Source organism: Panicum virgatum, chromosome 2N (genome assembly GCF_016808335.1).
Source record: "Panicum virgatum strain AP13 chromosome 2N, P.virgatum_v5, whole genome shotgun sequence".
NCBI classification, from domain to species: domain Eukaryota; kingdom Viridiplantae; phylum Streptophyta; class Magnoliopsida; order Poales; family Poaceae; genus Panicum; species Panicum virgatum.
Window position 1 is genome coordinate 51,894,451 of NC_053146.1, and position 51,114 is coordinate 51,945,564.

General features: G+C 49.5%; 1 protein-coding gene across 1 annotated transcript; it reads left to right on the forward strand.

Moving 5' to 3' along the window:
• Positions 1–4,440: 4,440 nt before the first annotated feature.
• LOC120662740 (serine/threonine-protein phosphatase 7 long form homolog) lies at positions 4,441–6,149 on the forward strand. Its single transcript, XM_039941824.1, has 5 exons — positions 4,441–4,518; positions 4,641–5,048; positions 5,135–5,436; positions 5,507–5,765; positions 5,856–6,149. Exons 1-5 carry the CDS (start codon positions 4,441–4,443, stop codon positions 6,147–6,149), a joined length of 1,341 nt encoding a protein of 446 aa, XP_039797758.1.
• The last annotated feature ends 44,965 nt before the right edge of the window (positions 6,150–51,114 follow it).

Sequence of the window (51,114 nt, forward strand, 5' to 3'; positions counted from 1 at the left end):
TCAACAGGTGAGCTGACTGAAGGTGGCGCTACCGGTACAGGGCTCATGATGCCTCACCCTTTTGACATGACTAACCTCGTGTTCATTTTAGACCGTACTTGCAATTCTTTGCTCCTCGATGTTGCGCCAAATTTCAATGCAAAGAGTACTAGGTTATAGCACTAATTTCCCCCCGGATATTCTAGTTACTGAAAAACAATTAAAAAGCGATGCTTACCACTTTCAATTCATTCAAAACAATGGACTGCAATGGTCGGAGCTCGGAGATGTCAGATGGGGATTTCCCTTCCTCGCAAAAAAAAGGATTTCCCTAGCGTCTTGGACGGATTGGACGGGATGGGCCCACTTGGTCATAAAGCTTGTTCGGTTGGACTGATTGGACCGGAGGAGAAAGTGAAAAATGAACCGGAACCGCTGCGTTTTTTTCTTTTTTTATATTTAAAAAATTAAAATTTCAAAAATATGTGTCCGTTTCAGGAAATTGCGAAAATGGGCCCTTGTCGCCGCGACAGACCCTTTTGGTAAAATTTTTTTTACAAACAAGTTCCTGGGCCGCGCAGCACGGGGACTCGGCGGCAGGGGGGCCGGTTGCCCTCCCCCAACGGGCGACAGGGGGGCCTGTCGCCCTCCCCTCGGGTGATAGGGTCCCCCCTCTCTATATAAGGCCTCCACCCCCATTTTCTACTCTTTTGAGCTCAAAAATTCCACCAAAAATCCAGAAAAAAAGAGAGAGGGGTGAGCAGAAGGGAAGCGGAGAAGCCCTGCCGGATTGCGCACTTGTGATCTGTAGTTAATTATATTTAACTTATATATTTTCCATTGCTATTGTAGAGTAATTAAATTTAATTAGTGCTATAGTAGAACCATTTAACTACGAGTTTAAGGATATCTTAGTTACGTAGTAGTAAATTAGTTTAGGAAATTAAGATTACGCGTTTATTATTTCAATTGCAGTACTATTAGAGACGTGTTTATAAATTAGTTATGATTTAGACTAGAATTTCGGATATGCAGTATAGAATTTGAGTGTTATCACGTAGTTATGAATACTCATATGTTGTAGTTAAAATTCGTACTTAGTTTGTACGGATGATTGAATAATATAGTGAAGTAAAGATTATGATTCGATAAGTATTTGGTGATGTACAGATATGTCGAGCAAGATGCAGTTTCAAGTATTTTTTGGTAACTGTAACATTTTGTATGGACCAAAAGGAGTAGACCTTTCTGCCTTTAAGTGCACATCTAGCGCCATAGATAAACCTCTAGAGAGGAGTTTTGGTTCTATATATAAGTGGCTGCAGCGTAGATTCCGTGTTGATCCGGAGGCACATGTGATGACCGTCCATGCTCTTGTGAATTGGGAGGTAGAAGGTGATTTATGGGAATTGATAATGATACATAGCATTGATGACTGGCAGAAGTACATGCAAGCAGCTCTAGAACGTGGGTGGCCTATGGCAATTCTTGTTCAAACTCGGGAGAAGATACGAAATGAAATCCAACATGGTGCAGATCAAGCAACTCCGAGTATTCAAAGAGGTGGTGCAGATCAAGCAACTCCGAGTATTCAAAGGGAGACAAACTATATTGAGCAAGATGAGTCATAAGAGATAGAGAACCCAAACATCGGACCATAGGGCCTTGCTGATGAGGGAGAGAGGATACATAGCATCGTGGACGAGATGGAGGCAGAAGACCATGCCGCAATGGAGATGGAAGAACATGAGGGCTCATCTGATGACGAGCAGTACTCATTGCCAAAAGAGTGGAAGGAGCATGGTTTTGGCAATCATGTCGTAGAAGACGTACGACATCAGGAGTGGGAGTACAGAGGGAATGAAGTGGTGCAAGGTGCAACATATCCAAACATTGAAGCCGTAAAAGATGCTGTGAGAATGTGGGCAATATCATTGAAGCAAGAATTTAGAGTCGTGAAGTCTGGCAGTAAAGTATATGAGGTGAAGTGTGTGAATGCTGGATGTCCATGACGAGTACATGCATTCAAGGGTAGATAGAAGTCGAACTGGAAATGTTCCATTGTGACAGAGCACACTTGTTTGCTGTCAGAAGTTCAGGTATCACATCGCAATATATCATGCGACTTTGTTGCAAAGCAAATATATGGGTTGATTATGGACAACCTAAATTATGAGCCAAAAATGATTGTTCGACATATTGAGCAAACTTATCAGTACAACATTAGTTATTTGAAGGCATGGCGGGCTAAACAAAAGGTGTTCGAGATGCGGTTCGGCACATACGAGGCATCATATGATAACCTACCTCAAATGTTATCCTATGTTGTTGCTAGAAACCCTGGAAGTTTCTATGACACTTACCTAGTGCCAACCGTGAGGAGGGGACAAAGCTTTGTGCTTTGAGCCTTCTTTTGCCTAGGTGCATGTGTGAGAGCTTTTCAGTATTGTCTTCCGGTTTTATGCATTAATGGGACATTTCTGACGGGAAGGTACAAAGGACAAATACTCACCGCAATCGGGGTAGACTGCAACCACCAAATAGTACCGGTCGCCTTTGCATTTGTTGAGAATGAGAACACAGAAAGTTGGTATTGGTTCCTAGAACGAGTGAAGATTCATGTTGTTGCCGCCCGTCCAGATGTGTGCCTTATAAGTGATAGGCACACAGATCTGCTACAAGCAATTATGAAATTACAAGTCGGAAATGGAACAACGCCTCCATTATGGCCAGATGTGCAAAACAGGTGGTGCATTAGGCATATAGGTGCAAACTTCTTTGACCACTTCAAGAACAAGGAACTAAATGACTTGTTCAAGAGGTTGTGCACTCAGAATCAGCAGAGAAAATTTAATGCTTTGTGGCAGATGCTTGATCAGCTAACTGCGGAGCAAGTGAAGGCAAGGGCAGCAGGAACCAGCAGTAGCCAGTCAGCAGATGCAAGGGCTTCTTTGGAGAAGCCATTTTCGCACTGGATTCGAGGTGCACCGAAGGAGAAATGGTCATTCGTTTATGATACAAACGGAGTGTGGTACGGTATCTAGACAACAAACCACGCAGAATGTTTCAATATGGTGATGCGATGTTGTCGTGGCTTTCCTCTCGTGGGAATTGTTGAGTTCATCATGTATAGATGCATGAAGTATTTCAGAGAGCGATACATGGCTGCAACCATAAACATGAGCAACCCCCAAATTCAGTTTTGCACAAGAGTGACACAATATATGCAAGACAAGATAGCAAAGGCCAGACAACACCGCGTCATATCGACGGGTACAAGGGAGCATAGATTTGAGGTGCTATACAAGGATAGAACTAGTCGTGGCATCCGTAGAGATAGGGTGGTGCAAGAGAGTTTAATTAGAGCAGATGGCACTGCCCGCTGCACCTGCATGAAGCCAAAGTTATTGCATTTGTCCTGTTCGCACGTCATTGCCGCTTGTGCAGAATCTGGGTTGCAGCCCGGAGTATTTGTGTCACCCTATTTCAGCAAGGAGGCAGCTACATCCACCTGGGGACATGAAGTATACGGGATTGGCATAGTTGGACCCTTTATTACGGACCGGGAGGTTAAGACTTATGTTCCTGATCCAGCCGCTAAGAAAGGCAAAGGCCGTCGTCAGACGCGTCGTATAAGAAATGGTATGGACGAGTCCGAGGCAAGCAAGGCACAAAAGCGTTGCAGCCAATGTGGAGCATTGGGTCACAACTACAAAAGGTGTCCTTAGAATGCAATTCATGGTGATGCAGACGCTGGTCCTTCTGGAAATCCAACAGATGGAGCACCTCCTACGTTCAGACCACCATTGCCGAGAATTGCTCGTGGAAGGCACTCAGTGTCGTGATTTAAGTCATTGTAAGTTCATTCTGTCGACTCGGTGCTCTTGCTTGGTGGCACAATCCAAAACATATAAGGTGTTATATTGTTGAATGTGTTTTTATACGTATGTTTACCTTTGTACTAATCGTGCAACCCTATTTGAATGTTTTAATGCAGGTATGGGCTCGTTGCTAGACCCTGTTTTCGACGCGAGCCACCGGTCTTTCACCGCATCAGTTCAGCGCCGAGCCCTTGGAGTGCTACGACCGCGTCCACCAGGAGAGGTCATCTCTATACACCAACATTGGGTCGAAAGGTATGTATTTAAATTTTATATGTTAGTTCCATTGTTTATTTTATAATATTTGTAATATTTGTACTCACTTTTCTTCGTTTGTTCCATTGTTTCAGGTTACGTGAGTGCAGTCTACTGACTCTAGGCCGTCTTGTGGAGGGTGGGATTGTGAAGCTCGACCGATCCCTCCTGACGGCGCTAGTGGATAGATGGAGGCCGGAGACTCACACGTTCCACCTCCCATGTGGGGAGTTGACTCCGACGCAGCAGGACGTGACCTACCTACTGGGTCTCCCTATCGTCGGTGATGCCGTAGGTCCGCGTGTGGTGCCGGCTTCATGGAAGGATGACCTGGAGGAGCGCTTTGCTCCGGTACAGCGCGTGGCAGCAGCAGGACCGATCAACTCGCACCCGCGAGCCGCAGGTCCTTCGAAGACCTGGATGCTACAGTTTACAGTAAGTATTTCGATTCATCTTTACACTATGTTTTTAAAATTCATATGTTTCATTGTGAGTTTAAATCGTACATCATATTTGTGTATGCAGCCTACCCAGTTGGATGCGGATGCGGACGAGTATAGTGTGACCAGATCGCTGGAGGCATACCTGCTATGGTTGTTTGGTTACATCATGTTCAACAACACCCATGGTAACTCCGTCGACAGGATCCTACTTCCGTACGCACGAGAGATTGCGGATGCAGAGGATGACTTACCGCCCTACAACTGGGGTTCGGCGGTATTGGCGGCCACCTACCGTGGACTCTGCGACGGGTGCAGCAAGACCGATGGTGAGGCTATTTTCTCGGGGTGCCCACTCCTGCTTCAGCTTTGGTCGTACGAGAGAATAGCGGTTGGTCGCCCTATCGTGAGCCAGGAGCCATACCACGACATCTTGTACGGCGACGACGAGGAGGGTTGGCCCACGATGGGTACCCTCTGGAACTGGCGTCAAGTACATTCGCGGAAACTCTACTTCTGTCTTGGTTAGTTACTCGATACATGAAGCTCATTATTAATTTCATATGTTTCGATGTGCAGAGATCTTGGGTGCATGCCCAGGTTAGGCGCGCATATCTTGAATTCGTGTCGGAGCTGGATATGCTGACGCCAGAGGACGTTATCTGGGAGCCATACACCCCAGAGGCGGTGGCGAGACGTGCACCTTTAGGCCTGTCTCCACACTGCTCTGCGAATGCGGGCGTGTGGCTTACTACAGCCGTCCTTGTTTATGACATCGCGGTTGAGGCACATTGCCCGCACAGGGTCATGAGACAGTTTGGACAGCGACAGGAGTTTCCGGTGGCCACGGCTTTGGACCGAGTCGAACGGCACAACCACAGGTAATTATGAATGCACTTGTATTATTCAATCGTATTGAATCTAACGATTTTTTGTCTACCATGTTTGTAGGTTGTCGAGGAGTGGCATGCCGTGCTCAGCCGTTTGGCTCACCACGATGCAGTCGTGGTTGGAGCAATGGGACGATGCAGATGAGAATGTGGTCGAGCCGACAGGACCACACACAGACAGCTCTTTCAGGGCTTACCTCACCTGGTACTTGCCTCGGACTCAGGCTCGTTTGGTCTTTCCTGACACGAACCCGCAGCCACACCAGGCGAGTCTTCGGGATGGCTACGCCAAGCACCACGTGGAAGCACTAGCTGGCGCGGTGAGTCTCTTCATAGTGTTTGCGAATGGATTCAAATTCATAATATTATTCAGTATGCAAGTAAATTTTCCATTACTAAAATGAATGCAGTTTCGACTTTGCAACATGATGGAGGCGGACTGCTCTGCTTACCTCACGAGGGTGGATCACGGTTCCCCTATGACCCAGGTTGAGCAGAGAGAGGCATGGACCAGGCACCGTGACCACTTGCGTATAGTACTGCACGATTTTGGTAGCCGTGTGGACTATGAAGAGAGCCAAGGATCGTCACAGGCCTCGACGTCGTTCCCGTGTCCGGCGACGACGCACGAGCCAACCTCTCAGCCAGATCAGGGACGTCAGTGGAACACTACTGTAGGTAACGTGGATATTGAATTTAAATAATATCAGTTTTTGCTATACTTTTACTAATCGACACAAACAGGATTCGGTCCCTCTTCTTCCTTCGGCCATACTGGCCATTGGGGCCAACAAGGATCCCACTTCGTCCCATAGTAGGGGATGGGAATGTTTGGAGGGACAGCGCCAGTTGGGGGACCGTACCCAGGGATGGGACCGCCGCCATCGACACCAGCCTACCCAGGTTAGCTTATGATTCATATGTCATTTTCTACATGTTACTATGAACTACAATAGTGTACGCTGACGTGCAAGTTTTTTATGCGTAGGATTCTATCCAGATGCGGGCGTCGGACCTTCTTCCTCAGCACAACCTGGTACATAACACTCTCAATTTTTTCACAAAGTTAAGACGCAACATATGTTGGTTTACATTTACATATTACACAGAGTTCGTCTCAGACACGTTCGTTCCAGATAGCGGTGGCTTCAACTTAGAAGATCTCGACAACTTCACTTCCCTCTCACCCGCGGAGCAAGGTGGCCCCGATGTCTTGGGCTCTTCACAGCTAGGAGGAGCACCACTTGGTTACTCTCAGCAGCAGACACCGCAGCCTTCTGTGCGTCCTCAGCGACAAATGAGGTCTCCGGATCGTCACACCTACTCGCAGGGCCATGTCCATGCCCAGTAGAGGGCGAAGAGGGTCCGACACCGTCGGGGTGGCTAGATATGACTTATGTTTGTATCTCGTATGTTTCTTTGTAATGACATAGTGGCCGAACGTTTATGTCTTATGGTACCAACGATGTTGTCTTCTCGTTGTTATTAACTACTTTTCATGCATACGCCTCTGTTCTCTCGCACATTTTCCATTACGTACGAATTATAGACATTGAAACCGTAAACTAACATTTATTTATACACAACAAATGCAAACTTCCATGTTTAGTACAACACATATCATAGATCATGTCATGAAATCATCTACATCGTCATCCGAGTTCTCATAGGGTGGTGCTGCACGAGAGTTTGAAGACTTGGATGAATCTCCGGTTCTCTGATCCTATCTTGGAGGCCAAGGTTTGGGGGCATAAAATCATCATCGTCGTCATCCCAGTTAACACAAGATGGTGCTGAAGGTGGTGCGTTACGACTGGACGAACCTCTGGTTCCCTGATCAGGTCTTGGAGGCCAAGGTTTGGGGGGCATGAAATCATCATCGTCGTCCTAGGTAACACAAGATGGTGCTGCAGGTGGTCGAGTACGACTGGACGAACCTCCGGTTCGCTGATCAGGTCTTGGAGGCCATGGTTTGGGTGGCATGAAGTCATCTTGGTCGTCGTCGAGGTTTACAGAAGTTCGTGATGCAGGTGGTGCAGTATGACTTGATGAACTTCCAGATCTCTGTTCATGCGGACGCAAAGTTGTATTACCCGACGATCTTCGGCACCTCCTTTGTCTAGTTTGAGACATAGGGCCACCGAAGATTAATACCAATTTACGGAAATTGGGTATTGATTTGTTAATCAACTCCGTGTCCTCAGGAAAATCCTTGCATATAAATACAGAATAGTATTATAGTTTCAAAAATATGAATTAAAAATACATTTAAATATTAGATCTGAATGAAAGTTACCTTAATGTGTATCTCATACACCTCTGGCCGCATCCATATCTTAGCAGTACTTTCTAAGAATCCAATAACACTAGGATGATTCGTAAGTTCACATATACACATGTATACCTTACGGCGTTATAGCAAGTGTCCCTTTAGATCTTGCGTTGTAATACAATGAAACAGTGTGCAAACTTGAAACCCTAATACTTTGGCCATAACCATCTCTATCGTACCATTCGCAAGTGGATCGAACTAGGCGCTAGCTAACCCCCGAGTACTCACCCTCTGGGATTAGGTGGGTGCATTCCACCACTCGGCTGTGGTTTGCCACCCCACGACATTTGGCGCGCCAGGTAGGGGGTGATAGCTGGTTTTTAGTTCATCTCTTGCTCATCTCCATGGTTCGGGTGGACGACGTGGAGATGACAGAGGGTGTGGCGTCCTCCATGCCACAAGCCTCTCGCGTCCCTGCTCCAGGGGCAACTGTGCCCATGGGGCAGCCACCGTCAGCGGTGACGCACGCTGCTTGCCGGCAAGAGTCAGGGCGCCCGTCAAGGGCCCCCTCGCAAGCTGCGAGCGGCGGAACGCTGGCGGCGGCTAGGGAGTTGCTTCGCAACCCCCCGGCTGCTGCAGCCTCGCCAGACGCCCTGAGGCAGTGGCGGGATGATGTCGACCGTCTCCTCTATCAGGCTCAGGCCTCCCCTAGTTCAGCAAAGACTGGGCAACGACCTCCGCCTGGCAATGCGGTGGTACCCTACCACCAGCGCCAGGGCGGCGCGTCGGCATCCGTGCGCTCCCCCACAGCGAGGGGTGCATGAACAGAAGACCTGCGGGCAGAGTTCAACCACAGGCGTGCGGGTGAGGATGCCCGCATCTCCGTGGAGAGGGCGCGAGAGCGCCATCTCAACATTGAGGGCCGCAACCTCAACGCCGACTTGGACGTGGTGGCACCCAAGCCTCCGGTGAACGCCCGGATACAGTCGGGCGCCCCGGTGGCCGGGGTGGGCTGTGCTGCGCTAGCGAAGCACCTTCGCGCGGTGGCATGGCCGTCCAAGTTCCGCCCGCACCTGCCGGAAAAGTACGACGGTACCACTAACCCGTCGGAATTCCTGCAGGTGTACGTTACCGCCATCACAGCAGCTGGTGGTAACGACGCCATCATGGCGAGCTACTTTCATGTAGCCTTGTTTGGGCCAACTCGGACTTGGCTCATGAACCTCACTCCTGGGACGATCCAGTCTTGGGAGGAGCTCTGTGCGAGGTTCACTGCGAACTTCGCCAGTGCGTACCAGCAGCATGGTGTGGAAGCCCACCTCCACGCTGTGAGGCAGAAACCCGGAGAGACGCTCCGGGCATTCATCTCGCGCTTCACCAAGGTACGGGGTACCATTCCTCGTATCTCCGATGCATCTATTATCACTGCTTTCCGTCAGGGGGTACGTGACGAGAAGATGCTCGAGAAGCTGGCGACGCACGAGGTGGAAAGCATTACCACGCTTTTCTCCCTGGCAGACAAATGTGCCAGGGCCGCTGAGGGCCGCGCATGGCACTCAGCCCCCCAAGACGGAGACGCCAAAGCTGGTGGCTCCGGTGCTACCGCTCAGGGCGGTGGCAAGAAGAAGAAGAACAAGAACCGGAGTCGCGGGGAGCCGCATCCTGGCGGTCCAGCCATAGCAGCAGCAGCACCAGCTGCTGCAGCAGCGGCTGGGGGCCAGAATGCTCATGGCAAACGCCCTCGCCCGCAAGGTGGCGGCAGAGGTTCATGCCTAGTGCATCCCACCGCTCGCCACAGCGCCGCTGACTGCCGCGAGTTCCAGAAGCTCGCGAAGTGGGTCAGTGAGCAGCGTGAGCAGTCCTCCAAGGATAGTTCACCCCCTCCTCGCCAGCGGCCTGGTAAGGAGAAGGCCTCTGATAGCGGGGCCGCGGCCGGGGAGAAGGAGCTGGGGTACCAATCCCCCGCTTGGGAACTGAAGGGCGTGTACCACGAGGACAACTCCGACTCCGACAACGACGACCGCCGCAAGAAGCTGTACGTAATGTACGGCGGAAGCTGGGAGCTTGTCTCCCAGCGGGACGTGAAGACCCTTCGCTGAAAGGTCCTTTCGGTGAAGCCGAGGGTCCCGAAGGCGGCGCCGCACCAAAGGTGGATGAACACTACCATCTCTTTCGGGCCATCTGACTGCCCGGAGAATATGGCTGGGGCCGGTGTACTATCTCTAGTCACCACCCCTGTCATATCCAACATGAGGCTCTATCACGTGCTGATCGACGGTGGGGCTGGCCTCAACGTCATCAGCTATGCAGCGTTCAAGCAGCTGTAGATCCCGGAGTCCAAGCTGACTCCCTCTCGCCCATTCTCTGGAGTAGGCCCACATCCGTTGTTCCCTCTGGGGAGCATCACACTGCCGGTTACGTTCGGGACTGAGGAGAACTTCCGCACAGAGAGCATTCAGTTCGATGTTGCGGAGGTGAATCTCCCATTCAACGCCATCATTGGCCGGCCGGCTCTCTACCGCTTCATGGCCATTGCCCATTACGGGTATTTGGTCTTGAAGATGCCTTCCCCTACTGGTGTCCTCACCATGCAGGGTGACCGCACCATTGCTGTCGCTGCAGATGAGAGACTTCATGCTCGGGCGGCAGAGGCTGCTCGATCCGAGGAGGACCCGTCCACCTCGCAACCCAGGGCGCCTGCAAAGGCACCCAAGGTTCAGCCGTCTGATCCGGACAATGTTCCCGTGAAGACAGTGCAGATCGGAGCGGACTCCTCCAGGACCACCCGCATCGCCGGGAACCTGGAGGAGAAATAGGAAGACACGCTCATCGCTTTCCTCCGGGCAAATGTGGACGTGTTCGCCTGGGAACCATCACAGATGCCCGGGATCCCCAGGGAAGTGATCGAGCACAATCTGAGGATCTACCCTGACGCCACGCCGGTGCGCCAGAAGCCTCGGAAGCAGTCTGTCGAGCGGCAGAACTTCATCTGCGAAGAAGTCCGCAAGCTCCTACACGCTGGCTTCATCGAGGGGGTCCACCACCCCGAGTGGTTGGCCAATCCGGTCGTCGTCCCAAAGGCCAACGGGAAGCTTCGAATGTGCATCGACTACACCAGCCTCAACAAGGCATGTCCTAGAGATCCCTATCCTCTTCCACGTATCTATCAGATCATGGACTCCACCTCCAGGTGCGACCTTTTGTCTTTCCTAGATGCATACTCTGGTTTCCACCAGATTCAGATGTCTAGAGAGGATAGGAAGCACACTGCTTTTGTAACAGTAGATGGGCTTTATTGCTATATTGTCATGCCATATGGTCTGAGGAATGCCTTACCCACGTTTGTACGAGCTATGAACAAAACCTTCTATAATCTAATTAGTGATATCGTTGAGGTGTATGTTGATGACATTGTGGTCAAGACTAAGGTAGGGTCAACGCTAGTTGAGGACCTGTCCCTCGTCTTCGACCGGCTGCGCGCCACGCGCACGAAGCTGAATCCCGAGAAGTGCATCTTCGGCGTCTCAGCAGGGAAGCTGCTGGGTTTCCTGGTCTCACATCGAGGCATTGAGGCAAACCCAGCCAAGATCAAGGCGATCGAGGTGATGAGGCCTCCTGGCCGCATCAAGGACGTCCAGAAGCTTACTGGATCTCTCGCCACTCTCAGCCGCTTCATATCGAGGCTGGCTGAGAGGGCCCTCCCCTTCTTCAAGCTATTGAGGAGGTCCGGTCTATTCTCTTGGACCGAAGAGGCTGAACAAGCCTTCTAGGAATTGAAGCAGCATCTCATCTCACTGCCAGTATTGGTGGCTCCAGAGCCAGATGAGACGTTGTTTCTGTTTCTTGCTGCGTCTGCGGAGGCGGTCAGCATGGTGCTGGTCGCCGAGAGGACGGAGCAAGCTCGCCAGTGGGACGCCAGGGTCTCCCCGCCAAGGATGGTGAGCCGGACCCGGGACACGGGGGCCCGTCAGCCTCACCTCTGCCTGAAGGTTCGGACCCCGGACAAGGGGGTCCGGAGGAGCCTCGTCCCAGTGGGAACCCAGAACCGCTGGGGGCCCAAGGACCTGACATGGTGGATAAGGGCGAGCCGGACCCGGTCACCAGGGCCCGGACCACCCAGAAGCCAGTCTACTACGTCAGCGAAGTCCTCCACAAAGCAAAGGCCAGATATCTTGAAATGCATAAGCTTATCTATGCAATATTTATTGCGTCCAGGAAACTGCGCCACTACTTTCAGGCTCACCGAGTTGTCGTAGTGACCTCTTACCCGCTAAGAGCGATCCTGCACAACTCCAACGCCACGGGCAATATCGCCAAGTGGGTAGCAGAATTGGCTGAGTTCCAACTGGACTTCCAGCCTCACCATGCAGTCAAGAGCCAGATCCTGGCTGATTTTATAGCGCAGTGGACTCCTTCCCCAAGCAATTCTGGGGGTCCGGACTTCAACGACGGACCCCCGGAGCCGGAAATCAGGACACCAGTCTTCACCGAGCCCTACTGGACACTCTTCTTCGACGGGTCCGTCCGCAAGAAGTGGGCTGAAGCTGGTGTGGTCCTCATCGACCCAAACGGAGTTTGGATGAAGTACATGGTGCACCTTGAGTTCAAGGCCACCAACAACATGGCGGAGTACGAAGCTCTGATCTTTGGCCTGACACAAACCCTGTCCCTGGGGGTCCGGCAGCTTCTGGTGAAGGGGGACTCTCAGCTAATCATTAAGCAGGTCCGAGGAGATTGTAGCTGCAACAATCCCCAGCTTGCGGCATACCTCATCCATGTGAGGAAGCTCGAGAAGGACTTCGACGCCTTGGAACTGCAACATGTTCCCCGCGAACTCAACTCAGCAGCAGATGATCTCTCCGCGAGAGCATCTACCTGGGCATCTGTGCCCGAGGGCATCTTCGAAAGACAGTTGCTGAGACCTACCGCCCAGCCTGCCGAACTAGGTGAAGGGGATCAAGCTAGCACCTCGAAGCTAGCGGTCCCGGCGGCATACCACCTGTGGTGCCCGCTCTAGGTTCTGAGCTCTGTCGAGGATCCTGGAGACCTCGTGGAGTCACTCCCACCTACTCAGGGAAGCCTCGATGCATGGATCTCCGAGATCCGGGGCTACCTGAAAGACCACATCCTCCCTGATGACGATGTGTCCGCTGAGCGCATAGTCCGATTGGCTAAACGCTACGCGGTGGTAGAAGGTATTGTCAGTCGAAACCCACCGGCGAGCAGCGACGGGCAACACGAAGAGCCAGGAGGTTGCTGGGGCGCTGGCAGGCACTGCTCCCTCGTCGACGGCCCGCAATTCCGTCACGCGCCCGGAAGTTTTGTGGAAAACCGGGCGTGCCACCTGACCTATACCCGATCAGGAGGGTGCAAACGTGCTCCGAACAGTTTCCTGCATACAAAGACACGTGTAAATGTAAGTCCGAGCCGTGGTCAGCTCCCCGGGACGACTCTTGCATCGGCTTTAAAGAACCGATCGAGTCCCGGTGTCAGATCGGATCTGTAATCATCCAGATTTCGATGAAATAAGCAAATAACTATAAAGCTGCTTCAATTAAATCTAACTAATCTAATCCACGATGGTAAAAGCTTCACTACTAGATCGGAACATCCTACACGTGACTAGGCCTAATGAACGTAACAGATAACTAAACCATAACCCAAAACAGAGGCCTAAGAACTAGCAATAGCCGATTCCCGGAACAATCCCTATCAAGGCTAAAATAAAGCATCTACTACGCCATCGGATCATCCAATCCGTTTGCAAGGCCTAACCTAGCAGAAATTACACAAACTCTTAAGATAAGAGCAAACCAGAACAGATCAGATCTACTAGACATAAAAGAAGCAGGGTGTTGCCTCTGTGCAACTAATTCTATGCGACAAGAACTAGCATAAGATTGAAACGTGACTGCACAGAGACAACGTGATATTCGCAGATGATAAGCAACGAAAGCATGATGAATCTACCAAAAGACATGCTACGAACATCAAGATAACTAGTACTACTCGCCATCAAAAACGCTTCAGTACAAGTAATACCAAGGTAAAAGTAAGAACAATACTGCCCTGATCGCAAGAAGCGATCAGGGCAGCATGGCGCTTACTTGGATGAAAACCCTAGGATTTAGGGGTGGCGATGCGCCGAGAGTTGTTGTTTGCGAGTCGTGATGACGCTCCCTTTACGAATAACAAAGGATACATATTTATAGTCCGGAGACTTGGGAAACAATCTAAACTAATCTTGTCCCGATCGGACTCTATCTCTAACCTTGAACTAAATCTAAAGATACATGGCCCATGTGGCCCAGATGCTCACGCAGGAGCCGATTTACAAGTCTTCTTGATCTTCTGCTTTAAGCCCATCTTGCTTTCGGCCCATAAATTAATCATGTTAATTTATGGCGATAACACATGCCCCCCTGGTTTTGGCAATGATAGTTCCAAAACCAATCCGTCGCTTCATCTTCCCGTTAATGCTCATTAAACACACTGTAACCACCAAGGAAGACGCAACGTCTCTGCAACTGGCTCCTCGTAGAATGTGAAACTGCCGATCCGTCTTCCATCTTTTCACTATTTAACTTCACCCCGAATCGGCTCTTCTCCACAGCAAAACTCCTTCTTCCTCCCACAACCAGTAGCACAGAAACCCCAACTCTCCACCAGCCATGGCGATCTCTTCTTCTTCCGACTCCAACTCCTTTGGAGACTCTTCTTCTTCTTCCTCTTCCCCTTCTTCTTCCCCTCTTCCTGCTTCTTCCGTCGACTCCATCACGGAGAGTCGGGAGCCGATGCCAGAGTGGGACCCAACCGCAGCGTACGAAACGCTGGCTCCTTTGCACTGGGATGTAGAGGAGTTCGACTTCGGGGTCGCCTCTGAGGAGGACGAGCCCGAAACTGAAGGAGAAGACCTCCGGCTCTTGTTCCAAGAGGAGTCGGAGAAGGACGAGAAAGAAGACCCCTCGTCGGACGGAGTCGACTCTTCCTCGGAAGAGGAGATCGACTCCCCCTCCGATGATGACGAGCCGATGGGCGGAAAGCCCTTCCGGTTCCTCGGGTCCTCCGAGGAGGACAGCGAGGAGGAGATCAGCGGCGACGACGACGGCTGGAGCGACTCCGGGTCTGAAGGCGGCAGCAGCGCCTTCAGCAGCGACGACGACGACGGCAGCGACGACGACGGCAGCGGGGATGTGCCGGCTCGAAGCCCCAAGCGTCGTAGGTACTAGGTACCTACGAACAGTAGTAGTATCGTAGGAGTATGATTACAAAGCCGAAGGATTACTTCCTTTGTAAAATCGGCTTTCCTTGTAATGAACTTTCCCTTTTAATGAAATCGAGTTTCCCCAATTTCGCATGTCTTCATTTATTTCTCAAAAGCCAATGGCAGCGCATCAGGCTTCCATAAATATCCAAGAGCCGACGAAATTCAAACTAGAAGCAACCCGCAAAAGAATAACACTTCCAGTCTGAACCGAACTCGACGAACCCTCAAATTCGAGTGTAATTCGAAAACCAAGCTCTACAAATCCGAGCAATAACTCCCCAAGCAGCCGGAATTCGAATCAGAATCTCCAGCAATCAAACCCTAAGTCAACAGATCTGACCATGGCAGATTCTACAGCTCAAACGACAAGCTCTGCAATCCACGATGCGGCAATCCACGGCCTGAAGGTAATATTCGGCCTAATCTTTTAGTTTTCTTCAGCTTGCCAAGCTTCTGAAACTAAAACTTTAAACTTGACACCATACGCATACTTCTGAACTTCTGAACTTCAGGTGTCAGACATCCTTCTGCCGCATCCCTTCAACCCAAAATCTTTCTGTCTTGGCCCACAAACTCTTGAAAATCCCACAGATTTGATCTCTTGTGAAGCAAATAAGATCCCTTTTGTGAGTCAAAACATCGACCTGAACCTCTGGGCCGACTGCTTAAGAGCCTGGCCTAATCCACCTGAGAGCTGGATTACATGGTACAACAGAGTAGCAAAAGCTCACATGCCCTTGTGGCAAGATTTGAACATAGCCGATGCACTTAGCCTATCACTGTCACTCCTTGACAAAGATGAAAATCTTCTGAAAACCACCGGCTATTTCTGGTCTGATACTCTGAATTGTTTCCTCTTTGGTCATGGACCCATGACTCCCACTCTGCTAGATGTTGTCATGATCACTGGACTAGACATTAGCTCTCCCAATCCTGCTGCTCACAAAATGGCAGAAGTCCCCTTTAAACTTTCTTCCAAAGTCAACTGCACAAACTGGGGTACTTACATGAGTCAGCACATGAAAACAAAAGGTCCAGTGACTGAGAAAGAACACACAGCCTTCTTAAATCTTTGGCTAGAGCACTTCATCTTCTGTGGCCCTTCCTTAGCTCCAACTAAGAACTATCTCCCCTTGGGCTATCACCTGGCCCATGGCAATCGCACCGGCCTAGGTAAACTCTTCCTTAGAGAAACCTATAGATATCTCCATTTGATGACATCTAACTTGCTCAATAAAAAGAAACTGAGAACTGGAGGCCCTTGGTGGTTCATTCAGTTGTGGACACAACTGTACTTTCAGCATCATATTCCCAACTTCCAAGGCCTGACCAAGAACTCTTTCCCCGATGAGAGTGGCAAACCAATCAGATGTACTAGTTACAGCCAAGCTTTGTTCAGTCTCCCTGGCAGTAAACTGAATTCAACAGATGCAGCAAACTGGTTTAGAGTCTTCTACAAAGGACTAGACAATCCTCTCTACTTCCCGTTTACTGAATCTGAATCCTTTGAGAACCCAACTGCCTTCAGATTAGATAACTTTGCCGATGATGACAGCACTCGGCATCTATATTCTTTGATGATTCGACCCGGTTTCCTTCCTGTTGGCATCAGCACTTCTAACAGAATTATCAAGCCAGGTTATGAATCTTACCAACCAGTTATAGCAGCTCAACAATTTGGCCTAGGACAGGTCCCTCCCCACTTCCATATTCACCACTTGGTGGAGAGCAGAGCCGATCTGCCTGATGGTCTTACCAGTTCAAGATGCTACAGCATGTTTGATGACCTCCACATCCCAATACCAGCCGATCTGTCCTTTACCTCTTCATCAATCGGCTTTGATACTTGGTGGAACATGTGGAAAACTCATGTCTTCAGAAAAGCTCTAGGTCCTCGACTGCAGCAAATTGATCCTGAATACGTAATCCCCGAGGAAGAGGTACTGATTCTATGCATTTTTTTTTGCGGCCAACTCAACGTGTTGGCCTATTACACTGCAGCCAGATGGATCTCATCGGCTTTCCGTCACTCGCCTTCCCACATGCTCGGGAAATACTTCTTCAGATGCTGTCCATTGACAGCAACAGGAAACTTAACGCCATCCAATTCCTCGAGCATGTACGCATTCCCAGGCAAAACCTGATCAACCTTGTACGGCCCATGCCACGTTGGAGACCATTTACCGAACTTTTTATCTTTAGTTCCCAATGGCAATACTGCCTCCCAAACCAAATCTCCCACCTGGAAATCCTTAGGCTTGACCTTTTTGTTGTACGCACGGGCAACTTTGGCTTTGTTCTCTTTGATTTTTTCCAGCGACCAAAGCCTTAGCTCTGTCAGGTCCTCCACATTATCATTCATTAAGGCTGCATACTGTTCAGCAGATAGATCATTCTGAAACTCAACGCGCCTTGATCCAGCCGTGATCTCCCATTGTAGCACATCGTCCTGGCCGTAGACTAAATGGTACGGCGATGTCTTGGTGGACCCATGACACGAAATACGATATGCCCATAAAGCTTCTGACAACACCTCATGCCAGCGCCTAGGATATTCATCGATCTTTCTTTTAATGAGCTTGATGAGGCTCTGGTTGGATGCCTCAGCCTGTCCATTAGCTTGGGCATAATATGGAGATGATCTGATCAGCTTAATCCCCATGTCATCGGCAAACTTTCTGAACTCCTCCGATATAAAGACCGATCCTCCATCGGTCGTAATGGTCTGAGGGATCCCAAATCTGTGAATGATGTGTTCTTTGACAAAGCCGATCACATCTCTTGACGCCACTGACCTCATGGGTACTGCCTCTACCCACTTTGTGAAATAATCTATGGCAGCTAAGACCCATTGGTGACCCTTGCTAGACGACGGGTTGATCTGTCCAATCATGTCCATGCCCCAACCTCTGAATGGCCAGGGTTTGATGATAGGATTCATCACTGATGCTGGCACTATCTGAATTTTACCAAACCTCTGACATGCTTGACATCCCTTGTAATATTTGAAACAATCTTCAAGCATAGTGGGCCAGTAATAACCCGATCGCCTAATCAGCCACTTCATCTTATGAGCCGATTGGTGAGTACCGCAGGCTCCTTCATGAACCTCATGCAAGAGCCGATTTGACTCTGAAGGACCCAGACATTTGAGCAGTAGTCCTTCCAAGGTCCTGTAGAACATGTCATCCCCCATCAGAACGTACTTCATGGCCTTGAGTCTTATCCTTCTGGGTGCCCCCCGAGCCGAATCCTTCAAGTAATTGAAGATATCGGCTCTCCAGTCTCCAGGTTCAAGAAACTGAACCTCCACGTCGACTCCATCAGCTGTCTCCTTGTAGCCAGAAGCCATCTGTGCCAAATCATTGACTTCATTGTTCAGAGTCCTGCGTATCCAGTGGAAATTGATGTACCTGAATCGTGACATCAACTCACGGCACTGCATCCATATCGGGAAAAGAGCCTCGCTCTCACACCTATATTCCTCCGTGAGCTGAGAAATCACCAGCTTCGAATCTCCAAAAATTTCCACCGCTTCTGCACCGGCTTCGAGAAGCAATTCCATCCCTTTGCGAACGGCTTCATATTCCACCAAATTATTGGTGCACGGGGCAGTCATTCTGATGGAGAAGGAGTAAGTTGCCCCACGAGGCGACACCAACAGACTTCCCACACCGCACCCGTCATCACAAGCCGATCCGTCAAAGAACATAGCCCAAGCACGAATAAATAATGCAGCAATATCAGTGCTGATCCTGTCCGCAACAAGATCCGCCAGTGCTTGTCCTTTGACTGCTTTTGCAGGCTGGTACCGGATATCGAATTCTGATAATGCAAACATCCATTTTCTGAGTCGGCCTTTAAGGACAGGGGCCGACAGCATATGTTTTATGACATCCGATTTGCATATGACAATTGTTTCTGCCGAGAGCAAAATATGGCGAAGCTTTGTACATGTAAAGTATAAGCAAAGACAAAGCTTCTCGATTTCAGGATACCTGGTCTCGGCATCTAACATGCGTCTGCTGAGGTAGAAAACCACCCTCTCCTGGCCATCATGCTTCTGGACTAGCACCGAAGCAATGGAAGTGTCACCCACGGATAGGTACACATAAAACGGCCTATCATGCTGAGGAGGAACCAACACTGGAGGCTTTGACAAATACTCTTTGATTTCATCGAAAGCTTGCTGCTGTTCTGCCCCCCAGCGAAACTCATCATCGGATTTGATCTTCACTAAACCCATAAATGGCTCAATGCGCCCAGACAGATTAGAAATGAATCGCCTGACAAAGTTAATTTTACCGATGAGTTTCTGCAACTCTTTCTTCGTAGTAGGTGGTTTCATCGTCTTCATAGCTTCTTGACTCTTTAGGCCGATCTCGATTCCCCGTTCATGCACCAGGAATCCCAGAAATTGACCGGCCGATACACCGAAGGCACACTTCTTTGGATTCATTTTGAGTCCAAACCTTCGAGTCCGTTCTAAAACTTGGCGCAGATCTTCTAGATGCCCCGCAACTGATTTGGACTTGACTACGATGTCATCAATATAAATCTCTACCAGCTTGCCGATAAGATCATGAAAAATGTAATTCATAGCACGTTGGTATGTTGCACCGACATTTTTCAGTCCAAAAGTCATAACCAAGTACTCGAACAGGCCAACTGCACCTGGTACTCTGAACGCAGTCTTGTTCACGTCCTCTGGGGCCATGAAGATCTGGTTATAACCAGCATTACCATCCATGAAACTCATCATTTTGTGACCAGCAGCGGCGTTGATCAATGTCTCTGCAACAGGCATTGGGTATTCATCCTTCGGAGTTGCTCTGTTGAGATCTCTAAAATCAACGCAGACACGCCATCGGCCATCTTTCTTTTGTACCGGCACCACACTGGAGATCCATTCTGCATACCGGCACGGCCTGATGAACCCAGCATCCAGCATCTTCTCCACCTCTTTCTTAACTTCTTCTAAGACTTCGGCCTTCATCTGACGTGCTCGTTGCTGAAACGGCCAAAACCCTTTCTTGAGCGGGAGCCGATGCTCGACTATGCTTCTATCCAGTCCGGGCATCTCGGTGTAGTCCCATGCAAAGCAATCTCGGTATTCTTTTAGCAGTGCGATCATCTCCTCTTGCAAAGCCGGATCCAACTTCTTGCTGATAAATGTCGGCCGTGGCTTATCCCCAGGACCGATGTCAATCTCTTCCAAATCATCAGCTGATGTGAACCCGTATCCGAGTTTGCCGTCGTCTGAAAAATCAACTGCGAACGCAGGCGAGTCTTCATCATCCGTAAGATCAGCGGCAAACACAGGGAGATGACAAGAAAAATTATTTGGCCAACCGCGTGGGCTGGCCGCCACTACACTTCCATTATCATTCGAAATCAAATAGTCGATGAGTGGCCAACTGCCAGAGCAGGCCATCGTGTGTACATGATGTAACAATTCCAACCAAAAACAGAATTTTTCTATTTTTCGGGGCCGGTCGCCGGGGCCGGCCTCTCTACTTTTATTACATCCCGCGGCACACCAGTATGTGTTTACTCTGTGAGGCCAGTGGATAAGACCAGCCTCAGTCCGTTTTTAGTCGCCTCGATCCGATCACAGTCTTCAAGGGCAATCCCTGAGATCGGCTCTTGTCCTTCTGCATCCCAAGCGTGCATATCCGCGACGGAGACCTCGCTGGAATCGTCTGCAAGGACCACTTCTACTTCATCGCCGTCCCATTGGACGAGGTACTGATGCATTGTGGAGGGGATATAATAGTTGGCATGAATCCAGTCCCTTCCAAGTAGCACTGTGTATGTACTCTTGCTATTAACGATGAAGAACGATGTTGGTACGTTCTTGCGGCCCACTGTGATTTCCACGTTAAGAACCCCCATCGCCTCCGATGGCTGTCCATTGAAGTCATTAAGCATCACATTGGTCTTGATCAGATCAGCAGAAGAACGACCCAATCGGCGCAGCATAGAGTATGGCATCAGGTTGACTGCGGCACCAGTGTCGACCAACATCCTGTTCACAGGCTTGCCATTGATGAAGCCCTTGAGATATAACCCCTTCAAGTGCTTGTAGCTCTTATCCTTGGGCTTCTCGAAAATGATCGGCTGTGGGCCGAGATCCAGCTGTGCGATGGCCGATTCTTCCAGTTGGGGTGCTCGAAACTCCGATGGGAGCACGAACACCATGTTCACATCAGCCGATGGCTTCTCATCGGCTTTTGTCTGCCTGGGGCGCCACTCTTTTCTTGGAGGGCGCCTCTCTTCCCTCTGCGGTCGCCTGACTTGCTCCACGAGATCCGGACGCGCTTTCCTCAGCATGTCAAGATACTTTGCTTCTACCTCTTCCAGATTGCGCAAGCGCTGTACTCTGCGCTTCTGTGACCGATTGAGCCCGTCAGGACACCACCGTGGGCGATGGTACCTGTCTTCTTCCTCTGGCTCGGAATTACCCCTGGATGGGCGCCTCATGTGGTCATCCTGACGCGTTCCGGGCCCCAAGCGCCGGAACACTGATGTCTTTTCCTGCTGGTGTCCTCGAGGCCTGCACTCCAAGCAATCGTCTATAGTAGGTAATTGGCTCATGCCGGAATTCTAACAGTACCTGAAGAACGGGCAATGCCAGTGGTCGCGTATAGCCTGGCGCCTCCCCAATGTCCTTCCTGAGCGGTGCTCGTACTCATCTTCTTCCGATTCATATCGGCGGCGTAGCTGGTATTGGTACTGGTATTTTTCCAGAAGCCGATTAGAAGCTGGAAGCTGATTGCGGATGTGGCGCACCTGCTCTTCAGTCACATGCCGCTGTTCCAGCTCATGTTCATCTTGCGGCCGTTTGCCAGAAGCGGCCTCTCTCCTCTGCTTGTCATGGCGGCGCATGGGTCCCACCATGTTGATCTGGAATGCCAAGTCCTGGCCCTCGGATCCGAAAGCTGACAGCTCCACCACGTTAGCTTGCGGGAAGGGCTTGGTGTCAACCTTCATTGTGTGTTGAGCCAGGATTAATCGGCCTTGCTTGATAGCCGATTGTATCTGACGACGTAGCTCCTTGCACTCACCCGTGGAATGAGTGAACGAGTGGTGCCATTTGCAGTACAGTCTTCCCTGCAGCTCTTGGGCCGTTGGCAACTTGTGATTCTCTGGAAGCTTCAGCTGTTTTTCTTTGAGGAGCAGATCAAATATCTGCTCCGCCTTGGTCACGTCGAAGTCGAAGCCCTTCACAAGTCCCTGCTGTTTGACCCACTTACACGGGACAGGGTTTGCCCCCCGGGTCCACTCTGCCACGGCTACTTCTTGCTCCTCGCCAGAGTCGTCAGATTCTTCAGCTTGTGCCATGTTTACATGGCGCTTGAACTTGTCCTGGTACAGCTCAGGATGGTAATGCTCGTATGCAAGCTTCTGCACTAGGTGCGCCAGAGACGTGAATTCCAACTGAAAAGCTGCATCCTTGATCGGCTTAGCGAGTCCCAGGACAGCCAGATCGACTGCCTCCATTTCTGTGATGCGCGACGAATAGCATCGGTTCTTGACCTCCCTGAAGCGCTGTATGTACTCTAACACAGTCTCTCCTCGCTTCTGCCTGACTTGGGCGAGGTCGGCAATTCCAGCTTCTGCAGCTTTCGAGTGGTACTGGGTATGGAATTGATCTTCAAGCTGCCTCCAAGTCCGAATCAAATCCGGAGCTAGTGACGCATACCATCCAAAAGCTAGGCATGTAAGGGATTGGCCGAAGAACCGGACCCTCAGTGGATCCGGCACTGATATCATCCCAAGCTGCGTTAAGTATCGGCTCACATGCTCGATGGAGCTAGCTCCTTCTGACCCGTTGAACTTGGTGAACTCAGGAAGCCGATACTTGGGTGGCAGTGGGATCAAGTCATAGTCGCTTGTGTACAGCTTGGAATAGCTGATCGCTTTCCTCTTGGGCAAGATGCCGAACTGGTCTCTGAGTATTGCGCTGACCTGCTCCACACTAAGAACTCCTGGGGCCGATGGCTCAGCACTCGGCCCAGTAGCGTACTTTGCCAGCCACGCTTGTTTCTCTGCGTCTACTCCAGAAGCTCCTGGGTTCACCATCTGCACCGAGCGTGCTGGACTGACGTTGTCTGGGATGTAGGCGCACGTGTAGCCGTGCAGAATCTCCTTAGGTGGCTCGGTGAGGAACTGGCCTTCTCCAGGATCACCGCCGATCTTGTGGACGATGTAGATCGGCGAGCTCTGTGGTCTGGGAGCTGCAAATGAGAATGGTAGTTGCGGCCTAGAATGCAGTGCAGCTTCCTCTGTGTGACTCCCCAGGGTTGGCCCCGATGGAGAGTACTGGTTCTTGATTACCTCCTGGATGACGCGGTGCGCCATGCGCTCAAGCTCGTTCATCAGGCTCTGAGAATGCCGATGAAGCGAATGGGCCACCATGTAGTTCATCTCCTGACGCAGGGCCCTGGTGCGCTCCTCTGATGATACAGACAGGTCCACATTGTCAAGAGCGCCTTCAGGCGAGAACCCCTTCCACCTGATGCCATGGTTGCGGGTCCTCTCAAAAGAGCCGATGAGATCGGCTTCCAGCAGAGCTTTGATCTCATCATACTTCTTCTTGTGTTCAGGAGAGAGCTCTTCATACGTGACGGGCGTGGGAGCAGGTTCTTGATCTTGAGCTCCAGTCATTGTTGCAGTGGATGTTGTTGCCGAGAAGTGTCCCACCGGGCGTGCCAGAATGTGTTGTCAGTCAAAACCCACCGGCGAGCAGCGACGGGCAACACGAAGAGCCGGGAGGTTGCTGGGGCGCTGGCAGGCACTGCTCCCTCGTCGACGGCCCGCAATTCCGTCATGCGCCTAGAGGTTTTGTGGAAAACCGGGCGTGCCACCTGACCTATACCCGATCAGGAGGGTGCAAACGTGCTCCGAACAGTTTCCTGCATACAAAGACACGTGTAAACGTAAGTCCGAGCCGTGGTCGGCTCCCCGAGACGACTCTTGCATCGGCTTTAAAGAACCGATCGAGTCCCGGTGTCAGATCGGATCTGTAATCATCCAGATTTCGATGAAATAAGCAAATAACTGTAAAGCTGCTTCAATTAAATCTAACTAATCTAATCCACGATGGTAAAAGCTTCACTACTAGATCGGAACATCCTACACATGACTAGGCCTAATGAACGTAACTGATAACTAAACCATAACCCAAAACAGAGGCCTAAGAACTAGCAAGAGCCGATTCCCGGAATAATCCCTATCAAGGCTAAAATAAAGCATCTACTACGCCATCGGATCATCCAATCCGTTTGCATGGCCTAACCTAGCAGATATTACGCAAACTCTTAAGATAAGAGCAAACCAGAACAGATCAGATCTACTAGACATAAAAGAAGCAGGGTGTTGCCTCTGTGCAACTAATTCTATGCGACAAGAACTAGCATAAGATTGAAACGTGACTACACAGAGACAACGTGATATTCGCAGATGATAAGCAACGAAAGCATGATGAATCTACCAAAAGACATGCTACGAACATCAAGATAACTAGTACTACTCGCCATAAAAAACGCTTCAGTACGAGTAATACCAAGGTAAAAGCAAGAACAATACTGCCCTGATCGCAAGAAGCGATCAGGGCAGCATGGCGCTTACTTGGATGAAAACCCTAGGATTTAGGGGTGGCGATACGCCGAGAGTTGTTGTTTGCGAGTCGTGATGACGCTCCCTTTACGAATAACAAAGGATACATATTTATAGTCCGGAGACTTGGGAAACAATCTAAACTAATCTTGTCCCGATCGGACTCTATCTCTAACCTTGAACTAAATCTAAAGATACATGGCCCATGTGGCCCAGATGCTCACGCAGGAGCCGATTTACAAGTCTTCTTGATCTTCTGCTTTAAGCCCATCTTGCTTTCGGCCCATAAATTAATCCTGTTAATTTATGGCGATAACAGAATGGGATCTCTACCGCCGTGGCGCCAATGGTATCCTCATGTTGTGCATTTCCCAGGGAGAGGGCCGCGAGTTGCTCGCGGAGATCCATGGAGGCGAGTGCGGAAGTCATTCCTCATCTCGCACGCTTGTTGGCAAGGCCTTTCGGCATGGCTTCTACTGGCCGACAGCACTCCAGGATGCGGCTGAGCTGGTAAAGTCCTGCAAAGCATGCCAGTTCCATGCAAAGCAAATACACACACCGGCTCAAGCTCTGCAAATGATCCCACCCTCATGGCCGTTTTCCGTATGGGGCGTGGATATCCTGGGGCCATTTCCACGGGCCGTCGGCGGGTACCGGTTCCTCTATGTCGCCATCGACAAGTTCACAAAGTGGCCGGAGGTTACCCCTGTGGTGAATATCACTAAAAAGTCAGCAGTCGCATTCCTCAAGTCCATTGTGTGTAGATTTGGCGTCCCAAACCGCATCATTGCGGACAACGGGACCCAATTCAAAAGCAGACTCTTCCAAGAGTACTGCGAGGACATCGGCATCTAGCTATGCTTTGCGTCCGTGGCACATCCCCGCAGCAATGGACAGGTTGAGAGAGCGAATGCAGAGATCCCCAGGGGACTCAAGACCCGCACCTACAACTGCTTGAAGAAGCATGGTGCCAAATGGGTTGATGAGCTTCCGTGCGTACTATGGGGCAACCGGACCACACCCAACCGAGCCACCGGGGAGACTCCATTCTTCCTGGTCTACGGGGCTGAAGCATGCCTTCCCCCAGAAATTCACCTGGGCTCACCACGGGTCCAAGCTTTTGATGAGTCCATGCAGGAACAGCTGCGGCGCGACGATGCGGACTTCGTTGATGAACGAAGGTGGCGAGCTGCAATCCAAAATGCACGCTACAACTAGGCGCTCAGGCGCTATCATCAACGGTTCGTGCACAGTAGGGAGCTCCGGGCAGGCGACCTCGTCCTAAGGCGGATTCTAAACCGAGCAGGGCTCCACAAACTCTCCCCCGGCTGGGAGGGGCCCTTCAAGGTTACAGAAGTATGCCGGCCCGGATGAGTTCGCCTTGCCACAGAAGATGGAGTGCCGCTGCCCAACCCATTGAACATAGAGCATCTGCGTAAGTTTTACACTTAGGCAGAGCGGGGAAATGAATTTTTCCTTTGTAATAAGATAGAATCAGTGTGCGGCCCAGAGCGGTTGGGGTCTGCCCTCGTAAACCCGGCCTCTGGCATCCATCGCACCATCGGCAAGCATTAACGCGCGCCCAGAGCGGTAGAGGTCCGCCCTCGTAAATCCGGCCTCTGGTATCCATCGCGCAAGCCATGTACATCAAGTTGCAAAGGAAAAATTTACCCCAGTTCTGTCTCTGTGTCAAAATTTAATTTCGCATTTCAATTCTCGAGATTTTACCTTCCTAACCCCCGTGCGGACTTCCACTCTGATCGCTACAAATAAGATCTGTATTGAGTTGCTGGACTCCCGTACAGGTCCGGACTCTCTTGCTGCTGGAAGAGGGGTCCGGACCCCTAGGGACCTGCTCTGGAGAGGGGGTACTTGTTCCTGGGGTGGTTCGGAGTCCTGTGTAGCCGCTTAGCCAGTTCTGTACCCAAAGCCTACACACTCCACCACCCTGTAACGAGTGCCCTAATACCTGGAGCTGGGTAATTAGGGGCCCGGACCTCGTTCTAAGCACAAGGGTTGGCTTCCTAAGTCCTACACAGCAGGTCCATCTCCATATCTCAAAAGATCGAGTGCGACAGAGTGACCTCACCCACTGCTAGGAAGGGTCTGGAGCGTTGGAGCCAGGTCCGAAAAAGTCATGTTGTTTCCTGGAGTGGTCCGGAGCCCTGTGTAGCGCCTTAGCTTAGTTCTGCACCCTAAGCCTACACACTCCACCACTCTGTAACAAGCACTGAATTGCCTGGACCTGTGCATCTGGAGCTCCGGACCTCGTACTAGCCTGGGGGTGGTCCAGATTAGGTCCCGCGGGCCTGCTACTAAGCTATAACTTTGAAGTGGTACACAGGTTAAGCCTTGACTGGTGGTAGGTAGCCTCAATTCTTTGAGCCTACCTACCAGGGGGTCTCGGCATCCGCTTTAAAGGCTTCATGCAGAAAGAGATCCAGTCTCTATGGTAGACAGACTCAAAGCAACTGATCCTGTCTTCCAGGGGGCCGGGGCGTTCGCTTTCAGACCGACATCATGGATCGATTCTGCATGCGTCAAGCAGCTAAGTTGCAGTATCGTTACTACCATACAAACGAGTTGATTCTCCTCGCTGTAGTTCTCTCTGCTACACAGGGAATAAGACGCTCATTCAAATTGCAATCTATGCTACACCTATGCCTAAGGACGCTTGTTCCACCGGATTCGGGGGTCCGGAGTGTCTTCTGCGGCTCGGATGGCAGATAGGTCCTAGCAACTGAACCTATCTGCCAGGGGGCCAGGGCGCCGGGGTGCTGCATACCGCAACCAGAGCAATTGACAAGAAGCTAAGTTGAAATTTTCCTCTATTTAAAATTTCAACCATTACGGTACTATGTTTTGTTACATAACTCAAAAAACAAAGCAAAGGTACAATGTGCAGCTTAGGAGTCTGTAGGCTCCCGCTTGAAGTAGGCGTCTATGAAGTCGAGGACCTCCCGCACGCTGTCCCGAGCGGCGGCCTCTGTCTCCACCACAGGACCATCGAGCACGGGGGCTAGCGAGATGGCAGGGTCGTGGCTTCGGAGCCACGTCAGAATGTGCTCCGCCACCATCTGGATCAGCTCGCGGCCCTCGACTTCAAGCTGGCCAGCAAGGACCGGCTCCAGACGACTGAGCCTATCCGAAGCGGAGTTCAGCACTGGAAGGGCATCAGCTATCGAAGCTGGCGCCTCTGCCACTTGGATTGGGCTCATTCCAAGTGGTACTAGTGCTAAGCTCGCTTTGTTCGCCTAGGCGGCGATCCGCTGGGCCCCCAGGCGCTGATCCTCCTGTAGCTTCCGGACCGCCTCCTGGACCGCCTCCTGCACCCGGGTGTCCAAAGCAGCCTTGGCCGCTTCCACCTCGCGGGACCTCTCCTCGAGCTCAGCCTTCCTCTTCTCCGCCGACTCCTTCAGCTTCTTGAGGGAGTCGCGCTGGCGCCCAAGCTGCTTCTCCATGTTGGCGGCGTGGGACTCCCGCTTATCGAGGTACTTCCGGTCCTCCTCCAGCTCCGCCTTAGCAACAGCCAGCTTGCTGGCCCTCTCCTACAGCTGCTCGCGCCATCCCTGCAGAGTTGCAGAGAGATTGTCGAGCTCCTACTTCCGGACCTTGAGACCCTGGCTGCGAGTCTCAAGCTCGGACTGTTGGGCCGCGAGGCCAGTCTCAAGTTCGGACCGCTGAGCTGTGAAGCTGACAACCTCCAGGGCAAAAGCCTCCTCCCACTGCGCAAGGGATTTTTCCCAGCTCGATACTGCGAACTCCCGGTCAAACACCTTCCGAAGGTTGACTCGGTAGGCCTCTTGGTCGGCCTTGAGTTTGGACCGAGCTTCCGTAACATGGGAGGCCTTAGCCTTCGTGTGCGCCTCCAGGCGGGTGTGCCAGTCGGAGAGGCGCTGGCGTTCGCTCTCTAGGGTAGCCCACTCCCGCCGGAAGGCCGCCTCGGCAGAAGAGGTTGCCTCCTCTATCGACCACCGGACCTGGACCAGCACTCGGGGGAGGGGAGTCGCTTCCTCCTCCAAGGGACCCTGCAGGAGCTGCCTGCCAAAGACCACCTCCAACTCCTACTCCATTACAGGATCGGAGCTGGAGGTGGGAGCTTCCGGCGCAAGCATCGGGGCCTCGGTAGCCGTTGTGTTCATCGCTGCAGCACTTGTCGCCGCCGCCGCTGCGTCGGGAGCGGCTGCGCCCAGCACTGGCGCCTCCGCCGCCGCTGCGTCGGGAGCGGCTGCGCCCGACACTGGCGCATCCGCCGCCGCTGCGTCGGGCGTTGCTGAGCCTAATGATGGCGTGCCCGCCACCGCTGCATCGGGCACCACCGGGAGAGCAGAGGTCGCTGCACCCGAGGTTCCCGCACCCACCGTCGCTCCCACTGTCGCCGCCGAGGCCCCGGTCGCCTGGGCACCAGCCGACGAGCCGGCGTTGGTGGAAGAACTGCTTGGGCGAGAAGCCCTGGCAATAAAGAGAAGAAGCCTTCAGCAAAAAAATAGAGCACCTAGAACAAAGGGAGTGAGCAGAATAACACTAACCCAGAAGCGCCGGGTATCCAGCGACCACGGAGGCCCGACGACTGCTTCTGCTGCTGCCGCAGCTCCCGTGGTGGCGACGGAGGCGCAACCCGGGACTGTTCCTGCTGCTGCTACTCCTGTTGTTGCTGCTGCTGTTGCTCCCGTGGCTGCCGCTGCTACTGCTGCTGCCGGAGGGAGCTATCTCTCGGCTGTGATGGTGGCGGCGCGGTCGCCCCGGAGGACCCGCGAGGGCCGGAGGGCCGGGAGCTACCCTGGCCAGTGCCCTCAGCGGTCCTCTGGTGCTTCGCGGCAGGCTCCGTGACTGGGGTCCCGTCGCCCCTGTGTAACCTGCGCCGGCCTGCATCTCCCGATGACGCGTCAGAGCTGCTCCAGACCTGGCTGGGACCGCTTGTGGCGGCGCTGCCGGCCACGGCCTGCTTGCCCTTCGAAGTGGGTGTAGGGTCGAGATGGCGGACTAGAGGGGGGTGAATAGTCCTTTCTAAAACTAATTGCGCCGGCTAACCGAAACTTATGCGGAATTGAAACTATTCGCTTAGCCAAGACTACACCCCTCTAACTATAACTCTAAGGCACCTCCAAAAAGGATCCTACACAAAGCAAATGGAGTGCCAAGCTAGTAAGAGCTCTCTTAATAAATCTAATGCCAAGACACACAAGCCTAAGCACTAGTACTTCACAAACCGCGGGAGCTCCTACACAATTCTAATGAGCAAAAGCACAAAGCCAACCTAAGCTCACTAGATGCTCAAGGACAAGGATACACAATCCAAATCCAAGAGCTCAACTTGCTTAGTTACACAATCTAAGCAAGAGCAACTAATTAAGCTACACAAGCTAACTAGATACACTAGGATCTCTACTTCTAGCTACACAAGCAAGAAGTTGATTAGCAAGCTACACAAGCTAACTAATCACTAGAGAGCAACTACACAAGCACAAGATATAGAACAATGTAAATACAATGCTTGTGATTTGGAGAAAGCAAACCACCGAGAAGAGTAGACAAAGTTGACACGGTGATTTTTATCCCGAGGTTCACTTGGTTGCCACCAAGCTAATCCCCGTTGAGACAAGCTCCAAGGTTGCCGCCGATCCTCTTGCTAGTGGTGACTCTCAAGTCACACTCTCCCACGTGGAGTGCTCACACCGAGCTCTAGCACATGATCCGGCCGGACCACTTGTTGCTTTTCACGTCTCGCTCAACTAGAGTTGCTCTTCGCGGCTCCCGCGGGGTGAGCACAATACCCCTCACAAACTCTTCTCCGGAGCACCGCACAAACTTCTTGCGGGCTTCAACGGAGTCTCTTGCCACCAAGCCGTCTAGGAGGTGGCAACCTCCAAGAGTAACAAGCACACCGGCTTGCAACACGATCACCTAGTGCCACTCGATGCAATCTCTCAAAGCAATCGCACTAGAATCGCTCTCTCACTCGATCGGATGAATACTATCAAGTTAGAGTGAGTAGAGGGCTCTCAAGCACTCTCACACATGGACACTAAGTCCCCAAAGTGCTCAGCACTCACAAATGGCCGGCCACACCCTCTATTTATAGAGGGAGGGCCCAAACTAGCCGTTACACTCAAATCCCGTGAAAACTGAGTTTTCGCGGACTGTCCGCCTCACAAAAACCGGACTGTCCGCCATTTAAAACCAACGGCTAGAACTGCAATGATTATGTGTCAGAGTCGACCGTTAGAGCCCCAGGCGGACTGTCCGCGCCCCTGGGGCGTACTGTCCGCGGTTCAAAACTTCGAACCAACCGATTTGCAAACGTCTCTGACTAAATCTGGAAGTTACCGGCGGACTGTCCGCTCCCCAGGGGCGGACTGTCCGCAGTTCAAAACGTGAGCACACACAGAAACCGCAGTGTTTCTGTCCCAGAAATTTCAGTAGGAGGCGGACCGTCCGCCCCCAAGGACCGGACGGTCCGCAGGTCATTTTGGGCACCCAAGACAGTACAACCAAGTTTCTGCGCCCGTTTCAGCTTTTAAAGGCGGACCGTCCGCCCCCATGGACCGGACGGTCCGCAGGTCATTTTAGACCACCCACAGAGCCAAAAACGGTTCTGTTTGAGCTCAACTGAGATAACGGCGGACCGTCCGCCCCTCAAGGGCGGACCGTCCGCAAGTCTAGGGCGGACCGTCCGCAGGTCTATTTCCAGCAGAAATGTACCTCGGTAAAACGGCCATAACTCTTAGCTCCGATGTCCAAATTAGGTGATCTTGGACTCTATGGAAAGCTAATTCAGAGGGCTACACAACCCAACTGAATTCTTGATCCAAAACACAATGGATCAAAGCAGTATTCCACTCCAAGAGCCACCTAATTTCCGGAGAACACCGAAAAACCTTTCTTACTTCCCAATGTTGATCAACATCAACTCCAACTCTTTCTCCTTTGCAAATGTGCCAACACAACCACGTGAACAACACCATGTGCATGTGTGTTAGCATTTCACAATCATTTTCAAAGGATTTTCACTTGATCTCACCACGCCACTCGATCCTAGCTACATTGCAATGTTAGATCGCTCAAGTGGCACTAGATGACCAATATGCAAACAAGTTTGCCCCTCTTGATAGAACGGCCATCTATCCTAAATCCGGTCATGCACTTCTCTACACAACCTTTGACCGGTGAAATGAAATGCCCTACAAGTCATACCTTTGCCTTGCGCATTCCATTTCATCTTTCCAAATATTGATGCCACACAAGCACCAAACTCCATCAAGCCTTTTGATCATCTTCATGAGTCAACACTTGGCTTGATCTTTCTTAAATGATATGATCCACTCCATATCATCACATGACCTCTTTGGTCCATCGATCTTGACCTTGCTCGCTCTTCACCGTTGCCTCGGTCCATCGGCGCCAAATCTTGCCCAAGCTTCACCGCCTCGCGGTCCATCGCTTCAAAGCCTTGACTTGCCCTTCTCCATTGCAACCGGTCCATCAAGCCAAGCATTGTCTTGATCTTCTCCACTTTGGTCACATGACTCCATGTCATGTCTCATATGCAATGAGCTCCTCGATCACACTATATGAGCATAGCATCAATCCCTTAGCCATTTCTCCACCATGGCACATGTTGCTCATACTAGTGTCTTTGTGTGGACTAATTTCCTGTGTATCTCAACATAAACACTTATTAGTCCACCTAAGTTGTCACTCAATTACCAAAACCAAACAAGGGCCTTTCAGTGGGGCCGGACCCCGCGACGCTCGGCATAGCCTGATCCCCGGACGCACCAGGGATCCGGAGCCCACGGTTCGGGTCGCCTCCGGTCTGGCGTGCGGCCAGCCCACCGTCGTCGAGAGTCGGCAGGGTAGCCAGCACCGCCGTCCTCAGGCACGAGTCCTCGTAGAGGGGAATGATGCCCTAGGGAAGGATCAGGTGCTCCGACACGAAGACTTCCCCCGTCACCGCCCGCACCAGGACCTCCAAGGCTTCCTGGGTCAGGTCGCTCCCCTCTCCGCGGTGGGTCCTGCTGCAGTCGTTGAGGCCGGTGAAGCTCCAAGCAGGACGCGGCCGCTGCTTCAGGGGGGCGATCCGGCGCTTCAGGAAATCTCCAAGCACGTGCAGCGAGGTGAGGCCGCTCTCCGCCAGTGACCTGATCTTGCCCAGCACGGAGTCGAAATCCGGCGGCAGGGACGGCTTGGCCCTCCAGGATCCCCGGTCGGAGGCGGGTCCCTCGATCGGCATGACTAGGCGCTCGTTGGCTTCAGTGGTGGCGATGACCCACTCCTTGCACCACTCCTCCCACTTTCCGCCATTGAGCCCGGGGATGTACGGCGACCACAGGTCGCTCCTCGTCTGGAAATAGTATGCCCCCACTTCGTCTTTGCTCTTCCCGTACTTCACCAACTGGAAGAAGTGGCGGAAGAGGATGACGTAGGGCCGCACCCCCACAAACATCTCGCACAGGTGCACGAAGATGGCCGCAAGGAGGATGGAGTGCGGCATGAGGTGTTGAAGCTGGAGGCCGAAATCTTCCAGCAGCAGCAGGAAGAAGGAGGAGATCGGCAGCCCCAAGCCGATGGAGATGTGCGAGATGAACAGCACAAACTCCCCGACGTGCAGGTTGCCGAGGGGAACCGAGCCTGCTCGAATCCCCCAAGCAGTCTCCTATGCACTCCACCCAAGCAGGCGGCGCACTGTGCTAAGCTCTTCTTCAGTCTGGAAACGGCGGGGATGAGCAAGGGATGCCATTTCTCCAAGGAGGTGAAATCTACGCGGGGTAGCAAGGGGCGAGGAAGCTCGAAGGCAAAGGGGCACAAAAGTTGGAAGGAAGAAGGCAAATGCGGGAAAGAACCCGCGGTATGCGGTTCGCCCCTTTATGAAGCCTGACCCAACCAGCGCGCCCCGGAACCGTCGCTGGAACCCAAGCGACGCCCGCACCTGGTGTTAACCGCCCAGTCTATGACAAGGGGGCCCAGACCCGCCTGTCAGGGAGAGCGGGTAATAAACAAAGGTGTGAAAAGGCGGGATCTGAACCATCGCCCGCGCGTGAAGCGAGGCGGAAGCTGAGCTGACGTGCGCGTATTAAGCGCTGGCATGACCAAGCTTTTCGGGAACTGCGCCGGTAGTAAATATCCCGTTTACTCTAGCTGCAACAATGTCGAGCATCGCGCGCGTGACTAGGTGAACCACTGTGCGTGGGGGCCACAAGTCAGTAAGCCGTTGCGATGTGATGAGGTAGCAACCAACCCGATGGATGGTCAAGGCCGGTCAAGACCCTTGCAGAGAGAGGCTTTAAGCTATGCAGGGCCAAATCGCAGTAGTGGCCCCACCTGCGGGTTCGAACCTCCCCCGAGGTGGGCCCGGGGGCCACTGTCGGTACCCTGTAGCAGGGATACCCACTTCTGCTGTAGCAAGGCAGGACCTGCGTAGTCATCCGTAACTACGCGGTAAAGGGCGGAGCAACCGGGGCCCACAGGACAGGCTCTTACCTCACCGGGCCAACGGCCCCGGATCCGCTCCCCGCTTTGGGACGGGTCCGGAGACGCCACGTGTCCCCGAGGAAGGGAAGCTCCGAGCCAGCCACCGAAATCTCGGACCTCTCATAGGGGTCCGGAACCTCCTCACGCCCGTATGGACCTCCCACGCGCGTAGAGCCAACATACCACCGGGGGGTCCGGAGCCACCACGTGTTCTGTGGGCGCAGGCGCGAGTCTTCCGCTGGAAGGCTCGCCCAACCACCGCATTTAATGTGGGGGGTTGAGACGTGCTCCGCCGCCGCGGCTCGCGGAGCAGACCTTGTCAGACCTCACTGTAGATTGCGTTTTACCGAGGTACACAGTGCAGCCGCCTGCGCCGTACCCGCGCAGAGCCGTCTGCCGCATTAATTGGATACGACGGCACGGCACTTTTCCATCATACCTCCTACGCCGCAAGCTACACAGCCCGTTCAGCTACGTGGCAGGCGACGCCGCATGCTACGCCTGGCGCCGTTTCGACAAGACAGCGCCTGGACGCGCTGAACAAGAGATTCCATGAGCAGGCAAGGAAATCCAGGAGAGAGATCTCCACCGCCTGCGATGCCATAATGTATGAGCAGTACGTTATTTTGTATTACACTGATGGGCCCATCTGTCGGGGACCCAACGGCCATGTATGCGCCTCCCTTGAGATATAAAAGGGCGGCGCTCGCTCGAAGCACAAGAGAACACACGCACACAGGGACACACACTGGACTCAGCTCCAAGCTCTTCCAGACACAAGAAATACAACTCACAGTGGATGTAGGGTATTACGCTCTGGTGGCCCGAACCACTCTAAACCGTCTGTGTTCATCGTGTTCTTGAGCGAGATCGAACTAGGTGCTAGCTAACCCCCGAGTACTCACCCTCTGGGCTTAGGCGGGTGCATTCCGCCACCCGGCTGTGGTTTGCCACACCACAACAACGTGTCACACACTCTTTATGGAATTTTGTGCTAGCGGCATACGCTATGCCCAGCGATGATATCTTCTCTCTCCTTCGTTCTCTTTCCTAGGTGGATTTGCTATCGAGAGCCTAACGACGCCTTTGGCCATGCCCTTACTACGGTGGCACAGTGCCACCGCCACTGTCACTATGTGGCCGCTCACCATGCCGCCACCGCTGCTGCGTGCTCGGGTTCTCGCAGCTCGGCAGCGATAGTCGAGGGCCGCGACATGCTTGTGATTGGGGCGTGACAGAGGGAAGGTCCTGCTGCCTGCCATGGTGCCGTCGGCCGCCGGCGTGGGGTAGGATGCCCGCGACAAATGTTTGGTTCTATTTGATATGTAAAATGCATCGGAGGTTCATTAACTTGTAGGTAGGTGTCACTTATATTCATCAACTCTAAAAGTGCATTTTTGGGTCCCTAAACTATTTAACTCGTTCACCGCAGATCCAAACTCCTCCACGTGAGCATGTATCGATGACATGGCGTGCTGTGCTGACTGAGCATCTTTATCTCTCATACATCACCCTCTCTCTGTCTTTAGCTGGAGAATTTTATCAAGCACCTTGTGGATGAGCGTGTGCCATGGCACCCGGGGAGAGTGGTGAGCCTCCTCTCAATTCCTCACGTTGGGAGTTTCTACTTCATCTCCTCGACCGATTCCTGAGCTCAGCACGCCACGAGCTCCGCCCGCCGGCGTCGCTCCCTCGCGTTGTTCACCGCTGCTCGACCCCGCGGTGAGCTTCGCCCCCGCCTAGACCACGCCATGCGCATGCCTCCTCGCCGCCTTGCCTAGCACCATTCTCCGCTCGCCGTCGCCGACCGGGCCTACGCCTCACGCAAGCGTGCATGGCGCGTCGTGGGTGCGCACAACGCGTTCAGCCCCGCGACCGCGCCTCACGGCGGCCGCGGCGGCAGTCTAGTCCCCCGCGCAGTTCAAAATTCATGGCAAGGGAGTGGCAAGCATTGGGCTAGAAGGGGTGGATGGGAAGCTAACACGGTGGAGGTGCCATTTGTGCAAGGGGTTGGAAGGAGATGGAGCATCTCCACCAGTCTCCCAATAATTCTTTCCCGATAACTGGTATTGGGAGATGTCCCAATAGTAGTTTTAGGATTATTGGGGGAGTTACTTTTGCAGTCTCCCAATAACTTTCTCCCAATCCAACTACCATATTGGGAGAGTCACAACTTCCCCTTTATTTAGGGAGAAAGGAGGTGAATTATTGGAATGTCCCAATAACTATTACGGAAAGGGGAAGGTTTTAGGAGACTGCTGAAGCATTAGTTTCCTATCTACTCTCCTAATATGGTAGTTGGATTGGGGATTGGGAGACTAGTGGAGATGCTCTAAGAGACTTTGAGTTAGCCGAATTTTGAGCTGATGCTCTGGTGGCGGTGGGTGGTCTCCCGAGACATCATAGAGCGGTGCAGCGGCGGCTGAGTCGTCGCTGTAGTGGTGGAGGAGCGGCTGAGTCTCGCACACAACCTGTTCGGTTAAATGTGCCAGTGAGAGTCCATGGGAGAGATAAGAAGATGTAGAGGGATGAAAGAGTGGCGTCTAGTCAGCGTACCACATCAGCACTAGCTGCCCACATGGATGGGAATGGATCTGTGGTGAACAACTTAAAAATTTTATGGACCTAGAAATGCATTTTCGGAGTTGATGGACCTATGTGACACACCCTTACAGGTTTATGGACCTCATATGCATTTTACTCATTTGATATATGGGATAATTATTAGTTTCTATATTTTAGTTCTAAATTATTCTTTATTGATCCAAATAGGTGGGATAATTTTAGACTAAACTAAATTAATTTCTTTAAAGTTCATAGCCCCTCCAAGTGGTGCTAATGAGGATAATTCACGTGAACCCCATAAAAAGATGAGTTTGCACGTACACCTAGGTGTGAGAATGAGAGAGAAGGTAGGTATTAGCCCATGGATCTAATCAGCTCATCTTAGGATAATTCTTAGCCTACCAATTCAAGATTAAATATTAGCCTTCAAAATTATCTCAGGGCTAATATTTCAAACAGAGCCCTTGGTGCAGCGTGTTTGGAATATTTGGACTAGGTCCATTTATTCAATAATAAAGAATTAAAGTTTATGAATAAATTAGAGAACTAATAGTGATTAAGTCGAGTTGAGATGTGATGTATGGTACGTGAAAGTATCTAAACTCCTAATTCGAGTTTTGATAATTAATAGCAACATTTATAAATTAACAATTCTTTAAGAGAAAAATGAGTATAGGTTGGTCCACGGGTGAATTAGAATACATTGATGCCATGAGAAGATTTGGAGATGATATTCAAGGCATGAGCTTAAGGCAAAGGTATAAAGATAAATCTTTTTCTATTTTGCCGGTCCTAAGGTGTTTAGAGGATGAAAAATGACTGGATTAAGAGGATAGATAGTTGTATTATCAAGAGGGGTTGCTGTGCCTTTGTTTGACTGTTCTATAGTGCTATTTTGTTTAAATATTTGTATTGGATGTATGAGTGCTAACAACGTTTGATTTTTGACAAAAATAAGTTTCAAAATGGGTGCTGACTGTCTAAGGACGGACAGTTTGGCCTTAAAGAGCGGACAGCCCCCTACTTCTTTAAAAAGGATGGATAGAAACTTATGTTTCTGTGTGTGGTGTTGAAAAGTGAAGGGCGGACAGTCCGACCCTACCGGGCGGACAGTCCGACCCTACCGGGCGGACAGTCCACCTACTAACCAGGAGTTTAGTAAGAAACGTTGTGATTTCTAGGCACGTTGAAACTTTGAATCGCGGACGGTCCGGCTAGGTGGCGCGAACGGTCCACCAGCCACTGACTCGTTTAGTCAGAAATGTTTTCTTCTCTAAGTGTTTGAGTCTTTGAACTGCGGACGGTCTGCCATTAGAGAGCGGACAGTCCGCAAAAGCTGTAACAGTCACCTCTTACACGCAATCATTGCACTCTGAGCTATTGGTTTTGAATGGCTGAAAGCCTGTTTTCACGGGTTTAGAGTGTAACGGCTACATTCCGAGAGAGGGGCTATATATACCTCATGCCCGGCTGTGGGTGATGTCTCTTGGCGACTTTGAAAGCATATTGACATACTTGAGCTAGTTTTCTCTCTCACTGTTTGCTTAGAGGTTGCATTCTTGTGAGTGTGAAAGCATCCTAGTGCATTGCATCAAAAAGTTCGAGCTTTATGGCAATAGAGAATCTTCAAGCAAGCGTCATCGACTTATTACTCTTGGGAGTTGCTGCTCCCAAGACAGCTTGGAGAAGGTGATTTCGTGGTGCCCCTAAATTGGTTGTGAGAGGTTCTTGTGCTCATGTCGCCGAAGTGGTGAAGAGTAATTCTAGTAGAATCGAGGTTTGGAGCAGTTCATTTAGTCAAGCCGGCTCAAGATCAAGATGAGTCTTGATAGAGGAGCGGTTGATTCTTAGAATTCTTCTCAATGTGGATTAGTCATCAACACCATAGGAAAAATTCTTGTCTCGTGCCCAGTTATTTCTTTGCTTATTTAAATTTTTGCAATTTAATTTAAGCTATTTACTTTCTAGAGCTTGAACTGCCTCTTGTCACCCTAGATTGCAAACCCCACTAGTGATGGTATTGTTAGACATAGGAGCTCTCTTGTGTTATTAATTAAATTTTTTTAATATTTGTGTTTTTAGTTAAAAACCGTCTATTCACCCTCCCTCTAGTCAGTGTCGTTGATCTCACAGTACGGTGCGGTGCCGTGCGGTCGGATCTGATATATGCTACATAGAGTGGACAACTTTTACACCAATATTCCGTCCGTCCCGCAAAAACTATTTGTTTAGAAAATTTTAGACAAGATAGTAGCAATGCTGAAAGTCCAAAGTACCGATGTCCGATGGATTACCGAGTAGAACTAATTATGCATGCATGCTTGCAGTAATTATCACACCTATTAGCCTTCCTTATATTGTGAGCTGGCTCGGGCATCGATGGTTCCAATTAAATGATCGATTCGTTGGTTGGTCAAGACCGCAAGAAGGTATTATGAGAGTTTTTAGTGGCTCGTCTGAAAGCTATATAAACAGTCTTTGCGGGATAAATTATGAGGCTATACGAACAATCTTTGTGGAACGGAGAAAGTAAGTAATAGCCATGCTAGTAGCGGTGTTTTGGTGGCTGGTGCTTTAAGAGGTTTCAATGGCGTGGAGGGTACTATTAACTTACTCCCTCTGTCTTGAAATATAAGTCATTCTAGTATTTTACCAGATTTATTGAATATTTTTTGAATATAGACAAATTGTATGTCCAGATTCATTGAATATTCTATAAATTTGGACACAATAAAATATTCTCAGAATGACTTATATTTCAGGATGGAAGGAGGATGCTTTGATAGTTATTGCTCACGTTGAAAACGTCCAGGTGCACCCCCCTCGCTAGCTCACTCGTCTATAACTCTATATAAGAGGCACTCACCTCTTCCCACAACACAACTCTCGAACTCTTAAAAGCATTCTTATTTAGGAAGCCACCCTCTTCCCCCTCACTATTTTGCTACTCTTGCTGCCTCAGCATTCCTAACGTAAACTTCCGCGCACACAGAGCTTGCATGAGCAGACCTTTGGAACCTCACTGCTTTGGGTTCTGCTTGGGATAGGAAGGCGATAAGATTTTTGGAGAGCGTACATATATGCGACTGCTCGCTGCGAACGACTACTTCTAGTGACCTTCATTCTTACTCATATGACTACTTCTAGATGGACGTAGCTGTGTTCCGCAAGTGAACATCGAGATCATCTCGACTACTTTTTTTTCTCAAGAGCAAACCATATTTGGGTGTAGGACCCGACCTGCTTGAAAATAATCCGACCTATCCCGACCAGTATGTAGGCTCGGACCTAAATTTTTGACCTCCAATAAAAATCAGAGCTGGGTACGTACTGATTTCTTTAACCCGAAACGTGAAATCTGACCCGACCCGAACCTAATTCGAGACATCGGGCTCGGACCGAAAAGTTTAACCCGATTGTAGGTTGGACTGAAGAAAAAATACTGTTTTTTTACCCGATCCAAACCTGATCTGGCCATGATCAGGTCTAATTCAAGTTGCACGATACTTGCAATCCTAGAGGAACTCGAAATGTGGGAAAGTTCTTAGTCTGAATGCAATATTGGAGAAGGACAGGATTTTGAAGACAGATATAGGTCCTGTTTGGAGAAATAGTTAAGAGTTATTTTGAGAGCTAAAATTTAGTCCAAGAAAATAGCCCTTCAATAAAATAGTCCATGAGATATTTTGATCCACGGGCTATTAGGCTCATAAAGTGTTTTTCCAATCATTTGGCTGCCACTTTTTCAAGAGAGAAAGAGAAAAATCAGTGGATCCTACCTGAAATAGTCCCAAATAGCACCTCTTGAGGGAGATAGTTTTTCGAGATGAGCTATTTGCAAATAGTCCAAAAATAGCCCTCCTGTTTAGCTCCTCTAGGGTTATTTGCAAAGTTCTAAATAGCCGGCTATAGCCACCGCTATAGACTGCTATAGCCTTTGGAAGAGGAGAAAGCTAGGACATCCGTCTTTTAGCTCTAAAAAGCTAAATCCGCTAATAGTGGGCTATATCCCGTTATAGCCGCTAAATTAAGGGTTATTTAGCTAGCTAAATCATATAATTAGTCTTTATTTATTGTTAGTTTAGTATTGAACTTTGTCATTTACAAAATTTAGTATTTTGTCAACAATGTAACGAGGGAATGAAGCTCAAGACGTACTTCAGTACATGAAATTTTCTTGATTTCATAGTTATATGCTAAATTACTCAAAAGTTTATGCATGTGTTGATGTAGAAATACATAATTATGAGAAGCTCTTAGAAGATTAGAGAGTATGCATGATACATGATCACTATGCTTCTTGGTGAAATATGGGATACCCTAGAAATTAGATATTTGTATGGTTAGATAAGTATGAAGAAAATTGTAGAGTTAGATATATGTAAAGAAGTGTGTAGAAGATGGACATATGAAAAAACCATATGAACCATGGAGTCCTATAAATAGAGGTACTACCGTCCCCTACCATGCATAAAATGTCTCAAATAGATGGAAAGGTTATAGTGTCATGGTAAGGTAGCCACATAAAGAATGTAAGAGTCATGTGTTGCACTAATTTATGGTGAATAAATAGTTTAGTTCTCATATAGAGTTGGTCTCTCATATTAGTGTTATCAAAATACTTAGGTATAACTTCTCAGAAGTCGGTGTCAAAGTTAGGGGCGCCGATTTCTCAACACATGTTATTTACAAAACCGCTAAATGAGTTAGTTAGGGTATAGCCCCTATAACCTTTCTTAGCCTCTACAAACACCAAACGCTAAATGTGTCAGCACGCTATTTTAAACACTAGTTATTTGAGCTCATATGGATCCAAACAGAGCTATAGTAATATAAAGGAAAGTTTTTATGCTATGAGGTCGAAGCTCGTAAAAACATGAGCCGGCTGGACTGCTCGTTTGGGTCAACCATATTGTCTAACTTACCCGGGTGAAATTGACATTAGTGATTGTATCTACAGACTACCACTAGCCTCCCTTATAACTTAGCCGGTCCAATGAATCCAGCAAACCAAATTTACCACAGCTACTGGCTCGGACTGGCCTGTTTCCACTTCCACGCTTAGCGAGGCCCGACCTATTGATCTCTTACTCTCCAGAACTCTTCTCCCCTCTCTATCTAATAAAAATCTCACATCTACTCCACGAACACCAATAGATAAGTTAGGCAATATGGAGTGCCAGGTGCTCAGTTTTGAGAACAAATATAATAAAAAGTTGAAACCAATGCTTTCCTCAAGAGGTTTGATTAATGCCAATGATCTGACTCACCCATCAACCTTATTTTTGCACCGACAAACTTTTAAAATTCTAAAATTTAGCCCATCATATGTTAGTTCGTTTGATGTTATAGAGTATGAATGTGGTGCAAAAGATGAAAAGGAGTTGGAGTTCTTTCTGTAGCACATGGTTCAGAAGAAAGTATATGTAATTGAAGATTGGGATTCTACAATCTCAACTATTGAGACGCTAATCTATGATCACGGACTCTTGGGGTCGGAAGATATTTGTGTGCAGGATTTATGTAAAGGTGGGGTGGATACTTCGTTTAAAGATGGAACGACAACATTCTCCATAATAATTTGGAAGAGAGTAAAATCATTCATGCAGAGGTCTATGCTGATGTTAACTGCACTACAACAACAGAAGCTGAAACATTTGCAGCATTTGCCCTTCTATAAAAAAACACATGATTTGGGAATTCTGAAATTTTTGATGTGCTCGGATTGCACAACAGTGTGCAGGATTCATAGTGGTGAATTGATTATTGGTAAGCACCGTCCACACCGAAATCTATATCTGATGGTTAGGTCAATGAAACGCAAGTTTGATAAACTCATTGCCATGTGGAGACCTAGAGAGCTCATGGTGATTCCTGATGACTTGGCAAAAAGTGGTGCTACTGCAGCTTCTACACCTACATTTCCAGATGAGTGTTTGCAAAGATGGTCGCATCATTTGAAAGGGCTGCCCATATTCAGAATTGAGCGCACTAAAGAAACAAAACAAAATTGCAAAATTTGGTATGACTTGTTTTCCATTTTGTTGTTTTCTTTGGGACATTTTTCTTCAATTAACAATTTTTAATATTTAGTATTTTATGCTGCAGCGGACCATGGTGTTGAAGAATCTTATGGAGAGAAAAAAAGAACTTCACATTTTTCGTCAAAGTACAAGACCAGAATAAGATTGATTGTTTATTTGGTCTTAATCAAGCATTTAGGCCAAATAAACTCATAGTGGTGGTACATGATATGGAGGACAAACCTGATCATCTCCATAGAGAGTTAAATGAGACAATTGAAATTGGTTCTCGGATAAAGTCTGGAAAGTATATTATCTACCGTAACTCTAAAGCAGTAGCTGCCATTGATGAGTTTTTTGTGGTAATTTTTTATTCTTCTACTTAAAAAGAAATATATCGCCGTGATTGTGCCTTTCATGTGATTCTTGTGACCCCTGAGGAGCGGAAGGATACGATTGAAAGGGAGTTTCCTGAATTGAGTGCTCTAATTATTGTGTATTTTAATGGAGGTTAGAAGCTGTTACTAGTACTTCTTTTATGTTCTAGCATTTGTGTTACTCTAATGTTTTCCTACATTGTGATGTGTAGTTCGGTTCCCTTTCAATACAAAAAAGGAGGAAGGGGGAAGTCAAGGAAGGAAGAGAAGCTCACCTGGCAATGCAACCTAACACTCCTTGTTGGGGATCGCCCCCCTCGCGAAGGTGGGATCACCCGAAGGTGTGCCGAAGGTCCACCAAACTGACGAAGCATCGGAGAGCTCGCCTAGACCCGGCGCCGAAGATGATGCCTTGACCTTCGGGTTGCCTCGGGCACCGCGAAGGTCCACCGAAGATTAGCGAAAATGACGAAGGTCGCCACTGAAGGACGCCCCGCACTACAGAGTCCGAAGGTTCCGGCGATCGCTCGGAGTCATGCGCAAAGATCATGACAGGAACCTTCGGGCATGGACTACAACTCAAAAGTGGCAAATCATGAAGGCAACTCCATACGAAGCCTGTCCAAGGCTGCCACCGAAGGTACTCGAAGGGCAAGAAACACGTGATCTGAGTAGGAGTATTCAAATCGAACTGTCCAACCTAGGGAAATTACCAAATACCCCTATTGTAATCTCTAAACCTTCGTGGGGACTAGAGGGGCATTTCTGGAATGATGTAATAAGGTTGGGGGTATAAATACCCCCCCTACCCAACGTTGTAAGGATTGGATGATATGTTGCATGACCGTTAATGCAATGACTATTGCGTTATATCCCTCCGCCTGTTCTTACCTTCGCTTGTAATTTGTTTCCTTTGTTTGGGGATCGAACCTAAGACCCCAACAGAGGCGCCCACCGTGTTCTTAGCTCGAAAATCACCTTACGATGGCTCCACAAAGAAAGAAAACCACCAACCTGGGCGCTCATGATGCCGAAGGTTCAAACCTTCACGAGGTCCCCGTAGGACAATCTCCTCCAATCGAACCAACTCCAGCACAGCTGGCTGAGAAAGAAAAGCGCACTCAAGCTGAACGTGCTATCCAGGCCAAAAGGCTGCAGCAGCAGGCAAAAAAGCAGCAGCAGCAGCAACAACAACTACAACCGAAGATGAAACATTAAACAACTTCACCCAACCTGAAGATGACCAGCTCGAGCAAAACATGCACAACGAGCTCAACCTTCAGCTTCGCGCCCTAGAAATGAAAAAAGCTCACCTGGCCAACCAACTAGCGTCCAGAAAGAGAGCAGCCGAGCAAGCTCAGAGGCTGGCCGAAGCAAAACGCAAAGTTGCAGAAATGCAAGCAGAAATCCAGAAAATGCAGGAAGAAGCTGGACAACCACAGGAGCCCTCGAACACCCACACAGTTGCTGGACATTCCAGACAACACGAAGGTCAAGACCTTCGCCAGACAACCCACATATATCAAGATCAACACTTCCAACCAAGCCCTCCATTCGACTCAACATCACCGCTGTCAATCGCCTTGCAGCGAACATCCTGGCCATATGGCTATAAGCCAGTCCAACTTCCAAAATACGACGGGTCAGTTGACCCTGCTCAATTCATAATGACTTATGAAGCTACAATCGCTTCAGCTGGCGGAGATGATCCAATCATGGCAAAGTCCTTCGTCATGGCATGCGAAGGTCCAGTTGCAAATTGGTATTCTTACATTCAGCCTCTCTCGATACAAAGTTGGGTACAACTCAAGGAAAAACTCAAGCAAGACTTCCAAGTATTCAAAAGATTGTCCATCAACACCTTGCAACAATTCAGCTGCATACAGATGGACAGAGAGCCATTGCCCGAGTACCTTCGGAGATTTGTGCAGAAAAAAGCACAAACTCCAAACTTCTCTGAGAAAGATGCAATAGCCAAATTCATCGAAGGTCTCCTCCCAAGCCAGCTGGCATCACACCTTGACAGAGAGCCACCAAGAAGTCTATCAGAGTTGTATGCGGAGGTGGAAAAATACGCCAAGTCCAAAGCAGACCACAAGCGAAGGGTCGAGCAAAGAAAGTTAATGAGGCAACAGCTGAGCTAGCAGCAAAACAACCAAACAAACACCAGTCAACAAAACTAGTACATACTCCCTATTGATTCTTCGCAAAATACGGATCAAACAGAAGAATTTGATCCCTACATAGTCCCACCACCCACACAAACTCCGAAGGAGCAAAACAACAACAACCCAAAAGAACATCATCAAAGAGGCAGGTCCAACAGGGGCCGAGGAAGAGGAAGAGGCCGAGGCCGCGGACCTTCGCAGGGCCCGCAGAAATTATTCTGTCACTTTCATGGGGAAGATGCTGGTCACAGAACAAATCAGTGTCCCGAAAAGAAAAGGACACTTGAAAGAATGAAAGCTGAAAAAAATGCCAAACTCGTGGCACACACCAGCTGGCCTGCCCAGCAAACTCTACAATTCCAACCTCCTCAATCAACTTTTAACCCTCCCTTCCAAACTGTGCCAACCTTCGGCTATAATCCATAGTCCCATAAACTGGCAACCCCCGCAGCAAAACCAACAAAGGCTGCCCCCCCCCCCCCCCCCCGCCCACAGCTCAAGCAACTCAAGAAGAGCTGCCCCCACCTCCGCCAGGCCCTCCACTCAAGCAAGAAAATCAAGCAAACCAAAATGCCCAGCCTACAGCACTACCAACCTTCGGAAGGATAATGCCAATATCCAGGAGGATCTTCACTGGATTTCGAAAACAAAAGGCAAAGAAGAAACTACTTCCGACAAGTTCATTCCATCATGGTGGATGGACCCATCCAGAAAACGCAATGGTCTCACATGCCCATAGTGTTTTCCGAAGAAGATGTAAACCTGCTCAGCTTTCCCCACACTGATGCATTAGTCATCGAAGCTAATATACAAGGCTGGACCATCGGAAAAATTCTGGTTGACACCGGAAGCTCCGCGGATATCATTTTCTCAAGCACCTTCGACCGAATGAACATTGATCGTAACCTTCTGCAACTAGCGGATATCCCGCTCATTGGTTTCAGGGGCAAACGTGTGAATGCACTCGGAAAGATAACCCTCTCGGTATCCTTCGGGGATCTATAAAACCCAAGGACCGAGTCCATTACCTTCGATGTCGTCGAAATGAACTACCCATACAACGCAATCTTCGGCCGTGGCATCATCAACAAATTTGAGGCAATCATCCATCAGCTTTATCTGTGTATGAAAATGCCTGCAATCAAAGGGGTAATCACAGTCCGAGGCAACCAACAACTGGCCAGAGACATTGAGCGGGGTGTCGCTCCCGGACAAAGAAACGTCCACTTGGTTGAAGCTGACAAAAAACCGCCGACGTTCAAAGAGCCAAAAAGGGACAAAGAAGAAACATTCCAACAAGAATGCAAAGTAAAAAAAGTACCACTTGACAAGCTTGTGCCAGATCGGCAAGTAACAATCAGCGCGGCCCTTGAGCCAGAAGAAGAATGCGAACTCTTGGAGTTCCTAAACAAAAACAAAGATGTCTTTGCATGGTTAGCAAACGACCTTCGCGGCGTTAGTCGAGACATCATAGAACACAAACTAGACATCGATCCGAAGATAAAGCCCCAAAAGCAAAAGCTACGCAAGATGTCTGACGACAAAGTCGCAGCAGTGAAGGCAGAAGTCCAAAGGCTTCTTGATGCGAAGGCTATAAGAGAAGTAAAATATCCCACCTGGCTGGCAAACACTGTGCCAGTAAAGAAGAAAAACGACAAATGGAGAATGTGTATAGACTTCACTGATTTAAACAAAGCTTGTCCAAAAGACGATTTCCCCTTACCAAGGATAGACAAAGTTGTTGACGATGCATCAAACAGCCAGCTAATGTCACTCTTAGATTGTTTCTCCGGGTATCATCAAATATGGATGAACAGAGAAGACGAAGAAAAAACTAGTTTCACAACCCCCTTCGGAACTTATTGTTTCGTCAGAATGCCCGAAGGTTTAAAAAATGCTGGACAATCATTCTCACGAATGTCCTCCAAAGTTCTGGGCCATCAACTTAGAAAAAATGTTCTGACCTATGTCGACGACATAGTGGTCACTAGTACAGAAAGAAAAAAACACGTGGCAGACTTGGCAGAAACCTTCGCAAGCCTTCGGAGGGCAAACTTAAGTTTGAATCCTGAAAAATGCGTCTTTGGAATAGACAAAGGCAAAGTCCTTGGGTGCCTTGTTTCAACAAAAGGCATAGAGGCAAATCCTGACAAAGTCAAAGCACTCCAGAGCATGGAAGAACCACAATCAGTGAGAGACGTGCAGAAGCTGACAGGCAGAATCACAGCATTAAACAGGTTTATCCCTCGATCAGCAGACCGAAGCTCTCCATTCTTCAAAACTCTCCGAAGCTCCAGCAAGTTTGAGTGGGGGGAAGAACAGAAGAAAGCATTTAGAGAATTAAAAAATTACTTAGAAAATTTGACCAAGATGACCTCACCCAATCCAGAAGAAACTCTTCTGCTATACACATCTGCTTCACAAACAGCAGTCAGCGCAGCCCTTGTGGTGGAAAGAACAGTCGAAGATCGACAAAAACAGTTACCCGTATACTTCGCCTCAGAGGCACTCTCGGGGTCAAAACTATTCTATTCTGAGCTAGAGAAAATAGCCTATGCTGTTGTCATGGCATCAAGAAAATTGAGACATTACTTCGAAAGTCATAAAATAGTAGCAATTACTGACCAACCGCTACATGACCTCTTCAACAATAGGGAAGCTTCGGCAAGAATAAGCAAGTGGGCTTCAGAACTTTCGGAGCACTACATCGACTTCGAGAAAAGAACAGCCATTAAATCTCAGGTCTTGGCAGATTTCGTGGTGGACTGGACCTCGCCAACCTTCAAGAAAGAGGCCCCAATCGAGCCATGGACAGTACATTGTGATGGTGCATGGTGCAACGATGGAGTCGGCGTCGCAGCAATCATTCAGTCACCTTCGGGTGCGAAGCTAAGATATGCCGCGCGACTCGAATTTAGCGATCCAGACCCCAGCACAAACAACACCACAGAGTACGAAGCATTGCTGCTAGGACTCGGGAAAATGAAGGCCTTGGGTCATCCAAACTTCGTCATCAAATCTGACTCAAAGGTCATCACCGACCACGTGGAGAAAGAGTCAGAAGCAAAGAAGCCAGAAATGAAAATGTACCTAGATACAGTAAGAGCAATGGAAAAATATTTCAAAGGATTCACTGCAATCCACATTCCAAGAAGCCAGAACGACGAAGCTGACAAACTAGCAAAGGCCGCCGCTCGCAAAGAACCACTACCTCCGGACGTTTTCTACGAGAAAATCACTAAACCCTCCACAAAACAGGAAAAAGCAAAACAAGTCAACGTCATATCAAGCGAAGATTGGCGATCACCAATCATGGCATACCTCAGGGGACACTTCGAGCCTGCGGATGAAAAGGATGGAAAAAGAATGTTTCAAAGGGCAAGAAGCTATACCTTGTCCGAAGGTGAACTCTACAAGTCTGGAGTGGTTGCCCCCTGGCTCAAGTGCATAACAACAGCCGAAGGTCAGGAACTACTAAAGAAAATACACGCTGGACTTTGTGGATCACACATTGGCATAAGACCTCTGGTTGCCAAAGCCTTCAGGCAAGGTTTCTTTTGGCCATCAGCATTGAAAGATGCTGAGCAGATAGTTAAAACCTGCGAGGGATGCCAAATGATGGCACCTAAATCAAACAGACCTTCGCAGCAAATACAACTCATACCTCCGCGCATGGCCACTACAAAGATGGGGCATGGACTTGGTCGGCCCCCTACCAACAGCTCAAGGCAACTACAAATATGCTGTAGTAGCAGTAGAATACTTCAAAAAATGGATAGAAGCAAAACCTTTAGTAAACATCACTTCCGAAGCAGTCAGAAAATTCTTCTGGCAAAGCATAATCTGCAGGTTCGGAGTGCCAAAAGAGCTAACCGTTGATAACGGAAAGCAATTCGATTCTCAACTGTTCCGAGAATTCTGCCACTCAGTAGGAACGAAGGTCATGTTCGCATCAGTTTATCACCCTCAGTCCAATGGTGCTGTGGAAAGAGCCAACGGTTTAATCTTCGGCGCAATCAAAAAATGCCTATTCGGACTAAAAAAGGGCAAATGGGCAGATGAACTACCGAAGGTCGTCTGGTCCCACAACACAACTGAATGCAGATCAACAAAGTTTACACCATTCAGATTGCTGTACGGAGCCGAGGCCATGAACCCAGAGGAGCTCAAACACAAAAGTGCCAGAGTACTAAACAATATCGAACCTTCGATAGAAGCAGACCTCACAGAACTCGATATCTTACAAGCTTCGGAAAATTTAGAAGCATACCAAGAAGAAACAAGAAAATGGCGAAACAAAAAAGTAGCAAACAGAGAAATCGCCGAAGGAGATTGGGTTTTGAGAAGGAAGCCAAATGCCGAAACCATCGGCAAACTTCAATCCAAGTGGGACGGACCTTACATTGTATTATACTCAAACAGGCCAGGATCTTACCACTTGGCGGATATCGAAGGAAACGAACTACAGCATTCCTGGAATGCAGACAGTCTCAAAAAGTATCATGTCTAGAGTAAAAATTGTAAAAGGATGAGCGACAAATAAGTACGCTCATACCTTCGTGTCATTCTTTATCCTCTTTTGAGTCTAGGACCGTACTCTTTTCCTCACAGAAGGGAACTCCAATTTGGAGGTGAGGTTTTTAACGAGGCGGTTCCTATGTAAATTCCCCAAAATATATGAATATTTCCCTTCAAGAAAATGTCTCATGTCGAAGCAACCACAGGGTCGCAAACATCGACCTTCGCATTTGCCTCAAGGCTAAAAATTAAGTCAGTACAGCTCGTAACTGTAACAAGCTGTACATACTTATCTAAAAGCGTATACTATACGCAGCAAAAGCCAAGGGGCTTCCGACTCCAAACACGAGTCGAAGCCAAGAAACCTTCGGCCAAAAAAAAGTGTATACTATACACTCAAAAGCTAAGGGGCTTCCGACTCCAAACACGAGTCGAAGCCAAGAAACCTTCGGCCCAAAAAAAAAGTGTATATTATACACTCAAAAGCCAAGGGGCTTCCGACTCCAAAAACGAGTTGAAGCCAAGAAACCTTCGGCCAAAAAAAAAGTGTATACTATACACTCAAAAGCCAAGGGGCTTCCGACTCCAAACACGAGTCGAAGCCAAGAAACCTTCGGCCCAAAAAAAAGTGTATACTATACACTCAAAAGCCAAGGGGCTTCCGACTCCAAACACGAGTCGAAGCCAAGAAACCTTCGGCCAAAAAAAAGTGTATACTATACACTCAAAAGCCAAGGGGCTTCCGACTCCAAACACGAGTCGAAGCCAAGAAACCTTCGGCCCAAAAAAAAAGTGTATATTATACACTCAAAAGCCAAGGGGCTTCCGACTACAAAAACGAGTCGAAGCCAAGAAACCCTCGGCAAAAAAAAAGTGTATACTATACACTCAAAAGCCAAGGGGCTTCCGACTCCAAACACGAGTCGAAGCCAAGAAACCTTCGGCCCCAAAAAAAAGTGCATACTATACACTCAAAAAGCCAAGGGGCTTCTGACTCCAAACACGAATCGAAGCCAAGAAACCTTCGGTTAAAAATCAAGGAGATGACAAGTAAAACAAAATACATATTACCCAAGTCTTGTGAGCAAGACTGCAAGGGAGGGGGGAGACGCTTTCGCATAATATTGCAGTCTTCCTCCCACAAGACTTGTCTGGGAGGGGGAGACGCAATCCAAAAAAAACCCGAAGATCAAACAAGCCATCACGAAGGATGGAACACATTCGAAGTCAAACCATCACGAAGGATGGAACACATTCGAAATCAAGCCATCGCGAAGATGAGATAAATATGCTGTATCGAAGAACAAATCACATCACCTGCTGAGTCATCACAAAGGATGAGGCAAGCAGAAATAAGTCTTTACAAGAACCAGCTGACAATCGCTTA

What these genes read in the sequence shown, in the direction of transcription:
- LOC120662740 (XM_039941824.1), top strand. Translation starts at nt 4,441, where the DNA reads ATGACCTGGAGGAGCGCTTTGCTCCGGTACAGCGCGTGGCAGCAGCAG. An exon ending in CCCTCTGGAACTGGCGTCAA is followed by an intron (nt 5,049 to 5,134) that starts GTACATTCGCGG and finishes TTCGATGTGCAG; the next exon opens with AGATCTTGGGTGCATGCCCA. An exon ending in GTCGAACGGCACAACCACAG is followed by an intron (nt 5,437 to 5,506) that starts GTAATTATGAAT and finishes CCATGTTTGTAG; the next exon opens with GTTGTCGAGGAGTGGCATGC.